The sequence below is a fragment of the Papaver somniferum genome, chromosome 2 (assembly GCF_003573695.1).
Source record: "Papaver somniferum cultivar HN1 chromosome 2, ASM357369v1, whole genome shotgun sequence".
NCBI lineage: Eukaryota > Viridiplantae > Streptophyta > Magnoliopsida > Ranunculales > Papaveraceae > Papaver > Papaver somniferum.
Window position 1 is genome coordinate 42,033,482 of NC_039359.1, and position 72,089 is coordinate 42,105,570.

General features: G+C 36.8%; 2 protein-coding genes across 3 annotated transcripts; both read left to right on the plus strand.

The window, feature by feature from the left end:
* The first annotated feature begins 4,861 nt into the window (after positions 1-4,861).
* LOC113347470 (nuclear pore complex protein NUP96-like) lies at positions 4,862-11,677 on the plus strand. 2 transcript variants are annotated; one of them, XM_026591133.1, is made up of 6 exons: positions 4,862-5,044; positions 5,550-8,089; positions 8,308-8,431; positions 9,608-9,750; positions 10,157-10,254; positions 10,897-11,178. In XM_026591133.1, the coding sequence occupies exons 1-6, from the start codon at positions 5,014-5,016 to the stop codon at positions 11,087-11,089; spliced, it is 3,129 nt and encodes a 1,042-aa protein (XP_026446918.1). In that variant the 5' UTR covers positions 4,862-5,013; the 3' UTR covers positions 11,090-11,178. The 2 variants fall into 2 exon arrangements, with proteins under 2 accessions (XP_026446918.1, XP_026446917.1); XM_026591132.1 differs by lacking the exon at positions 4,862-5,044 and having other exon boundaries at positions 5,055-8,089; positions 10,897-11,677.
* A 50,982-nt stretch (positions 11,678-62,659) lies between these two features.
* LOC113350884 (protein FD-like) lies at positions 62,660-63,696 on the plus strand. The gene is made up of 3 exons (XM_026594987.1): positions 62,660-63,421; positions 63,519-63,590; positions 63,634-63,696. The coding sequence occupies exons 1-3, from the start codon at positions 62,660-62,662 to the stop codon at positions 63,694-63,696; spliced, it is 897 nt and encodes a 298-aa protein (XP_026450772.1).
* Positions 63,697-72,089: the final 8,393 nt, after the last annotated feature.

A 72,089-nucleotide genomic window follows, 5' to 3' on the forward strand; every position in this document is an offset into this window, starting at 1 on the left:
AATATTCGTCCCCATACAAATGGACAATCGTCTTGCAAAACCTACCAGTAACTTCCAAAACAGTGGTTTCTCCAATGCGTAAGTACTCATCTATTGCACATGCAACTCATCCATAAGCTAACATTCAGACTGCTGCTGTAACATTCTGATGAGGGTTTAATCGAAGAACCCCACAATCATTGGGATCTTGCACAAAATAAGGATTTATAGACCAAACACCTTCCACTATTCAGTTAAACAATGTCGCCGCATTCTGAATCTTCTATAGAATACATTAGGTGGAAAGTGTGGGTTTGGAGCAAAGTAATATCTTCAAAGAAATTCATCTCCCACGTCACGATGTCATGGTATTTTAATAGGAGTTTGAGGCCAGTACATATTTTTAACTACGACTTCCAAACTTACGACTAGGTTATTTTGGCTAATTGCTACTGAATCTTCATTTGATGAGTAAAACCTGTTATTAGAAAAAGAAGAAGAAACAGAAAAAGAATGGTGAGCGATATTCTCATAGTATGCCATAATTAGCGGGAAAAAAACTATTATTATCAGAAGAAGAAGAACTGTGTTGGTTTGTATAAATTGAGGGATCGAGTCTTCTATTTATAACGAAATTCCAAAACTAATATTAAATATGAAAATTACAATTATTTGTAAGTAGATTTGACTACACACCGTTATAATTTTAAAATTATCAAGAATAACAGAGGAAGAAAAGAACAGACACATCAAAGATAAAAAAAAAATGTCAGTTTGAATGACAATACACATGCTATTAAAAAGTCGACATTTGAAATGATTATTCCATAAATTACTTAACAAGCTATTAGTAGTTAGCAGGGCTGGAATGACTACTCCCTAAAGATAAGACAAGCTATTAACTATCGGGTTGGAATTACTATACACAACAAAGATAAGACATAACACGAAAGACTAAGAATCTAAATAGTCTTAACAAATTAGTCATTCATATTATCTTTATCCGGATAGGAAGGCGCCGATCGCGGTGGGATAGAAGGCATATGCATTCTCGAAGGGGGATTAACTGACGACATTGTTGATGATCATGCTTGACTCAAACTATTCCACATTTTTTGTGGCATAGTTTGAAAAAAAGGACCGAATCCAAGGGGAGGTTGGGGTGGTTGTTGCGTATTGAAATGAGACGGTTGTACCTCGAATATGTGGTTCCGATTTTTTAATCCCTGTATTTTTTCATCTTTCGCTATAAGAACGTTTATTCGATGTTCCTTTTTATTTAATGTAAATCATTGAAATTCTTGACTAAAATCGACATGTTCTTGTAAACATGTGTAAGCTTCGTCCTGTCATGCAAAATATATATTATTTCTGCATATATTATGGTAAACTTTATAAAATATATTTGAACGTAAACTTACGTAAAATAATTGTCGTTGAGGCGGAATAGGTAAATGTTCAACAGATTCTTCAATCAAGTGTTTATGAAGGTCATCGATATACCCATATGCTTCGACCTCCTAATCAGGATGGGTCACATATTTCTTGAAGTTAGTTACCTGTCGCCAATATTGTATATATAAATCATAAGGCACAACTTGTACTATCTTTGCTGCATCGACCAAACCTGCTTGTTGATGCATTTTTGCTTGTTTATTAGTGAGCTTCCTAGTACTTGAAGGTTGCTTTGTGGGAACATCAAATGTGCGATGATTTTTTCCTCCAACACCTTTTTCCCAGGTACATGTTATGTTGTACAATTAGACAAAGAATATACATGTAGTAAGTATGTTATCATTTAAATAAGTATCAGAAAATAACAAACAATGTTATTGGCATTGAATAAAAAGTCAGTATGTTATCATTTAAATAAGTATCAGAAAATAAAGAACGATGTTATTGGCATTTAATAAAAATGGCCACATAAAAAGTAATTATTAACTCACAATGCCGTACTAAGAAAATATGGCCCTTGAGTCTAAGATCTTTGTAATCGTGCATCCAATATCAGATCTAACTACATCTATGTAAGATTCCCACGGTTTCCATGTCACTTGATCTGCAGTTATCTGATTAAGTAAAGTCATACAATGAACAATATATCACCGGTATTCTTCTTTACATTCCACACAGAACTTCTAGGAAATCTTTGTGCATTATCACTCGTTGTGACATCTGGTCGACATATGCCCAAATATTCATACCCCAAAACTACTCTGTAATAACGACCAACCAAATTAATAAGGAATATGAAAAATATTTACCTCTAATATTTGGAAGGGCCCGCATAGTGCCTTTTGTCACCTACCGAATAAGCCGAGTGTCGAATACAATTTCGAAAAAACGGAACTATCCCAGTCATACTTGTCAACTGCGTCAAGATCGTCAAAAATAGCTAACCATTCAACATCAATACATCTTTTTGCATTCGAAAAGAAAAAATGCCCCAAAACATACGTAAAAAAGGCTTTTGCAACTCTTTTGGCAAGTGTATTATCATCTTCAGTCGCAACCAACTTATCTTTATCGAAATATAAGCTTAAAAATGTAACTGTAATTGCATTTGAAACCTGCGACGCGCCTTTTAGACAAAGCGAGGCATCTTGTATATCCAGAAAAATATGCTCACGAACATATTCAAATTGGTTCTTGTCTGCATCATACGAAATCTCATCCCAACACCAATTGCAACTCCTGTCAACATGACCCAGTCAAGGAGTGTGAACCCCATCTCACCAAAAGGGAAATGAAAAGTGTTCGTTGTGTCTCAAAACCGCTCAACAATATAATCGACCAAGGGATGTGAGGTTTCTCATACATTCATGGTCAATAAACTTTCCCATCTTTCCCTTTCAATTATGTATTCAACCCTAGGACTGTATGTTGTAATAACCTTATAGTATTTAATGACTGAGACCAGGGAACCACGATGTTGATACCTAAATGTTGGATCGCTTGCAAAGGTAATGTCCGTAGAAGCGTGTTTCTTATCATCTTCCACTACTCGGTAGCTCGCTAATCCGGGAATAAAGACCTCCTTAATTTCAACAATTGGTATTATTCCCGGATTCTCATCATCTATAGATTTTTGTTTTTTGTTGGTCTTTAGGCGACCAACGAATATCGACATTGGTGTTTTAGACATTTTTGGATACGATAAAAATAATATTCTAATTAAAAGTGTAACCCTCAAACCACAATACAAATATATTGAACTCAACAAACATTCATAATAGTTTCATATTTCTACAGTTCCATAAACGTCTATAAATTCCAAATTTATAAGTCCGGTAAACACAAATTAGGTTTTCTACATGTACAACAAACATATCCATCTATAAACACATAAAATTAACCAAAACCCATCTAAAATTAATTAATCAATTCCAAATTCAAAAAAATCACATCATAATCAATTGTATTAACCCAATTTACATACACACAAATTAGGTCTTCTACATGTACAACAAACATATCCATCTCTATTGTTTTAACCCAATTTACATACATAAAATTAATTCTTCTACATGGTCGTACATTCACATACAATTCTTTGAAACCTAATTTACAACTTTAAAGGTTGGTCGTACAAACATATACACCTCTATACCCATAAAATTCACCAAAACCCAATTCAAATTAATGAATACCAATTCAAAACAATTCTTTGAAACCTAATTTACAACTTTAAAGGTTGGTCGTACAATCCCTGATAAATTTACCACAATTCGTAAAATTGGTCGTACATTCACATACAATCTTGGATAAATTTTCTATAATTCATAAATTTAACCATCACATATAATCTCAATTGGAGAAAAAAAAACCCAAACCAATATCACAGGCGGAAACCTAAAATCAAAATAAAAAAATAAATTATAGTACATGTTAATTTCTTTTTCTAAAACCAAAGAGATAAAAGAAAAGAACATACATGTGCGAATGGCGAACCGAAAAGAGAGAGAAAAACTCATACCTACTATCGCTTTTGCTATGGAAAGTTTAGTAAAGAGGAGAAGAAACAAGAAGAATTATGGTTATGTCCACCGGATATAGATATTCACGATGCACATGTTGTTGGTACGTGTCTTACACCAGGCGTTAATATAATCTTCCTTGAATCAAACGGACGTATAACATGCGCCCCATCAGGCGTTGCTATAATCTGCGCCCATCACTTGTGCGTACTTTTATACCTCCCCCTGATAACAAACGCACATTACATCTCCATCCCATATCAGGCGTTAATAACATGTATGCCCCACTTAAACGTAGATTGTATGTCCACTCGGATATGAGACGTACAATATAATGCGCTCGGTTTCGGGCGTTGATTAAACGTATGCTTGATCAGATTTTGCTCCTCCACCGTAGCTGTCATCACAGAGCAAACCAATTCTTTTTTAATTTTTGATTTGGTTTTAGTCTTTAGTTTACTCCTATGATTGCGAACACTCTAAAAAATTATAGTGCTTGATCTATTTAACTGGCAACCGAGCAAATCTTAACATTTTTTTCGAAGTAAAATCATCTTAATATATGATTGCCTATTTGCTCAAGCTTTCCAAGTCATAACACTAGCTCTCAAACTGGGGAACCAAGACCGATGGGAACGAGCATGGCCTGGATTGGGTTTTGGTTTTTCATAAGAAATATTGGTTTGGTTCTTGGTTTGGCACAAAAAACCGAGCCACGGGAAGGCCTATCGGCAACACAGTTTCTCGGTAAAAGGTGTACCGTACTTCGTTACCGTTGATCATTCGTGGAAGTGGAACCGCTATTAGATTACTCCCGAAGGAATAATGTATGTACAGACATCAATACAACACAGAAATACAGAATAATTACTCACACTCCAGTACTTCTTCATATCAGTGCCCGCCTTTGGGCCTCCTATTCGAAGCTTTCTCCCACCTCCATTACTCCCCTCCCGAAGAAAGACAGTGGGAGTTCTTATTCTCAAGTCTCATCAAAGAAATTAAAATACAAACCCTAATTATACTATTTTGAGGTTTTTTTTTGTCAAGCTGGATTATGGCTTCTGGTTCTACGATTTCTCATACTGGTAAGCCTGTATTCCGAGGTTTTTAGGGTTTTGTTTTTGTTTTGATTGGTTTTTGTAATTTTGCATTTGCTGTAGTTTTTAAGAAATGTTTCTTCTTATCAATGTTCGACTCAGTCAGTTGTCTATTTTGACTAGGGTTTAGTGATTCCAAGGTCAGTATGAATATTAGCTACCTATTGTGATTTACGTGATTCAGATTTGGGTTTCATTGAGGTTTCTAGGGGTTAGTTAGTATTGTTATGTCGTGTTGTTGAATACAATGTTCACTAGAATGGTAAACTAAGTTATGTTTAAGTACTCTCATTTGCCACACTTGTTGTATGCTATGGAAAGATGTATCCAATTCGATTCGAACAGTTTTCTGATGTTATGGGTATGATATGTGCTTTAATTTGATGTTTAAATCTGTTTGTGATGTTGAAACATTATGTAAGTCTGCTTTTGATATGGATTTCGTATGAGCTTCATAAAATGAAAAGCAAAGTTTCCCGTGCTTCCTGTGAAGGTGGATTTGAAGTGGGGAGTGGTTTAAACATTTCATCTCAGTTCAAGAAAAGGAAGGTTTCTGCAAAAATGGACTCTCGTTCGAGTGACATGGAAGAGTTTTTACCTGTTTTGCGTTTGTCTGATTATTTTATGGAACCTTCAGTAGAAGTTTTAGCTGAGAAGGAGGGTGCTGATCCTGGGTATTGTAGCCGAGTTCAAAATTTCACGGTTGGAAGGTTTGGTTATGGATTTGTTAAGTTTCTTGGGGAAACTGATGTTAGATGGTTGAATCTGGATCAGATTGTCAAGTTTGATAGGCACAATATTGTGGTATATGAAGATGAAATGGATAAGCCTGAAGTTGGAGAGGCTCTTAATAAGCCTGCTGAAGTGGTTTTGTTTCTTCAGTTAAGATCACACGCTTTAGAAGCGGATAATCTAGACAATATTGTCAAGAAATTGAAGAGCAGTACTGAAAGGCAGGGAGCATGTTTCGTTTCATTTGACTCGACTAAGGTTGAATGGAAATTTATTGTTCCTCACTTCAGCAGATTTGGATTATCTGATGACGATAAAGAGGATATTATCATGGATGATACTAATGCAGTTCAACATGCTGGCCAAATGGATGATGATGATGAGTTAACAGAAGACGATGAGGATCTGCCGATTGGTCCCACTGGAAGTGTTTTGTCACATTCTCTTCCTGCGCACCTAGGGCTTGATCCAATCAAAATGCAAGAAATGAAGATGGTGATGTTTCCTATGGAGGAAGAGGATGTGGAAGATTTTGATGAGCCATTTTCGCACGAGAAGCAGTCTTTTGTTAAAGAGCATGTACAACCCACAGTACAGTATTCTATGAGAAAGATGAGTCAGAGGATTAGTCCTCTCACTGTCCGGAGAACCCCACAGGCTTTGCTTGAGTACCGTAAAAATGGTACTGAGTCAGTCCCTCCTGGAACCATTCTCATGACCTCCCAAAACAAAGGCATGCCACTTAGGACAGCAAAAGTGGATGGCTTCAAACTTGATCTAAAATATGAAACTCCTATAACAAAAAGCCAGTCCAGCAACGTTGTTGATGCTGCATTGTTTATGGGAAGATCATTCAGGGTCGGATGGGGTCCAAATGGTGTCCTTCTTCACACAGGTAATCCTGTAGGTAAAGCTGATGCAGGTAAGGGATTATCTTCTGTAATTCATGTAGAAGAGGTTGCTGTTGACAAAGTGGTCAGGGATGAAAGTAATAAAGTGAAAAAGGAGCTTATTGATTTCTGTTTCACTTCTCCTTTGAATCTTCACAAGTCGATTGATCATGAAACAACCGAAGTTGAAGTGGGTTCTTCTAAAATTAAGCTTCGGAAAATTGTGTCGAATAGAGTAGTGCTTCAAGAGATTTGTCGGGGTCATATTGGTATTGTCGAGAAGCAGCTTGATGTTCCTGGATTATCTTCTTCTGCCCGTACTGTTCTAATGCACCAAGTTACAATCTGGGAATTGATAAAGGTTCTCTTTTCAGCCAGGGAAACAAGTGGATGTTTGAAGCCCATAGATGTGGATGATGAAGAAGACATGATGCATGACAAGGATGGTTCTCTAGATATCGATCTAGAAGCGCTCCCTTATGTGCGGAGGGCAGAGTTCAGTTACTGGTTGCAAGAGAGTGTTTCTCACCGCGTGCAAGATGAAATTAGTTACTTGAATGACTCAAATTATCTACAGCAAATATTGTTACACCTGACTGGCAAACAGCTGGGTGAAGCAATGGAGTTGGCTGCTTCTAGAGGTGATGTCAGACTGAGTTGCTTATTGAGTCAGGCTGGTGGATCAATGGTGAATCGGGGTGATGTTGCTCAACAGCTTGACCACTGGAGAATCAATGGGCTGGACTTCAGTTTCATTGAGAAGAATAGGTTGCAATTATATGAGTTACTTGCTGGTAATATTCAAGGTGCTTTGGATATTTCGAAACTTGACTGGAAAAGATTTCTAGGGTCATTGATGTGGTATCAACTACCACCAGATACTTCACTGCCTAACATTGTGGATACATATGAACAACTTTTGTATGAAGATAGGGCACCATATCCAGTTCCTATATACATTGATGAGGGGACACTTGAAGACGCTGCAAGATGGAATGTGGGAGATCGTTATGACCTAGCTTATTATCTTATGCTCCTGCATGCTAATAAAAAAAAGGATTTTGGGCTTCTGAAGACTATGTTCAGTGCTTTCTCTTCAACCTATGATGCTCTTGACTACCATATGATCTGGCATCAACGTGCCATTTTGGAGGCTGTAGGAGCTTTCAGCTCAAATGACCTCCATGTTCTTGATATGAGTCTTGTCTCTCAGCTGCTCTGTCTAGGGCAGTATCACTGGGCTATCTATGTTGTTCTTCACATGCCTTACCATGAAGATTACCCATATCTTCAGGCTAATGTTATTAGCGAAATCTTGTTCCGTTATTGTGAATTCTGGAGTGCGCAAGAAACGCAGAAAAAATTCATTGAAGAGTTGGGCATTCCGAAAGCATGGTGTCACGAGGCTTTGGTATGTATCAGCTTTTAGATGCCTCTGTCATGTGGTTCCTACTATTGATATCGTGTTAGAAGTCTCTATGTAGCACTATAGATGTTAAGTTTGATCTGGTGATCGCCATATTTTGCTGCGAGTCATAGATGTTGAAGCTTACTTAGATAAAAAAAAACTTGAGAGCGTATTCTTCTTATCTTAAAAATAGTTCTTACTTACTTTTCTTGTCCATGCAGGCTGTATATTTCCACTATCATGGAGATCTTTCAGAAGCACTTGAAAATTATCTAGAGTGTTCTAATTGGCCAAAAGCTCACTCGATTTTCATGACTTCAGTTGCACATTCACTTTTCTTGTCAGGTATGGAAAAGCTATTCATGCAAAAGGGTTCTTTCCACTTTCTTAATTGCTGATGCTGTCCTGTTGTTATCGATGTATGATAAATAATATTATGATACCCAGTTGCTTTTGGATCATTGTGCGGTAGAGATACAGTTTGGGGTTATAAGTGGCGGTCTTGATTCAGCCACGCATTTGGGTTTTAACCCTACTCTCAACTTCAACCCGCACAATTGTAAATAATAGGAACGTTAGGTACCTTCAATGTGGACACATGCATACACACACACACACACACACATATATATACATATATATACCATTATACCTTATCACACGTGTACAAGGTTTGAGGGGTGTGAAATGCAGTCGTAACAAATAAATGTTCTTTCACTCACTCTTCCTGTAACAACCTTGACAAACGCTGTGTCTAAAACCCTTACATTTTTGTAGATTTTAGAGTATGTAGCTCCAGGTGAGTCTAAAATATTAGTAGCTCTTCTAATTTCTAAGCCTTTGGACTAGGTTAGTTTGAAAAAGACCGATGTACATCTCTAATAGAAGATAGAAGATATTATATGCTATATCTACTATATGAAACAAAATAAGAGAGAGAGAGAGAGAGAGAGAGAGAGAGAGAGAGAGAGAGAGAGAGAGAGAGAGAGAGAGAGAAGAATAGACTTTCATGATATCTGCAAACTTCGAGTCTTATTTTAAGGTTGCTATCATGCAAGTCTGAGCACCTTCTACCTCATATTTGTCTTCGTTCTTGGATTCCGTTGTGATGTTTTATTTTTGTTTTTTAAGGCTACATGTTGACTACTTTCATATATGACAATTACACAGCACAAATTCCGTGCTGTGTCTACAAAATGACTGACCGCTATACTGCATGTCGGACACTGTTTGAGAACAAAATAGGTGGACGATGGAGTAGGAATTCAACCATGGCAACAAATTTAGTGGAACTGTGACTTTTCGATGTTTGCAGTAAATTAGTCCCTTTCATTATCTTCAAATTTCATTCGGTTTTGTGTAACCCTAGAGCATAAGGAGACTGCAGTGTCCATTTCCATCTTAAGCAATGTCAAAGACGAGTGCCATTGCTGATACATATCGACGCTGCGAAGTTTATAAAGCAGTACTCTTGTTATGGTTACTGAATATTATTTTTCTATATCTTATAATTTGATGTAGCGAAACACGATGAGGTTTGGAGGCTTGCGATATCCATGGAAGGTCACAAGTCAGAAATTGCAGATTGGGATTTGGGTGCTGGAATCTATATTTCGTTTTACTCACTTAAAAGTTCTCTACAAGAGGATGCCATGGGTGAAGTGGTAAGATCCTTTTCTCCTTTAGTGATTAGAGGTCGCTCAATGTGAATGCTGCATAGCAGATTAGTGTTTCATTGAACTGTTAGACTCTCTGGAGAATCAGTTTTACCGTGTACATGAATGGGATTTCATTATGTACTGTGAATCTTTTGTCTCAAGTAAAGTTCTGACTAGTGTTACTTAGATGGCAACACAAACAATGTTCATGCTTATACTGTTAGACTGAACTGTAATTTCGGTCAACAGCAGCATTCACCCATCTGTCACATGATAGATTAACTAACTGAGTAGTAGCTTATCATTTTCGTAATCCTAATTTGAAATCAAATGGGTTTTTTTTTTGAAGCTCCTATAGTCATTCTTAGTTTGCTTCAAGATTTTTGATAAAACTCGCATCGATGTCTTGCAGGATTCCATGGAAACAAAAAATAGAGACTGCAGAGACTTTTTTGGACGATTAAAAGAGTCGATGGCTATTTGGGGAAACAAATTAGCAGTTGATGCCAGGTGTGTAATCCTTCAATTCTACATGCGCGCTGTAGGACCCTTTCTCATAACTCCCCTTTGGATCTTCTGTGACGGAAAATCTTAGTTTCATAATTATCAGCGAAAAATCCCAAGATTCCAAATTATATTTGGATTGGGATTGCTGCTGGAACCCTGTTCTGGCAACCTGATCTTGGTACAGTTATAACCCCCTGGATACCATCTTATGCATATAACAGCTGAGTGAGTTATAAGTTACAAACATTGAGCTATCAGCTATATGATGCTTTGCTGAAGATTGTGTACATTATGGTCACAAAATAAGCCTCGGGGCCATAAATCACAAGGTCTAATATGGGGTTCCTAAGATGGTTGCTGCATTTTTCTCCATTAGGCCCCCTATCCGTGATTGAAGGATGCTTCTGGTATATCCATTTGTAGTGTTTCTGGGAATCACGAGTTTTGACTGTTTTAGGGATGTCGGGTTCGCTTGGTTGTTTTACCTCCATTAGAATCTCAGTAGGCAATAACTATGCATCCTAACCTTTTTTCATACATCTTAAAGTATTCCTACATATGTAACAGGTTTTCTATCTAGCTAAAGCTTTGTTTAGTTTTGCATTTCTAGTTTTAAGTATTGCCTTCTTTTTAATCTGTTTTCAGAGCAACATATTCAAAGATGGCAGAAAAAATCTGCAATTTACTTCTATCGAGCGGAGAAGAATGCCCCATACGTGAAGTTCAGTTGAATTCCTTCGATACCATTGTTAAAGCTCCGCTTCCCGAAGATCTTCGATCGTGGCATTTACAGGAGGCAGTTGCGCTTTTCACGGATTATCTTTCAGAGGCATCATAGGTCTCTGTTGCCGTTAGATATGTGAGTTATAAAAGAACTGTGTATTACATTTAGTATGTATCAAGCTGGGATGGAATCCGCCAAAAAAAGAAGAAAAGAAAAGTTCCTCTGAAATGCTCATCCAGAATTATCACTAAGGGGCTTCTCTACTCTGCTCCGCCCCTCTCTGGTCCATAACATGTATTTACTCTGAGCTGCGTCATCAGCAAAATATGGGCACCAAGGAGCAAGTGGAGGTTTTGAGTGTTGTTTTAAACTAGAGTTTATGATGAACACTGTGGAAGGTAAACTGTTCCAACAATTGAAGTTGAGGTGCATTAGTGAGCTAGGTAAATTTTATGATTAGCATTCATATATGCATAAACTTTGTAATATTGGTTTGTAGCAATTTTGTGAAAAGTCACCCGAGAAATACAAAAGAAATCCCTGGTGCAGAAGGGAAATTTGGTGTTTATATTGTGACAGAACCTTCAAATTTTGTCACCAGTAGGAAGACAACCTTGTGTACATTTCCGTAGGAAGTGCATGCATAGTGAAGGAGTTTTGTATTCCAGGAAAGCTTTATGAAAAATGGGATTTTGATTACCATTACTGCCAGAAAGATCAAGTATTCTATAGGCAGATTTCACAGTGGAAAAGCCATTGGGACTAGGTTTCCATCTCAGCTAGTCAGTACAATGAAAAGGTCGATAAAATTCTAGAGATTCCAGTTCTTGGTGTCAGGATCAATAAGTTGAGATGAAATTGAGAATCTAGATTGTTGGAAGTTTGCAACCCATTTATCTTTTTCAAATACCAACCTTCGTCCCATCACCAACAGTAATGTTGTTTAACAGTATCTAGACCTTGGCAATGCTCTCGGAATCCAAGAGCCACTAGTTTTAACTGTATCTAAATGATTAACATGATAAAACTTGAAAGTAATTGCATCTCGGAATTGAGGAGGATCCATGCACACTCTGATTAACATGGTGAAACTTGAAAGTAATTGATCTCGGAATCGAGGGGATCCTTGAACACTCTTATACGTACATTCTCACATGATTTGAGCCATTTTTCTCCAAAAACTCAAACGACAGTGAATTTAAAGCTAATATTTTGATTATATGTTTTTCTTATAAGATTCTATGTATATTCCTATAAAAAATGAGCATGATCCTAGATACCAAACCCCACCATCTACTGATCTTAATCTCAACTGTTAACGACTGATTTTCAAAGCGCTAGACGACAATATTATACGTCTCGTATTGTGCTTTTTTTTTTTTTTTTTTGAAAAACTTAAAATTTATTAATCATCAATGGAAAGGAGTTTACAAGAATTGGAAGGGAGTCTCGCAACAAGCTGAGCTCCAATCCCTTTTTGAATGACAACACTTAACATATGGAAAAGAAAATCTCATACCTTGAAATTCGCATCATGACTGGCCATGTAATTACGTAATCTCTTCAAAAAAATCTACCGTGTCACTACCCAACTCCCTCAATGTGGTGAAAGCAAGGACACCAAAGCCAAATCCTTGAGCTGAACACTTTTCGAGATATTTAGCATTCTTCTTGGCCACAACGTTAGCAATTGCTTGTTCTGGAGATAAGGCATGTACACCTTTACCTGTGAGAGGAGAAATACCCGTGACATATAAACACATATTATGCCCGTTAAACCAATTATAAACCATAATGTCAGCGGGTCTCAGGATCCTTTCTCTTCGAAATTTTACCAAGTAGCAATAAATGATTGGAGAATGCATCAAGCAAGCTTGGTCAACAAAACTATATTTAAGATTGCAGTTTGCTTAATATTCATACCAACCAACATTTTTGGTCGAGTTATTTGTTTCTCGGCAAAGAACTAGATTACTGGATAAATCAAGAAAGAGAGCCGAGAAATCAACACCTAACCTTACTCCAATGTCATGCAACATACTGGTAATAAAGTTCCAGAATCCAATGGATCCAATCAGGGGGCAATAATACGACTTTCTTTCCATACCAAAGCAACCATCCACCGAAGCCTTAAACAACATAAATCAGTTACAAGATCAGCAAGGAAATTGGGTCAGTGATAAAGATCAGGTTATCCAGATCATTCTGGACCATTTCACTTCCCAATACACGGCCCTAAATACAATAAGAAATAAAGATCTCTTTGAGGAAATCACTCCAAGATTGACATCTGCTCAATGTGACATGCTCTTGGCGGAAGTAACAGTGAAATAAATCAAGCAAGCTCTGTTCTCCATTAATTCCGAAAGTGCTCCTGGACCGGACGGCTACACCAGCAAGTTTTTTAAAGTTTTCTGGGATACTACTCACTTGCAACTCATAGCTATGGTACGGAGTTTTTTCAATTCCTTAAACATTCACCCTCTCATGAATTACACAAACATAACCCTAATTTCAAAAGTTGACAATCCAACTTACCCGTCCCACTTCAGACCTATCAGCCTTTGCAATGTCAGCGACAAAGTGATATCCAAAATCCTAGTCAACCAAGCCCCCCCCAGAAATATAGCTATCCCTATCCCCTCACGTCAATCCCACGGATCAATACATGATACATAGCAATAGCCCGAGAGCTTTTCCACCACATCAAAACATCATCAATCACGAAAGACCCCAAAATAACACTACAGCTGGATATTCAGAAAGCTTATGACAACCTTGATTGGGGCTTCGTCAAAAAAGCTTTTACAAAATTGGACTTTCCATCAATATTTGTGGAATATATCATGCTATGTATCAAGCCAGTCACTTACTCAGTCAACATCAACGGTACATCACATGGATTCATCACACCTACCAGGGGCATCAGACAGGGTGATCCCATATCTTCTTACATTTTCATTATATGTACGGAAATTCTATCAACAAATATTGGCAATCTCGAAGCTAAAAATATGGTTCATGGTCTCTGAATATCAAAAAAGGCACCTCCCATTCTACACCTAATATATGCGGACGATCTCCTCATCACGTATAGAGCTACCCAGGAAGGTAACAATCACCGAAACAATATACTTCAATCATACAACTCTTCAGCAGGACAACTAATCAACAAAACGAAATCAATAATCATTCACCATTCGGGGATGCAACAGCATAACATAGACTCTCTACACCAATTTTTCGACATGCCAACACATCAATCCCACCTATATATTTAGGAGTTCAATTCAAGCACGGGACAAAATCACGACACATCTTTGAACCGCTACTGCAACGACTAGATCGTAAAGCTCAATGGTGGATGACAAAATGCCTTAATTTAACAGGGAGGCTAGTTCTCATACAAACATCTTTAACGGCGACCTCCAACCACCTTATGCAAACACAACTTTTCCCCACCCATGTACACAAACAAATTGATAAGATTGCTCAGAACTTTTTCTGGGGACGTGATTCTTCTGTTAAAAAGCTTCACCCAATAGGATGGAACAAGCTAAACAAGAAGATAGCGGAAGGGGGACTTGGAATCATAAAGAGTGACGAACACAATAAAGCTTTATTTATGAAAAGGATATGAAACATACACGATCAGCCGCATTCCATCTGCTCCGCCCTTTTCAACGAGATATACCTCAAACGTCAACCAATATTCCAAGGTGAGATCACAAATCATTATACAACCAGCCCGCAATGGAAACAAATGGCTTCTCTTATACCTTCGGTAAAACAACAGTTATTTCACCGAATATGAAATGGTTTAAATACACCTATCCAAACTAATTGGACACCACACTTTCAAAAACTTCATCCTATCCAGTGTTACCTTATACAATCTGTAGATGATTTAATTGACCATTTTTCTCACAATTGGAGACATGATCAGCTAAACAACATCCCACCTAATGCCATCCAACACATCCTAAATATCCACATTCCTCTTGACAACACCCCAGATAAAATAATATGGTCCCATTTTAAATCAGGAAAATACACCACTGCATCGGGGTATAGTTGTCTAATCCAACAAGATAGCCCCTCTCACACCCAACCCCCTACCAATAACCAAATTTTTATGGACCTTACCATGCCCTCCCAAAATTCAGCTTTTCTTGTGGAAAGCTATCAATGAAGGTTTATCAACCTTATCCAATCTACATCACATTAACCTCTCAACTTCCAACCTCTTCCCTCGATGCAACTCCGAACCAGAAACAGTTGAACATATGCTTACTCATTTCCCAGTGACAATGTCTACCTGGACCAACCTTTTTAACCGCATATCAACAATCCAACCCCAAGGCAACAACCATCAAATTATGTAAGACCCCTTATTGGTAGGCTTTGAAAGGGGACAGAAAATAAGAGCAAGAGGAAGCCTACTTGTTAACCGCAAGTGCACGGTGTCGATTGTAGCTTGTGCAAGAACGGGTCATTTCCACAGGGACTAGGGTGTATAGTTGAAGTTTTTAAGCTAGTTATCTAAATTAACAAGGAAGTAAGTAAAGCAATGAGGTAACAGTGACAGAGAACAAAGAAACAGTGAAACAAAGACAAACAAACCAAGGCTGTGAGCCAATGGCAGTGATGGAAGCTAAGGGATAAGGTGAGAACTAAGGCTTCAATTCCACCCCTAGCTGCATATAATTCTCTAAGATGATATACTAGTCTTCTCCTATCACAGCGATGCCTTAATCTCAGCTATCATATGTCAATCCCCTAGCATTACTTGTCTTTCTAAGGTACAAGCAATCTAAGATTATACTACATTCAGTTCATATAGCCTTTTCGGAAATTAAAACATGCTTGTCATCAAACTGTCATGGAGAAGAAGTGCTCATACAATAGGGTTATATTTATCTAGAGTTTCATCTCTGCCTTAGTAGTAGAATTAAAACATGATGAAGTTCTTAAACATGTTGTTTGTCAGACAACAATGTATAAAACTATCCTACTGATGCTAACATAAGAACATAACATGAACATGAGCTTAATGAAAATTGTAACAATCACACAATCACATTCAAAACATGTTGGAGTTCTGAACAACAAATATTTAACAGTGCATTTGAATTGAAAATTGTGGAACTGAAAGATTGACAAACCCTAAAACTAACAGTTCATGGAAATGTAAATTACAAAATAAAACCTAAACTATTCCTATTGATGCTCTGGCTAATCCAGGCATGAGTTCTAATCCTCCCACACATCCCCTATTTATAATTTACATGAGTTTCCCCCAAATACCTAATTTCACAGAATTTCAAAAAAGTTGAAATTAAACTTTACCTAAACACTGATAGCAATCAAATTCGTCGACCCATGCTTCTTATTCGTCTTCTCCTGCTCTTCCCATGCCCTAATTGCAACTATATTCCGACCTAATTTATCAATTTCACCTCTAGGGTTCCTGACATGGGTGAGGCGTGAAATTGAGAAATTAGAAGGACATAGAGTTGGTGAAAGTGGTAATAATGATGGGGGTAGTGATGGGTTAGTGATTTGAGAGATCGTGAAGGGTTGGTGGTGGTGGCAGCGACGGGGCAGTGGAGTTGGTGGCGCTAGACATGGAGTTGCAAAAGAGAAGAAGGGGGAAGAAGAAAGAAAAGGTCGATGGGATTAGGGGTTAGGGTAGTGTTTGGTTGATGGGTATAGGTATTAGGTGTTTGGGTGTTGAGCGGATGCATCAAGTCTCGAAGATTCACAAAGCTGAGCCGTGGGATGCGGAAATGATAGATCGATCTAACGGCTACAAGTGAAGAGGCTGGTATCGACCGTCGGATGCTTGATACAACGAAACTGACGGCTCAAGATGGAGTTAGGTGCTGTAGTGTTAGACAGGATCTTCAAACTTTGATGTACTGTCGATGCTGCGACCATAGGATGCTGAGATGATCTAATCTGACGGCTATAAAGGGAAACGGGTATGGATATAGGAAATGGATTTGGGTGAGGGTTTTGGGCCTTGGGTATGCCAAGCCCATATATTCTTTAAGAACAATTCTTCCTCTTCAAGCAGTTCTAGCCTTCTGGTCTTGCGCACAACATTCTTCGCGGCTTCCTTGTGTGATTCCTCTTGGCTTCCACCACTTTTCTGCTCTTTTCCGCTCCGCAATTCATCCTAACTTTATTTGGTACCTAAAAATGCAAAATTAATTAATAAAAATATTTATTCTTGAAAACAATGAAAATACAGAATATGGGTTAAAATGGAGAATTAGAGCACAAAAGATGAGTTAATTGCCAAGAAAAATATATATAAATATGCACTTTTTAGCACTCATCAAATACCCCCAAACCTGAATTACAAAATTAAGGAAATCCTACCTATACCACTGTCGCTGGTCTCTCAAATGCATTTAGCGTATGCACTAAGCCTTTTAAACCACTAAGTGTCCCTAGTGGACGAGTTGAAGTCTCGTGAAGGTTTGCTTAGAACGTACCTACAAAGTTTTAGGACAAAATATAAGCTCAGATTCCATGAAATGTGACATGTGCAAGACAGTAGAAGCTCACAAAAAAATGGAGATGTCAATCTAGCTATCAAAGGCACAATCCTAGCACTGATAACAACTAAAGACACGTGATAAGAGTGTAAAGTGTATCTACACATGTTTCTAGAATGACCTGAAGTTATGACTACTAATCACCAAGAGATAGTTTTTAGGCTAAGAACCGAATTCTAAGCCAAGCTAGCTGTCCGGCTTTACGAGAATTGTGAATGTTCACCCAATGAGTTGGTGATATTTCAGTTTACCCGCGTTATACATCGTTGGCTGCACCCTCCTTGCTTATTACAAGACTATTTACAACAAAAAGATGACTCTTTACATGACTCTTATTTACATTGATTACTCTCTTTTATTTTTGGAACAAGAGAGAACTATTGTCTTTAACATGACAAAACATGGAATAAATAAATACTTGATATTTTTTTTTTTATTTATTATTTTTTCTAATATTTTTTTTTTTGATTTTTCTGAATTTTTCTGATTTTTTTTTTTGTAAGAAATAACTTTGATCTTTACAACATAGTGACACTTTTGATACATGAACAAAAAGAAAAACATAATTACATGACCCTTAGCAAGAGGTGGCCCTTATCGAATGCATCCGGTCAAATTCTATGGTTGCTTTTCTTAACGTATCCTCCAACTTCTATCCCAGCCAACCAAAGAACAAGCTAGTCAAGTCTCATTCAGTATTCTAAAGTGATTGGCAATCTAACTTCCTATCAAACACCTTGAAGATCGAGGCTATACATGTATTGGTAGATCGTGCGTGTGCAAGTTTCTTATCACTATGTGAATTGTGCTAGAATCAGGGTGCCTAAATATCTAGACTAAGAATCCTTATGTTTACATACATGCACAAGAGTCAACATTTCAAGGTAAATGAGCTCCATTTTTATGATTTTTTTATTTTTCAATTTGTTTTTTTTTTTTTTTCAAAAAGGAAGGAGTTCTATTTTTCGATTATAGCATGTTATCAAAGTATCTACTTTTCACCCCCAAACCTAAACTAAACATTGTCCTCAATGTTTCAAAACATGAAAAGAATTATAACATACGAAGAGGATTATGCTGAGTAGAGAAAAAGGAAAGAGAATACCCGATTTCGGCGAAAGCAATATTAGAACTCCGTTATTCAAGGCAAGAATCCAACATATGTCAGCCGAGATCATATTGGATTAGTAAAATATGTACAAAAGAAACATAAGATTTTAAGAAATTTTATCTACTGGATTCTATACAAGAAAATTTGGTTTTTAATGGGATTGGACTTTTAGGGAAAAGTTCGGTTTTATCGGGAGACATTTGGTTTTGTTGGGAATGAAAAACATTTGGTTTTTGATGGGAAAGAGAAAATTTTGGTTTTTAGGGAAAAAGAAAATTTTGGTTTTTAGGGAAAAAGGCCCAGCTGACAACTTATAGTTTGAGTACGAGGCCCAACTGTTCAGTAAACCAAGCCCAGAAGTTAAGTTTCAGTTGGGTTTTGGGCTAGCTGTTTAGCCAAAAGACTAAGCCCAACTGGGCTTTGAAAACTTTTTACAAATTTTTGTTTTGGGTTAAGCCCACAGTGTAGGGGTTTAAAGTTCAGTTGGGTCTAAGCCCACAATTCAGAAACAAAATTTAAACTTGGGCTTAAATCCATAGTTCCATTGACAGGCCCACAATTTCAAAACTTTTTACAAGGCTCAGAAATTTAGTGTGAGATAACAATACCCCAAACCCAGTAAACTGGGTTAGCTTTGGCTGGGCAAGTTTTAGCTGGTTCCTGCCTCATCCCACAGTTTGCTTTGCCTTGCTCTTCTCCCTTTCAGCAGCACAGCAGTAGGTGCAGAAGGCAGTAGCAGCAGCAACACAGGAGGTACCTGGACTCAGAAGAGGAGTGTTCAGTTCACATAATTGGAGGAGTGAAAGAACACAACAAGTGAAGGATAAAATATGCAGCTAAGATGCACAGCAAGATGAATAGCAACAAATCTCAGACATTCACATCAATAAATTTCAGGCATTCAAATTTCAGTTGACAGTGACCCAATGGCCAATATGCAGTAGCAGCTGACTTAATGCTCAAGTACTCCAAGCAAATGCAATAACAGATGCGATTGGCAAGGCCAAGACAGGGGAGCAGCCAGTTACAGGCAGGGCCAAGCTACAGATTATTACAAAATAAGCAACTATGCAGACAATGAGCAAAGCCACAGAGCAAAGCTACAGATGCAGTGATGCTTTGCAGGTATTCAGAGCAGAAACAAAGATGCAATATGCAAGATGCAAATGCAGAGATGCAGATGAAGATAATGATGCAGAAGATGATGCAAACTAAAGATGCAATATGCTAATGATGCAATGCTAATGATGCAGATGCAGATGCTTATCAGAACTACACAGCAGGTTATGCAAGAAAAGATGATGCAAGTGACAGCAAACTAAGCTACATTAAGTTACACTAAGTTACAGCTAATCTACACTAAGTTACACTAAAACAGCAAAACAGCACAGTCAAAGGAACAACTTCACTACACAGCAGCCAAGTCCCCGGCAGCGGCGCCAAAAACTTGGTAGGCTTTGAAAGGGGACAGAAAATAAGAGCAATAGGAAGCCTACTTGTTAACGCAAGTGCACGGTGTCGATTGTAGCTTGTGCAAGAACGGGTCATTTCCACAGGGACTAGGGTGTATAGTTGAAGTTTTTAAGCTAGTTATCTAAATTAACAAGGCAGTAAGTAAAGCAATGAGGTAACAGTGACAGAGAACAAAGAAACAGTGAAACAAAGACAAACAAACCAAGGCTGTGAGCCAAGGGCAGTGATGGAAGCTAAGGGATAAGGTGAGAACTAAGGCTTCAATTCCACCCCTAGCTGCATATAATTCTCTAAGATGATATACTAGTCTTCTCCTATCACACCGATGCCTTAATCTCAGCTATCATATGTCAATCCCCTAGCATTACTTGTCTTTCTAAGGTACAAGCAATCTAAGATTATACTACATTCAGTTCGTATAGCCTTTTCGGAAATTAAAACATGCTTGTCATCAAACTGTCATGGAGAAGAAGTGCTCATACAATAGGGTTATATTTATCTAGAGTTTCATCTCTGCCTTAGTAGTAGAATTAAAACATGATGAAGTTCTTAAACATGTTGTTTGTCAGACAACAATGTATAAAACTATCCTACTGATGCTAACATAAGAACATAACATGAACATGAGCTTAATGAAAATTGTAACAATCACACAATCACATTCAAAACATGTTGGAGTTCTGAACAACAAATATTTAACAGTGCATTTGAATTGAAAATTGTGGAACTGAAAGATTGACAAACCCTAAAACTAACTGTTCATGGAAATGTAAATTACAAAATAAAACCTAAACTATTCCTATTGATGCTCTGGCTAATCCAGGCATGAGTTCTAATCCTCCCACACATCCCCTATTTATAGTTTACATGAGTTTCCCCCAAATACCTAATTTCACAGAATTTCAAAAAAGTTGAAATTAAACTTTACCTAAACACTGATAGCAATCAAATTCGTCGACCCATGCTTCTTATTCGTCTTCTCCTGCTCTTCTCATGCCCTAATTGCAACTCTATTCCGACCTAATTTATCAATTTCACCTCTAGGGTTCCTGACATGGGTGAGGCGTGAAATTGAGAAATTAGAAGGACACAGAGTTGGTGAAAGTGGTAATAATGATGGGCGTAGTGATGGGTTAGTGATTTGAGAGATCGTGAAGGGTTGGTGGTGGTGGCAGCGACGGGGCAGTGGAGTTGGTGGCGCTAGACATGGAGTTGCAGAAGAGAAGAAGGGGGAAGAAGAAAGAGAAGGTCGATGGGATTAGGGGTTAGGGTAGTGTTTGGTTGATGGGTATAGGTATTAGGTGTTTGGGTGTTGAGCGGATGCATCAAGTCTCGAAGATTCACAAAGCTGAGTCGTGGGATGCGGAAATGATAGATCGATCTAACGGCTACAAGTGAAGAGGCTGGTATCGACCGTCAGATGCTTGATACAACGAAACTGACGGCTCAAGATGGAGTTAGGTACTGTAATGTTAGACAGGATCTTCAAACTTTGATGTACTGGCGATGCTGCGACCATAGGATGCTGAGATGATCCAATCTGACGGCTAGAAAGGGAAACGGGTATGGATATAGGAAATGGATTTGGGTGAGGGTTTTGGGCCTTGGGTATGCCAAGCCCATATCTTCTTTAAGAACAATTCTTCTTCTTCAAGCCCAGTTCTAGCCTTCTGGTCTTGCGCACAACATTCTTCGCGGCTTCCTTGTGTGATTCCTCTTGGCTTCCACCACTTTTCTGCTATTTTCCGCTCCGCAATTCATCCAAACTTTATTTGGTACCTAAAAATGCAAAATTAATTAATAAAAATATTTATTCTTGAAAACAATGAAAATACAGAATATGGGTTAAAATGGAGAATTAGAATACAAAAGATGAGTTAATTACCAAGAAAAATATATATAAATATGCACTTTTTAGCACTCATCACTTATCCCTAATTCATATTGATTAGTAGCTAGCCTCCTATTGGGTCCCTAACAGCTGGATTAGCCTTATAACAATACATATTAGATACGATCACGAATATATTTATGGGTCTGAAAGAGAAACTAGGTTTTTTCATTTTTGCTGTTTTAAACTTAAAAAAAGGAAACGTCTGTATTAGACTTTCGAAACCCTAGTTGCGAGAGAGAGAGAGTGTTTGGAAGAGGAAGCGACTTGCGAGATTGATTAAAATCTGAAATTTGATATTGGAAGGAGGACGATCGCTATTGCGAATCAGGTAGGTTTTCTATCTCTTGTAATGTTTATAAATCAAGCTAATGAAGTTAACGAATTTTGTTCATGTAGTTTAACTTTTGCTTTAACAAATCAGGTGATGCAGGTAATCCTTGGGTTTACATTACTTTACTTTAAGTGTTAAGGAATTTCCTCCCATCGATTGAGATTTACATCTTGCTTACTGCTACTCTTTTTATTTTTTCCTACCCATTATAGATTTATTTATTATCTTATTTTTGAATGGTTGATATCATATGGGTTAAGTCCAGTTGGGCCTGGATAGGGATCCGTCGTTATGTGTAGTTATAGGTCTAATGAGTATCACCTTGGTCTAAGGAAAGAAACGTCAATAATCATAGTTCTTTTGTAGAATATCATCTAATCTAGTAATCTGTTAATGGGAGTCGGCTAAACTCAAAGCTAAATCTATGAGATTAAGTTTTGTGTAGGGTACATGGTATGTTATTTGTGGGGTCAATCGACTCCTGTAGATTAGGAATTTGACTCACTATTTAATTCATGTATCTTAATAGGTGAGTACGTGATCAGTTTGATGTAATATGGGTTAGGAGTCTTATGGTCCTGATTGTGATTGTTACTATGGAAATGTTACAGCCAACCTTGGTTCTAGTGTTAAAGGAGACATGGATGTGTTTGTCGACAAAGTTGGGATTATTTTTTTGGTTGTTGTTCTTATCATTGAACGGTTGTTGTGGTAATGTTGTGTGAAGTTATGTAGCGATTAGTAGTTGACCTGCAGCTCGACGCCGTGGTTGGCTCGTACCCCATGACTTAATTTGCGATGACCGAAGGATCGCATAATATTTCATGGATTTATTGGAATGGGGGACTTACTTATCTAATGCACCGTTAGCTAATTAAGTGGACCAAAATGGCAGATGAGACTATTGAAATGGTATAGGGTATTTAACTGGTATATGTTGTCCGCCGAGCTAAGAGGTGAGTGGGAACGTTTTAGTTAGTCTAGTTCATATGGGTAGATTTGTCGCTTTAATGTTTTCCATTTTAGAGCAACTTGTTTCACAACTACCGAATTATTGTTCTCCCTAAACCACTGTTTCTACAGGTTATTTCATTAAACTGTTCATCTTCCATTTTGCATCGTATTTCTTTCATCAATTATGTTTTTATCCTATTAGACAAATTTATCGAGGTTATAAGCGTGCGAAAGCCTACTTTTAGTTGGGGTCTGACCCAACTTACTATTTTTCCAGGAAACCGTGACCGTGGAACAACCTAACTTGTAGATTCCAATTTTATTTACGAAAAGCTACTTCGTCATTAGTTTAAGGTGCTTAGCTAAATGATTTATTTCGTTAAAGATAAAACTTCGATTCCTTTCTATTAAATTCTTAACATTACTTTTTGGGACCGACCTGCACGTCGAAGTTATCTTTTATTTTAAAGATTTTTATTTTACTACTTTTTGTCATTTCACTAAATAAAGTTTATATATTTATGGATTGTTGTGAAGGTGCTCCATATGATATCCCGATCTTCATCTGTTGGCTTGACGGTTTGAGTGTGTAAAATGGTCTATGAGTATACCATACTTGGGGTTTTAGGGCGGCCGATCTAAAATTCGAAGTGGGGCGTGAAAAAGTGGTATCATAGACCTGACAAGATAAATCCTTGGGAGCGGGTGTAGGGTCTTGTTGTGATCACGTAGGCACAATTTTAGAAGCACGTTGAATTTTTTGCTTTGTTTGGAACTGTGTGCTAATTGGTTATTCTTATTCATTTTTCTTAATCTTTAATATTGGTAGGAGAATTATATTAATTGTAAATGATATAGATTTCTAACTCTTATACTCCTTATAGTTGGTTTGATAAATCTAAACAGTTCTAACAGTGGAGTATTTAAGTACGCTATTTATGATTTTAGTTTCATATTGATGTCAATTGGTGTCTGTATAAACTCGTGGACGATAGGGGTTGATATGACTTGATTAGATATTTATAGTTGAATATTTTTATCCTAAGGCTAATTACTCCATGAAGTAGATGAGTAGCTAATTGAAAAAAAAATGGTTGTTCTCGTATTTATATACTTTCTACGTAGGCACAAGGGCATGCATACCATCCCTCAGGATAGGTGCTGTGTTGAGTGAGATTTGGCTTCTTTTGAACGTCTAGGGTAGAAGAGGTTAATCCATTTAAATGTCCAGTGAGATTTGACCCACCAAATCATCCGTGAAAGGTTAATCCTTGACTGAATTAAATATTTGATACCTTTAGTCTCATAATCTTTTGTTGTGTCTGTCATGTATGCTGAGTTGTTAATACATGACATATCAAGTAGCTTAGTCATACCGGTGACATGCATCCCTTTTAACGCCAATCCAAGTGCTAATTCAGTCTTTTATACTACATGTTATTTATGACCATCATTTCCGTCAGGACAAGTTGGGACGATCTAATTTAACACCACTATTGTGGTTAACATTAATTAAACTATTATTATGTACTAGTTAATTAATATTGATAATTAGTAGATGAAGTTAGTGGATGGAAATGCAGAGTCTTTTGAAGGACAAGATTTGTGCAGTGGTTTAAGAATTCATTTACAACGATTGTTTTATCTGTTTTGCGTGATTATTTCTTTGACTTCCGGTAATGGGGTGATAACATGAGTGGTTATATGGTGTAGTTGATGTTTAATTGTATGCTAAGAGTTGCTTATTCTCTATGTCGCCCGTAGTTGGCTCGATTTCCATAAATTATCATGGCGATGACCGAGGAGTCGCCTAAAAGATATGGCTCTATTATCTTAGAATGGGATCGACAATACATAGTTCTCCGGGGCACAGTAGGATAATTATGTGCACTATACAAGGGCTGATACGCTGATGTTATATGAAAGTGAGTGGTATCATTCGAGTGTTCGATTGTTTTGTGCTTGCCTGTAGTTGGCCCGATTCCCATAAGTTTGGCGGTGACAGGGGTCGCCTACAAGATATGGCTTTATTATCTTATAATGGGATCGACAACATCTAGTTCTCCGATGCGCGGTAGGAGGATTAAGTGGACTACTTAAAGGATGTTACGGTAATAGTATGCGAAAATAATAAATAGTGTTATTTGTTTCTTGCGTCTGTATGTGGTTGGCTCGAATTCCATAAGTTTTAGTATGATGACCAACAGGTCGCATATATATTGTTAAACATGGAGACTTGCGATGACCAATGGGTCACATTTGTATTGCTTAGCTGATTAAAAACACTGGAAGTGTCGATGCAAACATTTGGTAGGCTAACACACAACTAGCTAACCACTTGGACCACAATAAGACATTTTGTAATTTTTAAATTCATAGACGCAAGACGTTTCCGAGGACGTAATCCTTTTTATTAGGGGGGGAGATTGTGAGACCCCTTATCCCCTAATTCATGTTGATTAGTAGCTAACCTCATGTTGGGACCCTAATAGCTAGATTGACCTTATAACAATACATATTAGATACAATCACGAATATATTTATGGGCCTGAAAGAGAAACTAGGTTTTTCATTTTTGCCGTTTTAAACTTAAAGAAAGGAAACGTCTGTATTAGACTTTCAAAACCCTAGTTGTGACAGAGAGAGAGAGAGAGTTTGGAAGAGGAAGCGACTTGTGAGATTGATTAAAATCTGAAATTCGATATTGGAAGGAGGACGATCGCTATTGCGAATCAGGTAGGTTTTCTATCTCTTGTAATGTTTATAAATTAAGCTAATGAAGTTAACGAATTTTATTCATGTAGTTTAAATTTTTTTTAACAAATCAGGCGATGCAAGTAAGCCTTGGGTTTACATCACTTTCTTTTAAGTGTCAAGGAATTTCCTCCCATCGATTGAGATTTACATCTTGTTTACTGCTACTCTTTTTATTCTTTCCTACCTATTACGGATTTATTTATTATCCTAGTTTCGAATGGTTGATAGCATATAGGTTAAGTCCAGTTGACCTGGATATGGATTCGTCGTTATGTGTAGTTATAGATCTAATGAGTATCATCTTGGTCCAAGGAAAGAAACGTCAATAATCATATTTCCTTTTATAGAATATCATCTAATCTAGTAATCTGTTAATGGGAGTTGGCTAAACTCAAAGCTAAATCTATGAGATTAAATTTTGTGTAGGGTACGTGGTATGTTATTTGTGGGGTCAATCGACTCCTGTAGATTAGGAATTTGACTCACTATTTAATTCATGTATCTTAATAGGTGAGTACGTGGATCAGTTTGGTGTAATATGGGTTAGGAGTCTTATGGTTCTGATTGTGATTGTTACTATGGAAATGTTACTGCCAACCTTGGTTCTAGTGTTAAAGGAGACATGGAAATTAATTGTGTGTTTATCGACAAAGTTGGGATTTTTTTTTGGTTGTTGTTCTTATCATTGAACGGTTGCTGTGTTAATGCTGTGTGAAGTTATGTAGCGATTATTAGTTGACCTGCAGCTCGATGTCGTGGTTGGCTCGACCCCCATGAGTTAATTTGCGATGACCGAAGGATCGCATAATATTTCATGGATTTATTGGAATGGGGGACTTACTTATCTAACGTGCTGTTAATAATTAAGTGGACCAGAATGGCAGATGAGACTATTAAAATGGTATAGGGTATTTAAATGGTATATGTTGTCCGCCGAGCTAAGAGGCGAGTGGGAACGTTTTAGTCAGTCTAGTTCATATGGGTAGATTTTCCTCTTTAATGTTTTCCATTTTAGAGCAACTTGTTTCACAACTACCGAATTACTGTTCTCCTTAAACCACTGTTTCTACAGGTTCTTTTTGTTAAACTGCTCATCTTCCATTTTTGCATCTGTCTTTCATTCAATTATGTTTTTATCCTATTAGACTAATTTATCAAGGTTATAAGCGTGCGAAAGCCTACTTTTAGTTGGGGTCTGACCCAACTTACTATTTTTCCAGGAAACCGTAACCGTGGAACAACCTAGCTTGTAGATTCTAATTTTGTTTACGAAAAGCTACTTCGTCATTAGTTTAAGGTGCCTAACTAAATGATTTATTTCGTTAAAGATCAAACTTCGATTCCTTTCTATTAAATTCTTAACATTAATTTTTGGGGCCGACCTGCACGTCGAAATTATCTTTTATTTTACTACTTTTTGTCATTTCATTAAATAAAGTTTATATATTTATGGATTGTTGTGAAGGTGCTCCGTACAATATCCCGATCTCCATCTGTTGGCTTGATGGTTTGAGTGTGTAAAATAGTCCATGAGTATACCGTACTTGGGATTTTAGGGCCGACCGACCTAAAATTCGAAGTGGGGCGTGAAAAATTACCTTAAACCCGCAAACAAAAATTTCACAAATATTGCAAACACCAGGCAATTCCTCTTATATCACATCTTGTTGTTTTCTACTATGGACGGCCAGAAATGAACTCCGTATTCAATCAAATACAATCCACTCAGGAAAACATACTAGCAAGATATCTCACACAACAACAAGAATTTGATTGGGCAAAACAGATTTCTCCACCAGTTTTTCAGGGGGAACTGCCTCCTAGAATTGCAACGAACATAACCAGGACAACTTCAACCATTCAAGTGGGTAGGTGTAATCCGACACCAGATTGGATTAAGATAAACACTGATGGAGCTTCTAGAGGCCACCCGGGTATGGTGGGAGTAGGATTTATTTGCAGGGATGAGAACGTGCAAACGGTAATGGCTCTTGCACAACCTCTAGGACTAACCACGACGATCACAACTGGGCAAAAATATTGGCAACCAGAACTGTAACTGAAAGAAGATGGACTAAAGTGTTATTTGAGTCGGATTCTGAAAATCTCATACACTTGATTAAATCTCCAAAGGAATCCCCTTGGTATATCTTAGAAATGATCGCAGAACTTAAACACAGAATGCGTCAAATTCCATATTGTGTTATTCAACACAATTATAAAGAAGGAAACAAAGAAGCACACGGTCTAGCAAACTACCCGACAGACGGTAGCCAAGCGGGGAACTACTCCACCTCAACATGGGATCGGGCAAACCCAATTTTTCTTAACCAAATTCTGTTAAACGACTCTACGAGAGTTACTTTCCCACGTGTAATAACAATTTAGTCGTTTTTATATTATATGCATGCTTCAAAAAAAAACATATTTGTCACTCAAATCAAGTTTCTTAATAGTCAAAATATTAGAGACATCATTCATTACTAATATTAGGACTACAAGCCATACTAAATTTGTAAAAATTGACAGTTGCTACAGAGTATAAGTTGAATTCTTCAGTAATCCAGGATAAGTTCTTATCCTGTCCAATAGCTTTAAAAAATATTAAGGAGTCATCCACAAAGAAAAACAAACAAATGAAAGACAAATGGACTCCTATAAGAAAATAAAATGCCACAAGTTTGATTATTATGTCATACTTTTAATTAAGAGTGCTCCAGAAAAGAATCCATGCACAAGATAAAATGATAAGCGGATAAGATACCCTTATCGGACAAAAGACATATGCCTAGAGAGTCATTTAGCAAATGGAAATGGAGATAGTTGCAAGACATTGTTTGATCACCCAACACCAATCTTCACATAACCCAAACCTATTAAGAGTTTTAAGCATATATTTAGTCTATCAAAATCCTTTGACGTATCTAGTTTTATGGCCATCCGACCTTGCATAGCCATATTTTCCCCCATTAAGTCAATTAGCTCATAAACTACAATAACATCGTCGGTTATTAACCTTCCAGGAAGAAAAACTATCTGATAATGATCTTTTCTTGGAGCGTGACTTATACACGGTAGCTAACAATATATATACTATTTTATATAGAACATTACATAAGATTGGTTTGAATGCAACATAATGTTGAGTTCAACGATCTTTGAAATTTCTGTGTTGCTTTTGAATTGCATGATCCTGTTTTTCTGGTCCTAGATTCACATGGTCCAATATGCAAACCGGCTATGGGTTAATTTTAGAAAAACTTGAAAGATGGTTGATCCACTAAAATGCTGAAATGTTGTTTCCCAAACTTTGTCTCAACAATCCATCCAAAGACTCCTCAGATCACTACCTATTACACTTTGATGATATTTGTGTGCCTAAACCTTTTCACATTAAGGCAATGTAATTTGGAAATCCTAATTGTAGAGATACTATAGTAAATTTTTGGTCTGCAAATGTTATGGGTTCTCTTACTTATAAGTTAAAGGCTAAGTTGCATAGTACTAAGAAAGGTCTCAAGAATTGGAACAAATCATATTTTGGTACTACACAAACCAATTATCTACCATTAGAACTGATCACTCTGATGTCCAAATATTTGACCTAATCAATTTCTTATTAATCTTTAGACTAAAAAGCTAGGTTAGCCTTCTTATATTCTCTGGAGGAACTATATTGGATAGATGAATCTAGAGAAGTCTGGCTCATTGTAGGAGATGGAAATACTCTATATTTCCATCGAAGTACTCTTTCTCTAAGAAAAATAAATGATATGAGTTGGATCAAGGAAAAAACTGGAACATAGATTGTTCTTTTCAAAAACTTGTATTCTTCTAGTCCTCAATCTTTTCAAGAGGAGATTATTCAAGATCTTCCCTCTAAATTCTCCCAAGCTCATGTAATAATATTATTAACATTTCTCTCACACAGAAATTAAGAATGTTGTTTTTCAAATCGGAGGGAAAATATCTCTTAGGCCTGATGATTTCACTAATATCTTATATCAAAAATACTATGATATTATAGGAGACGTTGTTATTGAGATGACCCGAACTTGTTTTATAACTAGTCATGTATTTAAGTTTCCAAATCATGTTAATACTGCCTTCATTTCAAAGGTGCATTTGGATGAGTTAGTTTCCCAATACAGACCTATTGGTCTCTGCAGTTTTATTTACCAAATTCTTTCAAGAACTATAGCCAATAGACCAAAATCCTTAATAGAAAACTTGATCTCCCAAAACCAAAGTGCTTTCGTTCCCAAGAGAAGTACCCCTGAAAATACTCTTCTATCCAATGTGGTACTGTTTACTCGAGAAGTTGTTAATAATCTTGTTATGTCTAAAGCTTATAACAAACTTGAATGGAGTTTTTCGGACTTTTTTTCTTCCAAAAACTTGGCATGTGCGAACATTGGATTAATCTGATAATAGAATGTCTTGCCACAGTGTTTCACTCTGTTTTTACTATTAGTTTTCGTACTAGCTTAATAAAATCTGAGAGATGACTTAGATAGGGATACCCTTTGTCTCCTTACCTTTAAATCCTTTGATCTGAGGTCTTGTCTGCTTACATTGATAAGTTGACTAGGATAGTGTGACACCCCAAATACTAAACATGCTTAGCTAATAGGATTACAACCTACTAATTGAAGCATCAAACCTAGATTACCGATTTTAAGAATCATAATTACCTAAATGCTAATTAAAAAATTTCAAACTCTTTGATATTATATAAATGAAAGTCTCTCGAGTAATAAGAATATTTTAATGTGTTACTTTTACAGAGTAAAGAAAGAATACATATAATAAAAGATACACAACATCTCTAAATTCGATAAAGGTTTAAGTTGCGAAAACAAATATCTTCGCCCGCATCATTTCTTATGATTACTGAAACTGAAGTGCGAACGAGTGAGCACATGATCCCAAAGAGGCTCCCAACAATAAACATATAACTCTCGAGTAACCACTAACATGCTCCACAGTTCTAAAATAATAGTAACTGAAAGAAAACAATTAAGAAAGAAAACAATAATCGATTTATGCATATGAAACAAGTGTTACCCCAACCTCTCCAAACTCATTGGAGAAGACGACGTTAGAACAATTCCAATCAGTAATAATAACATTGTCCACATGAAGTGCTGAACTAAATCATGATTCAGAATATTACCATCAAGACCAGAAAGTTAGTCAAACAAGCATAATATGCACACGGGTGATTTCCCTCAAATAAAATAGTATATATAATATCAAAACCGATGAATTACCGCCCTATTAAAATAATATTGCTTACAAATGAGTTACCGCCCTACTATATTAGTAAACAAGAAAATAAATAAATATCGAAATGGACAAGTTACCGCCTACTAAGATAATATTCAAACGGATGAGTTACTGCCCTACTCAACTTAGCAAGGAGCTGTGGGGAATCAAAGCCACTCATTGCAGGGAAATCTCACAATGCATATCACACGCAAACACATCGTAGCAAACATCACATCACATACATATACATCATACTCAAAGATACATGAATAGTACATCAAAGTACACGCAATCATGCACACAGAAAGTAAAGTCTCATCATGCTCGCAGATAAAAAAAGCTTAATGATTACAAGAAGGTTACAGAGTTCTCACATGTTTTGATGACATGCCACGCCTACCTTGAAATATAGAATCCACTGGTTCATCATTTGAATCGATCATTGTTAATATAAACTAACAACTTGTTTTTCTGCATCTGACTCGGCGTCTGGGTCTGAGTCAACCCCTGACTCGCGTCGAGTCAGCAGTCAGACAGTGTGATTTATAAATTTGACAACCTCTGACTCGGCGTCTGAGTCGGGCCTAACCCCTGACTCGGATCCTATAGAGTCAGGCGTAATACTGACCCTGAGTCGCTGGCTATCACCTCTGAGTCGCTGAAATTGACAAAAATGTCCTCAAAAAATCGCATTTCCTTTCTCATTTCTATGTTTGTTCCGTCGAGAGCAGAGATGGGAGATAAGGATCCAAACCCTAGATCTATTCTCAACTGATATCTCCATCATCTTTCTCAACAAATCCACGAATTTCCACCTCCATCATCACTCTCATCTCTTTCAAATCAACTAAAAGCTTCTTTTAGAATCATCATCATCTTCAGGTATATTTCTTCATCCATATCTTTCTTTCATTTTCATTTGGGTTTTATGTGTTTTGGAACATGGGTTTTTATTCATATTTTCTGGTTTAACATGGGTTCCTTCATTTTCATATTGGTTTTATGTAATTTGGAACATGGGTTTTTATTTATATTTTCTGGTTGAATATTTGATGGCGTTTGTGAAAATGCCAAGGAGAGAATTATCACTATACTTTGTAATTATGATAGAACATGGGTTTTTAGAAATAGTTAATCTTGAGGAGTACTAAGAGCTAGAACCAGGATTTAAAATAATTATTCTGTTGGCAATGGGAATTATGACATCTTAAATTTGCACTTATTATGGTTTCACACACTGTATGCCTACTTCCATAACTGTATCAATTTTCCATTTGCTTAACTTTGATTTGGTTAGATCTCAAAACATGTCCCATGTGTCGTGGATGTGGGTGGTCTTTAGTTATACAGAGATAAGACGTAGGCTATTGTGTTGTTTAGTTTATTCGCACTTTTAGTTGATTTTCCGTTCCTTGTATTCTTTCCATTGTACTGCAATGTACTTGCATCTTTTTGGTTTCTACTTGGTATGTTGGAGAAGTAATAACCCCCCTGACTCCAGTCCCGTTTGTCTTATTAGGCAGTTGCATGGTATGCTTTTTCCCAATATTAGTTACATTATTAGACCCAAGAATTACTTATCCTTGTGCAACATGTTATTCTTTGTGAAAAAAATAATACCGCAAAGCCTCAGTACATAGGCTATTGTGTTGTTTAGTTTCCTTGGTTTTAGTTGATTTTATATCCCTGTCTTCTCTTCGTTCTACTTCGATCTACTTGCATCCTTTTGGTTTCTAGAAAAATGTCCCCCTGACTCCGTTGGCCTTTATAGGCAGTTACATGGTGTGCTTTTTTCCTGTATTAGTTACATTATTAGATCCATGAATTACTTGTCCTTGTGCAAATTCAATAACTTATATTTTTGGTTTTTCGTTCTGTTGCAGGTGTGCTGGAGGGAGAAATATTTATTCAGAACTTACCTAGCATTGTCACTTCACATGTCCTAGGTATTACCTGCAGCATCTTATTTGCTACTTTTCCTTCTCATACTCATCTATTGTTTCCTGCGTATTTCCACTCACTTACATACGTTGTCTTTACTTTAAGGAAAGAGTAGTGTCTCTGGTAAGAACTAGAGAACTAGAGATCTTCTGATGTTGTGATGCATTATGGCTAGTGGACATGGATTTAAACAAGGAAAATCTTTTAGCCACCAAAAATGGCTAGTGGACATGGATTTCTCATAGTGTATATACAAGGTTAATCAAATTAGAAGACCGTTTTTTTTTAAATTGGTCTAACATGATTATAATGTTGTAATGCCTTTGTCAAGGTTAATTAACTTATCTCCTATTTTTCCTAGTATATTTGCATCCTTCTAATAGGATGTCCAGTTTTTTGTTTTCTAGTAGTTTGCTTGGATACCCACCGGTATGAACATAGATTACCTAGAAAGTTGGTTGTTGGATTTCTTTCTAGTTCTAGCAGTGTGAAACATTGTCATTGTTATTGATTTGTTTGAACGTCCAACTATAAGCTTCTTGTATTACTCTATTGATTTTTGAATTCACACACGAATAAGGTTTGAGTAGTTTAATTTAGTATTTTTTTAGATTCCCAACCAGGTGATCGTGTAATGGATATGTGTGCTGCTCCAGGAGGGAAATCAACTGCACTAACCATTCTTATGAGGGATGAAGGAGAAATTGTTGCTGCTGATATACATACGCCTACTAAAAGAATATGAGAATGAGATATTTGATATGAATGAGACACGGGTGGAAGTGGAAGCGGAAGAAAATGCAACTCGTCTGTTTGGACTACAAGAGAAGATATATATGAACAACTTACGTGATGAGATAGCTAGTCTCCTTTAGATTTTGTTGCTTCTTTTATGTTTATAGGAATGAAATCTTTAGATTTTATTGTTTTGTAATGTTTAACTCCATCAAAAAGAGGAGTTTTTTAGACTACAATGGAACAATCTGTGATGTTTCAGCAGTGATAAATGTTATGGTTTGAAATGTGCACAAGGGCCTTTTCTGTCCAAAAAAATCCACTCAGCTGAGTCAAGTCTGACTCACAAAACAAACATATTTTCCGACTCAGACCTTAGTAAGTCATATCCAGATGAGTCGGGTGATTTCACTCAGATCCAGACGACTCAGATGAGTCAGCTGCAAACAAACAAGGTGTAACTTGATCAAAGCAAGACAAATCATGCCTCATATCTACATCATCACCATGAAGCTATAATCATTATATTCTCCAAAACAAGAGCATAGTTTTTAATTCACCATCATCTATCTATACTATCTTATTTCTACTCCTTGTTTGATTCAGGAACTAAAACTCTCAACTCTAGATAATCATATACTCTCTCACTCTCCTAAACTTTATCTTATTCATATTCTTCATTCCATCACCATCAAATTCTTATTATCCTCATAAACTCATAACTAATCATTAAAACTCACCCATGCCTTTCTACCTCTACTAATACCCATCACTGCCAAGCTCTCTCTCTAACTAGCTCTCTATCCTAACATCTTTTCCTTCCTATCTTTATAACTAGATGAAACATGAGAACCAACATATAAAAAGATAATCTTCGATTAAAATTCGTTTTTAAAACTATATATTCAAATTCTAATTAAGGTATTACTATTCATCTAAAATACAACTAAGGGACCAGTCAAAATCAAAGGATCGGTCAACGATCTTGGTCAAGTTAAGTCAACCAATTCAATGGTCAAACCGAGTTGGCTTTAGTCAAATCGATTGTGACAAATTCTGAGTGTTGTATCTTCTTCATGCGGTGTCGGATTTGTGAGTTCAAGTAGTCCATTTCGCATGCCTTTCGGAGATCTATCTAATGGTGTTATTCTGTTATCCAAACTATAGATTATGCATTTAATAGATTATGACATTATGCGACGTAATTGTCATTTGACAAGTCAAATTGAATTGACCTGGTTGCGGATCCTTACAGATAGGTCGTTTCAAGGTATTAATATTTGTAAAAAAGCTCAAACCATCACTTATTTACTTTTCACAAATGATTGTTTTTTTTACTAAAGCCATCATCCATGATTTCCAAAATATAAGGATTATCTTCATTAATAATGTCTAGCTTCTTGTTAGGAAATGAATTTTGATAAATATGGCATCCTCTTTAGTAAGAAATTCCTAATCATGTGATGAACAAATTATCCTCTATTCAGAATATTCATATTCATGATTTAAGAGAAAAGTACCTAGGTACTACCATTAGTTTTCAGAAGTCCAAAATTCAAACTCATATGAGTATTTTACAATTTGTTGATGCTAGGATTACTTCATCCTTAGCACGCCTATTTGATGTTATAACTTCTATTGTTAAACATGTTTTCCAGTCTATTCCTATTCCTATTTATCATCTATCAACTTTCCTTATACCTAAATCTCTCTACACAAAATGGATTCACATCTCTATAAATTATGGTGGGGAAAATTTTGGATCCTAAAAGTAGAAACTCTATCTTTTAGGTTGGAACACTCTATGTTCCCGAAAGTGTGAAGGAGGTTTAGGTTTCACGAAAGTTGAAACAATCTTGCATTACTTGCTAGAAATGCTTGAAAGCTTGTTGAGAGTCCTGATTCTCTTTTTAGATATTGTTTTAAAGTATATATAGTTCCCTAATTATGAATTATTGAATACTAAGTGCCCTTCTATTTGGTCTTGGACCTGGAGAGATGTCTTTATATCATCAAGGAGATCATAAAACCTTTATCTCCTGGATTATTACGGATGGCCAATTTATTGACCCATGATGTGATAATTGGATTCCCAACATGGGGTTTGCTAAACTGAATCCTATGGTTCCCCAAAATCCTAACCTGAAAGTTTCTTGATGTATCAACCAAGCTACTAGATCTTGGATTATTATTAGATTAAATACTCATTTTGGCAATGTTCATGTTGGGAAGATTGTCCCTGTTCCCTTAGGCCAGCTTTTCACTCTTGATAGGAGAGATTGAGAGCTTTCGAAGAATGGAAAATTTAGTTCTAAGTCTGCATAGTTACTCATATCCCCCGACCTTCCCCAAGTAAAAACCTTTGGAAGAAAAAATTAAAGTGCCTCACCGTATACAAATGTTTCTCTTGAAAAAGCTTATAGGAACATTGATCCTGCTAGGATTATCCATCAACCCAGAATGCCCATTGATTATGTGATTTTTTTCTAGATGTTCCCTGCTAAATAAATACGTTATGCATGCTTTAGTTTTTTTTCCCTTTTGCTAGCACCATTTGGCAGAACTCTAAAATAAAAAGTTTATTGCCTCAAAAAATAAAAAGTTTTAACCAATAAATTTTCTTTACAAAATAATATACAAAATCACTACGAAAGCATAAGGACATGCAAATAAATACTCCCTCCGTCCCACTATTAGATGACCTAGTTCAATTTTGCACAATTCTTAAGGCAAAGAAGGAAAAAAGTATTTTTTTACAATAATACCCTTATGGATAATAACTAGTGAAATTTTGAAATGGTTTATTTCTCAAACTACACGACGGATGTTCGCAAACTTTATCCTATTGAAAAACATTTTAAAGCACTTACATAACGAATATAAACATGCCTATTAAATTATGCATATTTATTATACTAACAATACTCAATTAAAAGGATAATTCTAGAAATATCTCATTGTTTAGTGATATAGGGGTCATCTATTATGAGACAAAATCTAAAAGTAAATAGGTCAACTAATAGTGGGACGGAGGGAGTATTGATATCACTAATATTAATTCAAATTACATCGTAGGAATTCTTCTCTAGCCTTACTACAAAGATTTTTTCCATTACAAAACAAAAGAAAAAGAAAAAAATAAATAAAAATTTAAAACTAAACTACTGCGCTTGTGAATTAGAAAATGAACTTCCCATTTTCTATCTGCTTCCACCACAATTTATATGCATCATTCTATTTCAATATCTTCATATCATTTATAAAAAAATATTCCTCATATGCAAGTATGTTGATTTCTTAACTAACATTCTTATTTCTTCTTTCTTTTGTTTATTTTCTTCACTGAACAAAATATTTTCAGATATCCTTTTGTCATAATTAATATCTTGCACATGATATTATGAATAAATGGTCTCCACACTTTTACACACGCTATGACATGTTTACCACACTCCCATATCCAAATAATTCTTCCAATAAAATATTCTTCATATTTTACCTTTATTCCACTGTACGACCAAAATTCTGCATTTTAGTCCACCGAACTTTATTTCCTAAAAGCTGCAAAAACAAACAAAAACCATCAAACATGTACGACATATAGAACTAAATAAATATAAATTAAGATGTAAAAATGAGGTGTTTACACACTCATCAAAAGTCTCTTATTTTATCAACCATGATATTAGATCATGGAATATTGTTATATTAAATACTCATTTTGCCAATGCTTCTATAGAGAATATTGTCCCTATTCCCGTAAGCCAGCTTTGTACCCGTGATAAGAGGGTTCAAGAGATTTCAAAGAATGACAAATTTAGTTCTAGGTCTGCTTATTTGGATCTCAGAGGTCCTCGACCTTCCCCAAGTAAAAACCTTTGGAAATGCATTTAGAAAATTAGAGTGCCTCAATGTATACAACTGTTTCTCTTGAAAGCTACAAGAAACGTTGTTCCTGCGAGGATTGTCCTTCAAACCAGAATGCTCATTGACTATGCTACTTGTCCTAGATGTTCTCTACTAAATGAATCTGTTATGTATGCTCTAGTTTTTTTCCCTTTTGCTAGTTGATAGGTGTCTAAAACACCTAATTTTATATCTAGTATTTATACTTTCTTTGTTATTTTTCTTGTGAATTATGTATCTTATGTTTGCTTTTGAGTTATTAGGTACTCTGGAGTCATACGGAGAAAAAGAAGAAGAAATCACCCAATTGGAGTAAAAGGGAAAAAGCGTCAGCTCATATGCAATTACTAGGTGAGTTGTACTTGGAGCAGGCTGAGGTTGCGCAGCAATGGAGCGTAGAAGGCAGAAATGTCATTTCAGGGCGAACACTATCTGAATCCCAGTCAAGGTTAAGGGGCAACTCTATTTGGAGGAGTTCTAAATACAGTCAAGCTAAGGTTAAGGGGTTTCCAGATAGGGTGACCCTTATCTGAAGTGTTGGGGTGGCTATATCCATCCCCATTCCTACACCCTAAATCAGAAGATATATTCTCATTCATTTTCAGCACTCTTAAACTGAAAGAAAGAGGAAGAACAACAACCATGAATTCAGGGGCTGAGAACAGATCGAGAAGATTGAGATGGTGAATTGTTGGTGATGAAACGGAAATGGAAGGAATGATTATGCTGTAGAGATTCAGAGTGATGCTGTTGAATTTGGTTCGAAGTTATGGCAAAGAAAGGTTCGTTATGGATCTGAGATGGAGAGGATGGTATGGGTAGCAGGAGAGATGAAATTGATGAAGCTTAGAAGGAAGAATTAGTGTTGGGTTCGTCTTTGTCGTCGGTAATGAAGAAGAAGGTTGTTGTTCGATTCTGTTGATTGAGAAGATATAGAAACTAGGGTTTCTGGTTTGTTTGAAATAGAAGATGGGGTTTCTGAAATGAGGGTTTGCTGTTGAGTCAGAGAAGAACAAAGAAGAAAAAAGTTTGGTTCATGGTTGATATTGTTTTATGATTTGAATGCTAGTTTGGTTGAGTCCGGAATCAATTAGACTAGTCTTCATCTCTATTGCTAGATTAGGGTTTTCAATACGAAATAGTTGTTTATCCCTGATTCTAAGTAGCATAGTGCCATTATTACTTGTAGTGATACATCTTTTTAATTGCATATGAATCATAACCTTTGTTAAAACGAATTAGTGCTTTTAAACGTTTGTTTGCATTGATTGGTCTTATTTCATATAACTTATTGCTCTTAGGGAGTTAAACTTAATTGTGCTTTTACACTTTAGGTTGCTTTCTAGGTAGATTTCACAATAGCATCTTTTAATGTTGTTTGTGATAAAATAGAGAAATAAACGGGATACTCTTGCGATCAAGATATCCTAGGACTTTTAGTAAATGAGAGATTAAGATTCCAATTCTAGTCATTGATGAAAATACATGTTTGTGAATGATACTATCCCATGACCAATATCTTCTCCTTATTGATTATTCAATTATTTTATTGCTTTTAATTTACTTTCATTGCTTTGTTTATTTAGATAAAACAAACCCCCCCTTGGTTACTAAGAAACTGAAAATTGATAAAAACAAAAGCCTATCTGTGGGAACGAACTCTTTCTTATCACATACTATATTTATATCTAGTTGAGTGAGAAAGTGAATTATTTTTGACGCATACAACTGCAACCAAATTTTGGCGCCGCTGCCGGGGAGGCATACGACTTGTTATTAAGTTTTTAGTTTCTTATCATCATTTCTGCTTTCATATTTTCTTTTTGTTTTCTTGTCTTGTTTCTCACTTGTTTGCGAGAATTGTTTTCAGGTACCTAATCTCTGGCTTCTAAAGATTGGAACTATCCAAGGTGCGGGATAGCTACTCGAAGAGGCACAATACTCCAACCAAGTCAAGACACGACGGAAGAACAAGAGTTAGAAGTGGAAGAAGAATTACAACTAGAAGAAGAACAAGAGGTTCCATTTGTAGAAGAACCACTAGTTGAAGAAGAAGAATAAGAAGCAATGGGTGATGCAAATCGTACACTCAAGGACTTGGCTTCTCATAGGCTTGATGCACAACGGTGGTGTATTGAGACAAACTCAACCTTCGAGATCAAGCCGGGGTTGATTAGAGAGTTACCGAAGTTTCATGGCATGGCGAATGAAGATCCAAACAAGCATCTCATGGATTTCCACAACGTTATCATGGCTATGCTTCCACCGGAGACTAATGCGGATGGAGCAATGTTGAAAGCTTTTCCATTCTCTTTGGCGGACAATGCTAAGGAATGGTTGTATTATTTACCATCCGGAAGTGTCACATAACTGAACGGGTTGAAGAAACTCTTTCTAGAGAGGTATTTTCCTGCGTCAAAGGCTACTCAAATTCGCAAAGACATTTGTGGGATAAAGCAACACGTAGGAGAATTTGTATGAATGTTGGGAGCGATACAAGAGATTGGTGGCAAGCTGTCCACACCACCAATTTAGTGACGTGATGATACAATACTTCTACGAAGGTCTCCAACAAGTGATAGATATCTTCTTGATGCAGCGGGTGGTGGTGCACTAGTGAACAAGACGGTGGCCCAAGCTACCGAGTTGATTGAAAGCATGGCTGCAAACTCGCAACAATTCTACACAAGAGGTGAACCAATGGTTAGGCGAGTGCATGAAGTTACGGAGTCATCATCACACCGTGATCAAAGGATGGATAACATGGAGCAAATGATGCAAAAGATGGCTGCGGTTATTTTACCTTCATATGGTGAAGAGTTGGAGCAAGCTAGTGCGGTCTTTCCAAATCAACAAAGACGGTATGATCCCTACTCCAACACTTACAATCCGGGATGGAGAGATCACCCCAACTTTAGCTATGCAAACAAGCAAGGCGCGGTTCAACAACCTACATTCAACCGTTCGGGTGGATTTCAACCACAACAACAACAATTCCAGCCCAACAACAACAATTTCAGCAACCACAACAATCGATGCAAAATCAAGGTTCCGATATCGATGCAAAGCTTCAAACTTTTATGCAAGGCATTTCTACCATGTTTAAGGAAAGTCAACAAGAAACTAAGAGTGCTATCAAGGAGTTGCAGACCAAATGGGCTCCATGGCGGTTGATATAACACAATTGAAGGCACAAAATAGTGGGAAACTCCCTTCTCAACCTATTAACCCAAAAGAGGGTGTCAATGCTATTACGTTGAGAAGTGGTACACAACTTGTGCAACCCGAAGTTACTGATTCGGGCAAGGTGGAAACACCAAAGGACCTGTTTTGGAGGAGAGAGTGATGATTCTCCCCAAACCGAGGTACCTATTCCTAACTCTAAAACTCCGGTTTCTACTTATGTTCCTCCTTTACCTTTCCTCGCAGATTTGCAAGTTCCAAGAAGGCGGAACTAGAAAAGGAGATTTTAGACGTTTTAAAGAAGATTCATGTGAACATACCACTCATTGATGCGATCAAGCAAGTTCCCAAGTATGCAAAGTGTTGAAGGACTTGTGTACCAATAAGCGAAGGCTCAAAGATAATGAAGTGCTAAGTGTGGGGGAGAATGCTTCGGCAATCTTACAACACAAACTCCCACTGAAATGTAAGGATCCCGGTAGCTTTGACATTCCAGTCACAATTGGTAACACCACATTTAACAAAGCTATGTTGGATTTAGGTGCATCCGTTAATGTTATGCCTGCATCTATGTACAATTCACTTGAGTTAGGTCCTCTTAAAAAGGCTGGAATTGTATTGCAATTAGCCGATCGCTCTAATGTTTACCCAATGGGTATTGTTGAGGATGTTCTTGTGCAGGTTAATCAACTTGTATTTCCAGCTGACTTTTGCGTGTTAGAGATGAATGAAGGGTCACCGGACTCGTCTCTTCCATTGCTACTTGGGCGTCCCTTCATGAAAACGGCGAAAACCATTATTGATGTGGACAAGGGAACGCTAACTATGGAGTTTGATGGAGAAACAATACGTTTCAACATTTTCGAGACGATGAGATATCCTAGTGATGTCCACTCTTGTTTCTCCATTGATGTTATGGATACATTGGCACAACAAGTGTTTGAATTGAATGGTGATGATGCTTTGGAAACCGTTTTGACTACATCCATGGATAATGTGTAGAGTGTGGTAATGAAGTCAAGGAAGCCCTTGGTGATCTTAATTCACTACAAGGATGCCCGGAAACTCATAATATCTCTTTTATTTCTTTACCATGCAGTGATGAAAAGCTTGTACCCATTGTTAAATCTCCAAAGTTAGAATTGAAACCTCTTCCCGATCACCTAAAGTACTTGTACTTGGGTGACAAGGAAGATTTACCTGTGATTGTTTCTAACAAGCTTAGTGAATTACAGGAGCAAAAACTTCTAAGGGTGCTAAGGAAGTACAAGACGGCCATAGGATGGACAATTGATATCAAGGGTATAAGCCCTGCCGTGTATGCACAAAATCGTTTGGAGGACGATGCAAAGCCTACAAGGGATGCGCAACGTCGTTTGAACCCTCCCATGATGGAAGTTGTGAAAAAGGAGATACTAAAGCTTTTGGACGTGGGTGTTATCTACCCCATATCCGATAGCAAGTGGGTGAGCCCGGTACAAGTAGTACCAAAGAAATCAGGTGTGACGGTGGTGGAGAATGATAAGAACGAACTTGTCCCAACTCGTGTGCAAACCGGTTGGAGGGTTTGTATTGATTACAGAAATTGAATGCCAACTAAAGGATCTTTCCACCTTTTATTGATCAAATGCTTGAACGTTTAGCTGGACACTCTTATTATTGCTTCCTTGATGGCTATTCAGGTTACAATCAGATTATGATGCCGGAGGATCAAGAGAAAACCACTTTCACTTGTCCTTTCGGTACTTTTGCTTATAGAAGGATGCCTTTTGGCTTGTGCAATGCTCCAGCTACCTTTCAAAGGTGTATGGTAAGTATCTTCTCAGAATATGTTGAAAACATAATCGAAGTGTTTATGGGACTTTAGTGTCTTTGGTGATTCATTTGACCTTTGCTTGCACAACTTGTCATTAATCCTTGAACGATGTGTTGAAACAAATCTTGTGCTAAATTGGGAGAAGTGCCATTTCATGGTAACTCATGGCATAGTTTTAGGCCATATAATATCTTCTAAAGGCTTGGAAGTCGATAAATCTAAAATAGACCTTATTCGTGCTTTAACCCCTCCCACTACGGTGAGGGAGATACGCTCTTTTCTTGGTCATGCAGGTTTTTATCGTAGATTTATCAAGGATTTTTCCAAGATAGCATCACCACTTTGCAACTTATTGCAAAAAGATGTGGTTTTTAACTTTGATGAAAAGTGTATGGCGGCATTCAATCGTTTGAAAGAACTTTTGATTTCAGCCCCTATCATTAAACCACCGGATTGGAGCAAGCCTTTTGAGCTCATGTGTGATGCAAGTGACTATGCGGTTGGTGCGGTGCTTGGGCAACGTGTGGGGAAGATACCTCATGCTATTTATTATGCTTCTAGAACGTTAAATGAGGCCCAACAAAACTACACAACCACTGAAAAAGAGTTATTAGCTATTTTTTTGCTTTGGAAAAGTTTCGCTCTTATCTAATTGGTACAAAAGTTGTTGTCTTTTCTGATCATGCAGCACTTAGGTACTTGCTAATGAAGAAAGAAGCGAAACCGAGGCTCATACGATGGATTTGCTCTTGCAAGAGTTTGATTGAAATCAAAGACAAGAAAGGAATTGAGAACACCGTTGCGGATCATTTGAGCCGTCTTGTTGTGGACAAGGAAGCTATCCCATTGCGTGAAAGTTTCCCGGATGAGCAACTATTCTCAATTGCCTTTGGAGAACCATGGTATGCGATTGTGAATTACTTGGTGTCTAAACAAATCCCAAAGAACTTGTCTCGTGCTGAGAGGGACAAACTTAAGAGGTTAGGAACCAATACATATGGGATGATCCATACTTATGGAAACAAGGTAGTGACCAAGTATTACGAAGGTGCGTTCCCGAATCGAATTTAATTCTATCTTGTCTTTTTGTCACTCTATGCTTGCGGAGGACATTTGGGAGTAAGAGAACCGCTCACAAGGTACTTGAAAGCGGTTTCTATTGGCCAACCTTGTTTAAAGATGCATAAATTTTGTAACTTGTGATAGGTGCCAAAGAACAGGCAATCTAGGTGCCCGAAATCAAATGCCACAAACTTTTATTCAATTTATTGAAGTTTTTGATGCATGGGGTATTGATTTTATGGGTCCTTTTGTCAACTCTCATGGAAATTTTTACATCTTACTTGATGTTGATTATGTGTCGAAATGGGTGCAAGCTAAGGCCACCCCAACTAATGATTCTAAAGTGGTTTCAGATTTTGTGCAAGCAAATATTTTTGCAAGGTTTGGAATTCCAAGGGCCATAATTAGCGATGGAGGTTCACACTTCAAAAACAGGTTCTTGTAAGGCTTATTAAGGAAGTAAAATGTGTCGCATAAGATTGCAACACCTTATCATCCACAAACGAATGGACAAGCCGAGGTTTCCAACCGAGAGGTGAAGTCCATACTTGAAAAGACGGTGAATCCAACCAGGAAGGATTGGAGCATGCGACTTAATGATACTTTGTGGGCTTATAGAACCACATACAAGACACCTATTGGGATGTCTCCTTTTAGGCTTGTGTATGGTAAACCTTGTCACTTACCCGTGGAGATTGAGCATAAGGCGTTTTGGGCTATCAAGCAATGCAATATGGAGATGGATGGGGCTGGAAAGCAAAGGAAGTTACAACTCCAAGAGCTAGAGGAGCTTCGCAATGATGCATTTGAAAGTTCACGCATTTACAAGGAGAAAACTAAGGCATTTCATGATACTATGATTTCTAGAAAACATATTTGTGTTGGACAGAAAGTACTTTTGTTTAATTCTCGCTTGCAATTATTTCCGAGTAAATTAAGGTCACGTTGGATTGGACCTTTTATTGTTACTAATGTGTTTTCTCATGGTGCAGTCGAAATCTGTAGTATTGCTACAGGCAAGGAGTTTAAAGTTAATGGGAACTGGTTGAAACCATACTATGAGAACTTCTCTTCTGAAGTGGTGGAAGGAGTTAATTTTGTGGATGCACTCCCTCTGGAGGAGTCATAGAAAGCAAGGAGATAGTCGGGCTGACGACTTTAAACCAAGCGCTAAGTGGGAGGCAACCCACCGGTTTTGTATCTTTACCTTTATATTTTTATTCTTAAGTATTTTTGTCTTGTTTTTAGCTTTTTATTGTCGTGTATTTCCCACCTTAACTTACTTTGGATGATTCAATTTACATTGAGGACAATGTAAAGTTTAAGTGTGGGGGAGTGGTTAAGCTTTTGCTTTGTACCTTTTTCATGCAATTTTTTCAACTTTTTTGTAAATTAGTGAATAAGAAACTCCAACTTGTAGTTAGTTTAGAGTCACATAGTATACATGTCGCTAAGATTACATCGAGAATCTCATAATAGTGACTGAACTTAGAGATGACAGAGAACATGATCGGGTTTCTTACTTGTATAAGAGTTAAAGTTGGATTTAACCATCCCAGTGGCAAATGAGGTGCAGATTGAATTCGGTATTAGATTTGTGATCCCCTATAGTGGAGACTACCTATTGTTACATCATGTGAGGCACCGACCTTCAATTTTTGTACCTGTCTAAATATGGGCTTTTAGAGTTGTGTCACCGTACGTAAATTCCGGGTAGAATGGTGAGCTACCCAACTTCACACCAATTTTTAGCACTATTTTGATTTCTTGAGTGATACTTTTATCAATCATGAATGGTGACATCGAATTGCTAACTTACATACCACTTGTATTCTTGTTCGCAGTTAGCACCATCCACTTTATCTCTCTCTACACCAACGGGTCCATAGAAACACCATCATCATCAACAAGAGGAGCATCACAAATTCGAAGGAAAGTTGAAAACGTTCAAGGTTTGCAAGCAACTATGTACAAATGAGCAGATTTCAGATTTGAGTAAAGCAACAATACAAAGAGCATATTTCCGATTACAAGTTGAAGACTATTGTGCAAGAGTGAATATTATCAAGATGAGAATTCAAGAAGTTTATGATATCGAGGCATACAAGTTGTGAAAAATTGAGTGGTAAATTACTTACACCATGGCCTTTGTTTTGCAATTTTATTATTTTTATTTGTTAGTTTGTATTTTATTTTCTTTGTCTAAAAAAAAAGAAAAAAAAAGAAAAGACAAGAGAAAATTTATTAGGTTCAATTTGTTTTTGTTTTATGATTCAAAAAAAAAATAATATATATATATATATATATAAAACGAAAAAAAAAGAAAAAAAAAAGAAAAAAAAATCCATTTGTTTTATATTTTTGGTTTGTTTAGTTCATTTTTGGTTTTGTATTTATTCAATAAAGCCAATGGAAGAAGAAATATCCATAATGAAGTTTCAAGCGACAAGGAATTTGAGAAAAGAATCATATTGTCAAGATTCTACGAGGTTCAAGAATTAACATCAAGTATTGAAGACCGAAGACGAAAATGAAGACAATGATCGAAGACATTTCTATGGATGCTGTGAGAGTGGTGCTGACTGCACGCCGAACGGATAACGAGGTAAGTAAGCATCTTTCCACCTTCGTTAAGTGGTTGATTTCCTTTCTAAGAGATCGTCAGAAAAAAAATGGTTTTCAAAATGATAAAAGATGTGGGTTTTCAAAACATTTCGGAGGGTTTTGACCTTCCTACCATTCAAAGTATCGCAGGATTCTCTCTTCATTCCTACCTGGACACATGTGTGATCCATAAAGAGCTATTTATTGAGAGCAATATCATAAAACCCTTTCTTGTGAGGCAGAGTCGAGACTTTTGATCACTCCGAACCTGATTTTCTCTCGAGAAGGGATGGTTACTGCTCTCTCAACATTTAAGGATGAGATTGTGTTCATTTATGTGTTTAACTTCTTATTGCTAGTGTGCAGAGTTTCTATGTCTTCTTAGCGCGTTGGATGCTATTATTACGGAGAACTATTAAGTTGGAAAAGTAGGTTTTGTAGGCAAACCTCTTGTAAACCTTCACGAGACTATAACCCGTCCACTAGGGACACCTAGGGGTTCAAAGTCTTGTTATTTATGCTAAAAGTGACCGTAGGCTCGACGAGACGGAGTTGTATGTATTTTTGTTTTATAATTTTTTTGTTTGATTTGCTCGAGGACTAGCAAAGTCTAAGTGTGGGGGAATCTGATAGGTGTCTAAAACACCTAATTTTATATCTAGTATTTATACTTTCTTTGCTATTTTTCTTGTGAATTATGTATCTTATGTTTGCTTTTGAGTTATTAGGTACTCTGGAGTCATACGGAGAAAAAGAAGAAGAAATCACCCAATTGGAGTAAAAGGGAAAAAGCGTCAGTTCATATGCAATTACTAGGCGAGTTGTACTTGGAGCAGGCTAAGGTTGCGCAGCAATGGAGCGTAGAAGGGCAGAAATGTCATTTCAGGGCGAACACTATCTGAATCCCAGTCAAGGTTAAGGGGCAACTCTATTTGGAGGAGTTCTAAATACAGTCAAGCTAAGGTTAAGGGGTTTCCAGATAGGGTGACCCTTATCTCAAGTGTTGGGGTGGCTATATCCATCCCCATTCCTACACCCTAAATCAGAAGATATATTCTCATTCATTTTCAGCACTCTTAAACTGAAAGAAAGAGGAAGAACAACAACCATGAATTCAGGGGCTGAGAACAGATCGAGAAGATTGAGATGGTGAATTGTTGGTGATGAAACGGAAATGGAAGGAATGATTATGCTGTAGAGATTCAGAGTGATGCTGTTGAATTTGGTTCGAAGTTATGGCAAAGAAAGGTTCGTTATGGATCTGAGATGGAGAGGATGGTATGGGTAGCAGGAGAGATGAAATTGATGAAGCTTAGAAGGAAGAATTAGTGTTGGGTTCGTCTTTGTCGTCGGTAATGAAGAAGAAGGTTGTTGTTCGATTTTGTTGATTGAGAAGATATAGAAACTAGGGTTTCTGGTTTGTTTGAAATAGAAGATGGGGTTTCTGAAATGAGGGTTTGCTGTTGAGTCAGAGAAGAACAAAGAAAAACAGAGTTTGATGATGTTGTCTTAGGTCTGCTACAATTTGGGGTCGAGTTATTCAACTAAGAAAGAAGAATGGATCATATGACTGAATGTTGCCATGAACAAGGTGGTTATGAATCTGCAAATGCTTGAGATTAAATGGGATTCGTCTTGATTTGTGGGTGATTGATGAGGCTTGAAACCAACACACTGTTGCAATTGATTGATTGCCATAGATGTATGCTTAGGACTCTTAACAGGAGAAGACCACAAAGACATGTTGCAGCTACAAGGCACAATGAAATGGAACTGGTGCTTTGGTGTTTTCTAGGCAGTGCAGGTGCAGATATGAATTTGTGGCGTTGCTGTTGATTTGATATGAGATTCATGGGGTATGGATTGGATTCATTAATGCAAGAGATGATACAGTGGTGTTGTTGAGTTGGAACAGGTACTGGCAATCCAGTTGCTGATCTGCAATGAATTGTAATGAGATGCAGATGGATCTGAAGTAATGCTTGTGTGCATTGAAGTATGACCTGAGTATAAGAGGGTCTGGTGCTGTTGAGAAATGGGTTACAAGAAGTGTTGGCCTGACAGGGGACTGGTGCAGCTGAATTGGAATGAATTGAGGTAAGCATGGAAGCTGAGAAGGGATAGCAGTGATGGCTGTGTAGAATGAGCCTTGCAACTGAATTGCAAGTAAATGAGCAAGGCAGGATAGACTTAGAAGCTGATGGTGGTGCTGTGAAGAGATGAGAATTGAGTTAATGGGTTTGTGGAGGAGCTGTGTAGCAGATGGTTGAGTACAGTTTGATTGTGAAGTTGCAGTGGCAGTGGTGCAGGTGCAAGGTGCAGAGGTTGAAGTTGAGCTGTGTGTTGAAGTTATGATGCAGACATGATTTTGAGCTGCAGAGTAATAGGCTGAGCTGTAATGGAAGATAGAGCATAGGTGGAGTTTGGCAGTTCTACGAGTTGTTGAAGAAGATGCAAAGAAATAGAGTTGGAGCTGATGGAAGAATTTGCAACAGAGTTGTGTTATATTGGAACAACCATCAGGGTTGAGTGAGACGCACCATGATGATGCAACAGTGGTTAGCCTGGCAAGATGGCCTGCAATGGCCTTGGACAAAACCTACTCAGCCCAGTTAGACCCTGACTCAGCTGACACATACATCTGACTCATATGACCTGGTTTGACCGAGTCGAATCATTGACCGGTGACCAGGCGGACTTTGCCGGTCACCTGAGCTGTTTTCCAGCGACTTTCCGGCGACCCTCCGGCCAACTTTTCAGCGACTTTTTGGCAGAGTTTATACACGGGTGTTTATGACTTTTGGGCCAAGCGGATTTTCATCTAATGGACTTTGGAGACTAGGCCTAATTTTGGAAAGCAAGGACTATAAAAGGAAGACTCCTACAACTTTTGGGATAACACGTATTATTCTTGGAGCTTTGGAGATAGCTACAACTAGGGTTTGCTTTCGTTTTATTTTTCATCTTCTTCAATTATTTTATGATTATGATTATGATGAACTCCATTATTATGAGTAACTAAACTCAATTATTGGTTATGGGATAAAAGTTGATTTCTCAAGCATGTTATTTAAATCAATGAATTAGTTTTTTCTCAAAACTTTATTGTTTATGATTCATGGTTGATATTGTTTTATGATTTGAATGCTAGTTTGGTTGAGTCCGGAATCAATTAGACTAGTCTTCATCTCTATTGCTAGATTAGGGTTTTCAATACGAATAGTTGTTTATCCCTGATTCTAAGTAGCATAGTGCCATTATTACTTGTAGTGATACATCTTTTTATTTGCATATGAATCATAACCTTTGTTAAAACGAATTAGTGCTTTTACACGTTTGTTTGCATTGATTGGTCTTATTTCATAGAACTTATTGCTCTTAGGGAGTTAAACTTAATTGTGCTTTTACACTTTAGGTTGCTTTCTAGGTAGATTTCACAATAGCATCTTTTAATGTTGTTTGTGATAAAATCGAGAAATAAACGGGATACTCTTGCGATCAAGATATCCTAGGACTTTTAGTAAATGAGAAATTAAAATTCCAATTCTAGTCATTGATGAAAATACATGTTTGTGAATGATACTATCCCATGACCAATATTTTCTCCTTATTGATTATTCAATTATTTTATTGCTTTTAATTTACTTTCATTGCTTTGTTTATTTAGATAAAACAAACCCCCCCTTTGGTTACTAAGAAACTGAAAATTGATAACAACAAAAGCCTCTCTGTGGGAACGAACTCTTTCTTATCACGTACTATATTTATATCTAGTTGAGTGAGAAAGTGAATTATTTTTGACGCATACGACTGCGACCACTAGTACCATTTGGTATAACTCTTCTTTTTGTATGCTTACTAGTCTGTTTACTAATTCCTCTTTGATTGGTTGTCTTCATCACTAGATTATTGATTTTGTATCTGCTTTACCTAAGGAGTCCAAATGCTTTTTTTCTTATAATCTATGGTCTATTTGGAGTAGCAGGATTAATCTGATTTTTAGTGCTAAAAAACCTCAGGTGTTTTTATAGATAAAGTTGGAGCTATCATAGTTATTAAAAGTTTCATCATCGACTTTCAAACTGTCAATAGTAATATAAGATGGATGCTACCTCCACTAGGATGGACTAAGTGTGATAGTAACGACGCTTTTAATGGTATCACTTTGTGTTAGAACACTGCTCGGTCGAACTCGCATGCGTTGCTATCTCAAGCATGTTTTTCAATGTTAGTGATCAAAACTATAATTCTTGATTTCTAGTCTACTATAGCTAAGTCTCGGACTAGGATAAAAAATGTAGTTGATCTCAAGAACTCCATGGAGATCATCATACAATACGAAGAACTATTTAAGGAACTGGTGGAACTTCATCGACTAAAAGGTGTGTGGAGACTTGAACTTATCTATCACTCAAAAGTCTATCTACTCTATCTCCTATCTTGAGACAAAAGTCGTTTTGTTATATAGACTTTGATTATACACATTTTCTATTTCGAGCCGAGTTTATCTCGCTTATCTATTTCTCGAAATATGTGTTGGTAAGCTTTCACTTTGGCCAAGTTCATCTTTACCTAGTGACGAAAGTCATGTTATGTTTCAATCACTTTGAAAATGTTGTGAATAACAACTATATAACGTCCTCTAAGAATGTTTCAAAGATTGAATGAGAGTTTAGATTATATAAACATTGTTGGATATAAGCATTGTGTGGAAACACACACACACACACACACACACACACACACACACACACATATATATATATATATATATATATATATATATAAGTCATTATTCATTGAACCAAAGTAGGCGTACTTTGTTGATCAGGAAAACCGGAACAAGAGCTGTGAACTTAGTCCTCGAACTCATTCCGCAAACCCAGTCCGCGAACTGGCGGAGGTTCTCATCACGAGAATATCTGCTGGAGTATGTGAACTCCTTCTAGGAACTTAAGTCCGCGAACTAAGTCCGCGTACTTGAATTGGTTATATCTAAAGACGATTATTTGTGAACTTATATTTTTATTAACTAAGGTATGCAAATTGCAAGCCGTGGCTATAAAGTTCATGAATCGATTCGAGTGAATCAAATCGTTTTTGCTTCGATTGTGTCTTGTATAGTTATATAAGATTTATACAATTGAACAACTCTCTAACTAGTTCATTTGAGTCATTTGAAATGGTTATGGTGAAGAAGAATATGGTTGATATGAAAGTGCTCATATGGCTAACCATTTGGTTAACTACTGTTGAACAAACAAATGTACATGTTTGGGTACGGTTACACAAACCTAAAATCGTACATTTCATTTGTGTGTAACAAGATAATTTTTCGACCCAACGTTTGAAAGATATTAACTTGAATCTAATAAGGTTTTCATATAACGGAGAATATTGAATGCTTTGTTACTAAGCTAACATTGATTGCAAACCCTGATTTGAAAGGCTATATAAGGGAGAACTCTAGCAACTGGAAAACCTAATCCCCACACCTCCTGTGTGATACTAGTTGTATTAGCTAGAGTCGATTCTCCTTTAACCTTATGTTTCTACCAAAACCCTGTAGGTTAACGACTTGACGACTTCATTGGGATTGTGAAGCCAGACCGATACTATTTTCTTGTAGTTGTGTGATCTGATATTGCTGATTCTATCGTGTTGAGTATAATCGTAACGATTGGCTTGAGATTGTTATCTCCGATAGGCAAGATATAAAAGTAGTCACAAACATATTCGTCTCATCATTTGTGATTCCAAAATATCTTCTTTCGCCGCGTCGATTAAGATTATTATGAGGTGATTGATAATTCTAGGATGTTCTTCGGGAATATAAGTCCGGGTTATCAATTGGTTCCTGTTCACCTTGCTTTATCAAAAGACGGAACAAAAACTTTCAGGTATTTCTGTGGGAGACAGATTTATCTATTATCATAGACTTTTATCTGTGATACATATTTGTTTATTAAAGTCTTCGACTTTGTGTCGTAGCAACTCTTAGTTGTGGGTGAGATCAGCTAAGAGAATCAAGTACGTAGTATCCTGTTGGGATCAGAGACGTAAGGAGCGCAACTGTACCTTGGATCAATGTGAGATTGATTGAGGTTCAACTACAGTCCAGACCGAAGTTAGTTTGTAGTAGGCTGGTGTCTGTATCAGTTTAATACAGTGTGTGTTCAATATGGACTAGGTCCCGGGGTTTTTCTGCATTTGCGGTTTCCTCGTTAAAAAAATTCCGGTGTCCGCGTTATTTATTTTCCACATTATATTTTGTTATATAATTGAAATATCACAGGTTGTGCGTTAGTTCAATCAATTAGAATATCCAACCTTTGGTTGTTGATTTACATTGATTGATACTTGAACATTGGTCTTTGGTACCGTTCAAGTGATTTCTCTTGTATTCAATTAGACTCGCAGATTTCTATTTGCTTGAGTAAGAATTGAATCAAGAAAGAGAGATATAACTCTTTGATAAATACTTTATTAAGATTGAGTCTAGTTGATTATCTTGAAAGTATATTGGAGTTAGTCCATACAGATTTCTAATCGAAATATTGGGTGTGGTTGTTGTACCCCCGCTTTTTCATTTGGCATTAGATCAGGCAAACACGTTAAAGACCTTACAATTCTGTGTTTGTAGCGATCTGAATTTATGGATAGAGGTGCTATCTCTATTAACGTACCACCAGTCTTCGATGGCTCTAATTACTTATGGTGAAAAATTGCTATGCGAGGTTTTCTTCAAGCACGTGATTTTCAATCATGGGTATATGTATTTAATGGCTATGATGCTCCCGTTGTGGCAGTAGGAAATGAAAATGTTCCTAAGGATATTGCTGAATACAGCCCTGCCGAGATACTTGATGCAAAGCAAAACTCTGACGGTTGAATGCCATCATACATGCAATTACCCCAGATCTTCAGCACCATGTGACTACGTGCACTAGGTATAAAGATTCTTGGGATATCTTAGAAACCGTATTCGAAGGTAGTACCAGTGAAAAGAAAGCCAGACTTCAAAACCTTAATTCCGATTGGGAAAACCTTCGTATGGAAGATGAAGATTCATTTGATGAGTTTAATCACAAAGTGTCTGAAATTGTTAATGCATCTTTTGCATTGGGTAAGACTATTCCTGAAAAGGACATTGTGATGAAAATTCTCAGATCGCTGCCACCTAGATATGCCATCGTTGAGGGAAATAACCTTGATACACTTTCCAGAAACACTCTGATAGGAAGTTAAAAGTTCTTGATCTTGACACAAGCAGAACATTCGCGATCAATGTTGTGACCAATGCAAGTGTATCATCTCACTTGTCTTGGGATGATGAATGTTGCTCCAATCGTGTTGATTTTGATGAATCACTGATAATCAGAAAGGTCAAGAATTTAATAAAGAGGAAGTGTAGATGTGATGAATATCCGTCTTCAGTTAATGCTTCAGATGATTCGGTTACTTCAGATTCTCTCGCCTTTTCAACTTCTGATTCAGAACTTGAGAATGACACAGAGTTTCTTGGTCTCTTGAATAAAGAGATTCTTCAAGAGAACCTTCACCTAAAGACCTCGTTGAAGAAAGTTTAATCATCACTCCAGGAAAAAAATATTGAGATAAAGCGTCTTTATGATAATTTCGTCAGAACCATGTCTCTAAAGGAGGAAGAGATTAACATTCTCAAGTATGACCTGCAAAGGTTATCTAGAAGCTCTGACAAAATTGCAGCAATGTTATTTGGTCAGAGATCCTTTGGAAACATTAATGGGTTAGGGTTCAAAAGAAAAACTCAAAGCTCAAATTTGTCCGTTTCAAATAATCAGGGAACAACAATTGTTGATTGTTCTGTTAAACAGGAAGAGTCACATAAAGACGAAAAATCCTCTTTGATTTTTTCTTTTTGTGGACATTCGAAGCATGTTCAGGACACTTGTTGGAGATTCAGAAGGAGCAATAAGAGAATCACCAAACTTCAAGAGAACATGCAAAAAATGAATCTGGGATCGGATAACCAAGCTCTAAAAAATTCCAGATCTAGACGAGTAAGAAATCTATTTACACAACAAACAGTGATAATCCAAGAAAAAATAATAAGTGTGAGCATATGGCTCACTTGGTCACCAACTAATGATGGTGACGTTCGCATCCTCATTTTTTGGCTTAGAGGTTTGCACTAAAAATGTCTCAAGTCTGTGTATTTGTAAATCTTTTTATTATATTTGTTAAGAAAATATTCTCCTAAGAAAATGAATGGTGAATAATAAATATTGAAAGACTCTTTCAAAGTCTTTCTAGGGTTTGGTATTCATAAATCCTTTTATTCTTTTCTCTTCTTTTTTATCCAAAAAGATACTATCTCATGGATCCTGTGACTAGAGGAACTACAAAAAAAGATACAGTTGAAGCAGTTAATGTGTATCTTTGCAAAGGAATCACTTCCTCAAGGGTGATGAAAGAGAAGTCGACAAAGAATGGAGAAGGTTCTTCCTCTAACTGTCTCTTATTTGTCTGTCATTTTGATAATAATTTGTAGAGGCATGGTGAAAGATTTCATCAATAAGAGAAATGATTCAAAATCTCAAATTGTTTCCTCTTTGGAAAAGATAACTCACTATGAACAAATATTGTCTCTAACCAAGAACACCATACATGATCTAAAATGAAAACTCAGCGAGTTACCTGATATTTTCGAAGATTTAAAGGAATTTAATGATCCCATAATAAATGGGTTCTTTAATAATAAGAAGGAATTCTCAGTAGAGGCCTTGACAAAGCTCTATGATGCCTAGTAAATCTTCTATTTTCTTGTTTTGTTTAGAAGAATAACTAGAGTTTGGAATAGCCATTATTGTGATTACAAGTAGCTATGTCCAACGTTTCCATCTTCATATTTTTAGGTTTATTTGTTTAAATTCTAAAATTGTTTGGAAGATGATTTTTGCAGTATTAATCTTTATGGTTTCATATATTGCAATTTATTATGGGATATGTGTGCTTGCGTCTGTGAACTGTGATTATCCCATACCTTGTCAAAAGTTAAGTCTTTCATATGCCGATATGCATATATTGATAAAAGAATGAATGAACTTTTGAAAAATACAAAAGTTAAGCCTATTATGTCATTTATTGATGGAAGATAGGTTAAAATCTTTTGTTGACAAGGATTATGTCTATTGTATGTCATTGTGCGAATAGTGATGGAAAATAGAATGAATCCTTGTATATTCCGCAGTATTGATCTTCCCTGATCCATAATTTATGTATATACTGTGAGGCTCCGTAAGTTCTCTTATGTCGAGCATGATCAATTAAATTCATCACTCTTTGTGGTTAATTTAGTTGTATATTTCCGATTAGATTAATTATTGGTTCTCTTGTGATTAATCTAATTGAGTACTTTTGGATTCAAATTCATATTCATATGTGATTTGTTATGTCCAAAGAAATCCTTCTTTTCTTTTGAAATTAAGGTCACTCTTGTTGTTCTTTCGGGAATGACATATTATGGGGAGAGTTCTTAATTGAACTTGTGCTTAATTGCCAAATCTTTGTGGGAAGTGCGGCTGTAGAATATTATAGGGGTTATCTTGTATCTTTATAAACTCCTTGATGAAAGCATTTAGCTTCGGCGTTATGATTACATATAAACAAGTTGATATGTGCTTTATTTTTCTCATGAAATGTCTCTTTTGGAAATTTCGTTAGGATCCCGTTTTCGTACCTTTGCCTATTTTATTGACAAAAGGGGGAGAATTAATATGTAGTTCACACTACAAATACATATGGTTTTAGGATCATTATGTAAGGGGGAGTGGTTTCCATGTGAGATGGAGTATTGACTAAGGGGGAGTGATACATATCACCATAGTATTGTTGTCGAAGTTATGATACAATTGAAGTGTAATGCTGCATAATGATACTATGACACTGTATAACAATGATTGAGAATACTTGTTTTCTCATTGTTATAGCTACAGATTTTCAACAACGATGATGCTGAACTTACAACCTTTGGGATCATTGGAGTACTTGGAAGTGACGAAGATTTCGAGTAATGTTGAAGATTAGGCATGTGGAATAGGAGATACAAAAGTTTATTTATTTATTTATTTTTGTATTCCATATGTATTGATAGTATTGTCACTAAAATTGACAAAGAGAGAGATTGTTAGAGCACTGCTCGGTCGAACTCGCATGCGTTTCTATCTAAAGCATGTTTGTCAATGTTAGTGATCAAAACTATAAGTCTTGATTTCTAGTCTACTATAGCTAAGTCTCGGACTATGATAAAAAGTGTAGTTGAGCTCAAGAACTCCATGGCGATCATCATACAAGATGAAGAACTATTCAATGAACTGGTGGAACTTCATCGACTAAAAGGTATGTGAATACTTGAACTTATCTATCACTCAAAAGTCTATTTACTTTATCTCATATCTTGAGACAAAAGTTGTTTTGCTATGTAGACTTTGATTATACACATTGCTATTTGGAGCCGAGTTTATCTCGCATATCTATTTCTCGAAATATGTGTTGTTAAGCTTTCGCTTTGGCCAAGTTCATCTTTACCCAGTGACGAAAGTCATGTTATGTTTCAATCACTTTGAAAATGGTTTTGACGAAAAATGGTTTGTGAAGAACAACTATATAACGTCCTCTAATGTTTCAATAATTGAAATAAGAGTTTAGATTATATAACCATTGTTGGATATAAGCATTGTGTGGCAACACATATATGTATAAGTCCTTATTCCTTGAACCAAAGTATGCGTAATTTGTTGATCAGGAAAACCGGAACAAGAGCTGTGAACTCAATCCGCGAACCCAGTCGGCGAACTGGCGGAGGTTCTCATCCCCAGAATATCTGCTGGAGTTTGTGAACTCCTTCCGGGAACTTAAGTATGCGAACTAAGTCCGCGTACTTGAGTTGGTTATATCTAAAGACGATTATTTGTGAACTTATATTTTTATTAACTAAGGAGTGCAAATTGCAAACCGTGGCTATAAAGTTCATGAATCGATTCGAGTGAATCAAATTGTTTTTGCTTCGATTGTGTCTTGTATAGTTATATAAGATTTATACAATTGAACAACTCTCTAACTAGTTCATTTGAGTCATTTGAACTGGTTATGGTGAATACGAATATGGTTGTTATGAAAGTGCTCATATGGCTAACCATTTGGTTAACTACCGTTGAACCAACAAATATACATGTTTGGGTACGGTTACACAAACCTAAAATCATGCATTTCATTTGTGTGTAACAAGCTAAGTTTTCGATCCAACGGTTGAAAGATATTAGCTTGAATCTAATCAGGTTTTCATCTAACAGTGAATATTGAATGCTTTGTTACTAAGCTAACATTGATTGCAAACCTTGATTTTAAAGACTATATAAGGGAGAACTCTGGCAACTGAGAAACCTAATCTCCACACCTCCTGTGTGATACTAGTTGTATTATCTAGAGTTGATTCTCCTTTAACCTTAGGTTTCTACCAAGACCCTGTAGATTAACGACTTGAAGACTTCATTGGGATTGTGAAGCCAGACCGATACTACTTTCTTGTAGTTGTGTGATCTGATCTTGCCGATTTTATCGTGTTGAGTACAATCATAACGATTGGCTTTAGATTGTTATCCCCTATAGGCAAGATATAAAAGTAGTCACAAACATCTTCGTCTCATCGTTTGTGATTCCACAATATCTTCTTTCGCCGCATCGATTAAGATTATTGTGAGGTGATTGATAATTCTAGGTTGTTCTTCGGGAATATAAGTCCGGGTTATCAATTGGTTCCTGTTCACCTTGATTTATCAAAAGACGGAACAAAAACTTGTAGGTATTTCTGTGGGAGACAGATTTATCTAAAATCATAGAATTTTTTGTGTGATACAGATTTTTTTATTCAAGTCTTCGAATTTCGGTCGTAGCAACTCTTAGTTGTGGGTGAGATCAGCTAAGGGAATCAAGTGCGTAACATCCTGCTGGGATCAGAGACGTAAGGATCGCAACTGTACCTTAGATCAGTATGAGATTGATTTGGATTCAACTACAGTCCAAACCGAAGTTTGTTTGTAGTAGGCTAGTGTCTGTAGCGGCTTAATACAATGTGTGCTCAATCTGGACTAGGTCCCGGGGTTTTTCTGCATTTGCGGTTTCTTCGTTAACAAAATTCTGGTGTCTGTGTTATATCTTTTCCGCATTATATTTCGTTATATAATTGAAATATCACAGGTTGTGCGTTAGTTAAATCAATTAGAATATCCAACCTTTGGTTGTTGATTTACATTGATTGACACTTGAACATTGGTCTTTGGTACCGTTCAAGTGATTTCTCTTGTATTCAATTAGACTTGCAGATTTCTATTTGCTTGAGTAAGAATTGAATCGAGAAAGAGAGATATAACGCTTTGATATAATTTATTAAGATTGAGTGCAGTTGATTCTCTTGAAAGTATATTGGAGTTAGTCCATACAGATTGCTAATCGAAATATTGGGTGTGGTTGTTGTACCCCGCTTTTTCATTTTGGCAAACGATGCAGGATACGTGATGAAAGGCTCTCACATTAAAATTTCTTTTTATCTTGCTAAAATGTTTGAGGTGTATTCTCAAGAAGAGGTCGATACTCATGTAGTTTGAAAGTTTCGAAGAAAGCAGTGTAAAGCGACGCCAAAGATTTGGTTGACCAATTTTCGATAAGAAATTTTGAAGGCAACCAACCAACGAATGTTTTTTTAAATATATTTCTTTATTTACTTCTAGTCTTGTGGCATGTAAATATTCTTTTCAACCTAGAATCTGTAATGATGTTGCTCATATTTTGGCCCGCTGGACTAAGGTGAATTCTTCTTTCATGTTTTAGTCTAGACTAGGGGTGAATAACGGGTGGAACCCATGAATTTGGGACCATCCATGTCCAACCCATACAATTGGCATGTGTTAGATTTAAATTCATGTCTAGTCCGTCACCAGCGGATTCAACACCGTGGTGGGCGGGTTGGATGTGGGTACCCATGGATCTCATATTTTTATCGAAAAATAGGTAACATCGTAGCAAAAATTTAATTCACATATTAAACTACTCAATTGAAAGAGTGTCAAATTATCGTAACATAGCAATGCTAAAATGATACTACTTCCGTTTCAAAAACATAGGATGTTTTCATATACAATTTACACATGAAACCTGTCTATTATTTTGAAACGGAACGAGTAATAAAATGTCTTCGAATATCCGTTGTTTGTATAGTAAATCCCCAAATGGCCTTCAAAATACAAAATATCCTTATATATTTGTTAAATTTTGCCATTTACTCTGTACCCTAGCGTGTGCGGGTGTCCAATGAATTTTCGGACTTGCAGGGGCTCCCAACCCGATATATATTGGGTTCTCAGAAATGCATTGTTAGGGTACCAACCCTAACTCGTCATAAGCCCATAGGTAGAACTCAACTCGAAAACTGGTTGACTAGATGAGGGATCGCATTGACTTATAAACTACCCAATTAAGCCCCATCTACCAATGTGGGACTAAGTTCCCAACATCCCACCACGCTTCCAGACCCAACGTCCTCGTTGGCAACTACGCCCATACATAAGTGCCCCTACACCTTAATCCAGTCTATAGGTCACCCCTTCCGTGGAGCGGGCATGAGTCATGGTGGTTGGCTCTGATACCAAATGTTAGGGTACCAACCCTAACTCGTCATAAGCCCATGGATAGAACTCAACTCGAAAATCGGTTGACTAGATGAGGGAACCCATTGACTTATAAACCCTCTAGTGGTAATTGAACTATTGTCATTGCTTTTGATGTGCCTTCACAAATATCCCTAACAGACTTTATAAATATCCCTGATGGCATAATTGAAATTTTATATGAAAACATAATCTTAATAATTCCTTATTTATCCTTTTAGTTCTTCTTCTTCGCTTCCGAAAAAATCAATCGAACCTAGCTAACTCCATCGCTTCTACCAGTACCAACATCGTCTCTTACGCCACCACCGTAACCAACACCATCGTCACAACCACGATTGTCTCCATCGTCACAACCACAACCATCACTACTGTTTCTCCAATTAATTTAGATCTAATCAATCAATTTTAAATCGATTTTCATGTTTAAATCATAGATCTGATAGTTTTAGGGTTCTTCTTCTAACGATGATTTCTTCACCATCACCAGTTTTGCAACTATCACCATTTTCATCGCTGCCAACTGGTTCGTGATTTCGAAGATTAATTTTCAAAATCAGATTTGACGAGATGGAAATTCGATTTAAGATTTTGTATCTGCTCAATTGGTTCAGATGGTTCGAATTGGTGTTGAAGCTTCAGAGCATACAGTGGCGGTTGCTCCTATGGATTATAAATTGTGGTTGATGTTTTTGTTGGTGGATCTGAAACTGCAGCTGGTGGAAGAATGGGTCTATTGCGGAAAGATTCACAATTAGATGATTTTTAGGGTAGTGACAAATTTTAGGGTAGTGACAAATGTGTAGGAATTACAGGGAATATAAAATTATGAAGAGAGAAGTAAGGATGATAATAGTAACGGCGGTGGTGGTTCTGGTGGCGACAGTGGTAGTGGTTCGAATTGGTGTTGAAGCTTCATAGAAAACAGTGACGGTTGCTGCTATGGATTATAAATGGTGGTTGATGGTTTTGTTGGTGGATCTGAAACTGCAGCTGGTGAAATGGTAGCATTTTTCTAAAAACATCCATTGTTGATCCAACTGAAATGGATAAACTACTGTTGTTGATACAAAATTATCTGAACCGATGGTGGCGGCGGTGACGGTGGCGGTGGTTGCTGCTATGGATTATTAATGGTGGTTGATGGTTTTGATGGTGGATCTGAAACTGCAGCTGGTGAAATGGTAGCATTTTTCCATCAACATGGATAAACATCCATTGTTGATCCAACTAAAATGGATAAACTTCTACTGTTGATCCAACTGCAATGGATAAATTTCTACTGTGAAATGGATAAACTTCTACTGTTTATCAAGGATATATCAATTTCAGTTTAATGCCACTTACTGTTGATCCATCATCATGGATAAACATCCACTGTTGATCGAACTGAAATGGATAAACATCCATTGTTGATCCAACTGAAATGGATCAACTACTGTTGTTGATACAAAAATATCTGAACCAGTGGTGGAGGCGGCGGCGACGGTGACGGACTAGTGGTGGTGGCGGCGACGGACTAGTGGTGGTGGAGGACTGTTGGTGGTGGTGAAGGAGTGGTGGTGGAATACTTATTGGTGGTGGCGGTTGGTAGGTGGTGGTTGTTGAACGGTGGTGGTGGAATGGTAGTTGAATGTTGGTGGTGGTGGTGCTAGTGGTGGTGGTGAAATGGTAGAGGAAGAAATTTGTTCCATTTTGAAATAAAGAAAAATATTACATGGGTGAGGGTATTAAGGTAATGTAATATTAAATGGATAAGATTATAAAAAAGTAGGGACATATTTATTGTTGAATAAGGGTATATTTGTTGGGTTTGAAAATGAAGGACATATAATTAATATACCCTATAAACTACCCAATTAAGCCCCATCTACTAATGTGGGACTAGGATCCCAACATGCATCCATGTCCAACCCACACATGGGCGGGTTGGATATCCAAATTGGGTTGGTTTGGCGGGTTGGCGATCCATGCTCACCCCCTCTAGACCTCGTTTATGAATGATCTTGTTAACATCGTCAATTTTAAGACGGTTCCTAGGTTCTTTCCTGGAATTTTACACTTCTTAATCCGGTATTCTGCGTGAAATTCCAACCGTCTGAAAATAAAATCCCCTACTCTGAAGAAGATAACTAACAACCAAATCTGATACCATGAGATACGGACTTTTTCTAACTTGTTTACTTCGAATCCAAGTTTTATATAAAGGCTTGTTTCGCCTCCTTATTCACTTATGTAGATTGCTAGGGTTTTCGTTAAATCCCTTGCACTACATTACTCCATTCTAAACCCCATTTGTATTTAATTTTCTTATCATTTTAAACGATCGAAATTTTGTTGATTTGATAATTAGGGTTTAAGGGGGGTTTTCATCCTAATGGACTACCCTTCTTCTTATTATCATCCTTCAAAGGGAGTCGTCTGCCAAGAATTTAACCCATATAACTCTCAATTTTGTCTAGCTAAGCAGACTCTAGAAGAGCTGGAAGAGGATTACTTGATGAAAACTGATGTTAGAGCAGCTACTGCCAATGAAAACAACCCTACATTCATGTCTAACATTAATAGTGGATCGTCTTCTTCTTCTTCGCTCTCACCTCCCACTGCTTCTGATTCGGTTAATATCAATCAAAATGGTGAAGTATTAGCCTGGGACAATTATAAGGTGAAAACAAATGATTTAATTAGAGGAGTCGAGGGATGTGCTATTAAGAGTGAAGTTTTCAGTAACGAATATAATAATAACATCTATAATCCTCAACCATTGATGATGAATGGTGGAATTATGCCGCAGCCAATACCAGAATTGTTGTCATTTCAGATGGTGGAGTCTACTGCTGCTATTCCCGTGGTGGAGCAAAAATGGGGAGGATTTATGGAATGTCTGTCTGGAGTCTCTGGACCAACATTTGTGAATCAGCCTCCTCCTGATGCTAATGGGTATATGGATAACAGGGGATATGTGGATAATAGGTTGTCTCATACACTGCCTATGCCAATGAATGGCACGAATGCAAAAGCTATGGTTGTAGCGGCAGATAAGGTAGATAAGAAATCGATGGAAAAGACTATGGAGCGGAGGCAGAAAAGAATGATCAAGAACCGGGAATCTGCAGCGAGGTCCAGGGCAAGAAAACAGGTATATTGGTGTCAGGAAATTTTGTGACTATGTATCTGTTTGCTTAGTTTTATTTTTCTAAAGATACTTAATTTATTCCTGGTTATTTTAATTTTAGGCACATACCAACCAGTTGGAACATAGAGTGGCAGAATTGACGAAAATGAATGAGAGGCTCCACAAAGAAAATGTAAGTATTTGTATTCTAGACATTTTGCCACTCCTCTTTGTAGGGTAAGGTGTTAGTGTTAACGTCTGTGTACATGAAAAAATATCTGCATAATGTGATCTTGTGAAATAGTTGAAAAGCCTAAATGGAGAACCAAACTAGTCTAAATATACCAAATATTCCAATTCTTAAACTAATGTAATTAGTTTATATGCTGTGTATTTGTTATGTAACATGTATCCTGCTTCTTCTTTTTTGTTGTTCGGGCGATAACTTGGAGGTGTGAGCTACGGGGGGACGGACATTGCACAAACAATGTCAGAGCGGGTAAGTCTCTCTATTTCACTCTCACACCGAAACTCCAAGGATATCTGAGATGCTTTAAAATCATTCAGGGATCCCGTATAACATTTTTGGAAATTCGATTCTTCAAAATCTCTCTAACTCCACACTCTTGAAAATTCTGATTTCAACCAACTTTTTCATTTGGAAATTCTTATTTATTTCCAGAACCTCTCTCAAATTAAACCCGGTTTGTTTTCTTGGTATCTTCCTTTTTGTTTCTGTTCTGTAACAAAAAATAGTTTGGGAACACTTTTAAAATAGTTTGCTTGATTCCGAATCAGTTAAATGTATTTGGCAGTACTGGGTCAAACGTTTTCTCAAACCATAGTCGCATTCCATAGTTATCGTAGATAGATAATGTGAACATTAAAGTCGTAATTAGTAATTCCTGGAGCTTTCTAGAGAGCGAAGTAGTCAGCTCTTTGAAGTCTGTTAACATGCTTTGTGGTGTTTAGTGAAGAGCCGTCCTAAATTTTATGGTGCTATTTTTATTATACTCCACAAAGGAATTTTCTTGAACTTTTATCATCAAGTGTGGTAGTTGGTGTATCCGAGGATAGTTTGCAAAATGTTGTTGCCAGTGTTCTTCTTTTGCTCTTTGTGATCCAATTGATGGTGTTCATGTTGTTGAAAAACTTGCCCTTCTCCTATCTCTTATATTTTATCTTGAATTTCTGAGATGATTGTTTACCCAGTGATTTTTGTTAATAGCATCTGCAGACCAAAGAATGTATATTTTGTTGAGTATTTTTTCTACTATGATTTATATTTAACCACTTCTAGTTCATACTTCCTTCATCTCTTTGGCACTGGGTTCATTGTAGATTAAGCTGTTTTCAATTTTTTTTCTTTGTATAGATGGTTGATTAAATAGTGTTTGCTACTTCAAACAGGAAATAATGCAGATACAACCGAATCCAAGGCAATGTCCGAATTGCCAACAACATCGCCGCACTTCCTCGGCACAATTTTGATGAAGTTCCTTTATTTTCACGCATTAGTTTATTGCTTTAGGAGTAGGACAACTATAGCTTAAAATGTATTTTTTGAAACAAAATAGAGTTAGAAATTAGAGTCTACAATGAATAATATAGGACCAGTTCTCTTGACTTTCATTCTTCACACACAGCTTACATTTGTATTGATTTTTTGGAACTCATTCTTTATTTATTATTCCAAATCATTCTTTACGACCTGCGACAAAACCGGTTCCGACCCCATGAAAGGGATCTAGCCAAACCAGGGATGGATTTTTCTCTCGATCTGTAAATAATTAACTTTGTTATTATTTTGAAGTTTCTTTTGTCAGGGATTTGACTCGACCAAGTTATTAGGATTAGTGTCACATGAAATGAGAAGAGTTCTAGGTGGGAAACTATAAGTTGTGGAATGTCCTTACTCCATACATAGTACTAAGGGCAATTCCTATGGCAATGCTCAAATGAAAATGTTTGTTGAGCCACATGGATTTTACACTATGAAAAAAAAGAAGTGGGCGATTGATAGTTAAGCGCGAGGACGAATGGATGGCGCTAGCGATCGAACTACCAGTGCTGGCGATGTTGGAAAAAATGCGAGCGTTTGAATCAAGACCGCCAACGACAACTTTTTAACGGTCATCGGAACGGCTAGTTTCTGCCTCCATAAATACGGCTCGAGTTTGATCTCACAAATTCACAACAATCTTTCATCGTATCAATCTTTTCTTAATTTCAGTTGCTTTCAATTTTTAACCATGAATTCTGTTTTGATTCTTCTGAGGAAGATATGGAGATGAATGAAATATTGTATGAAGAAGATGAAGAAATGTGTATGGAGTTTTTGCGTCAAATGGATGAAGATGCAGATCAAGATAGAAGAAGGCGAAATTTTATGTTGCAACTACATACCGGGATCATACCAAATCCTTTAGAGCCATATGATGTTGCAACTAGAAGATGGACGTGGCGAGATCGACATTTTACCACGAAAAGATGATGCATGATTATTTTGATCATGACTGTGTCTATTCCGATGAGGATTTTCAGCGACGATTCCGCATGGGCCGCAACTTGACGCAAAGGATTATTGCGAGCTTTATCAGGTACAACCTTTATTTAATTATCATTATTATGCACGACATGTACGAGGCTTTAGTCCCGAACAAAAGGTCACTACGGCCCTCCGTATACTATGTTAGGGGTACCAGCGGATTCCACAGATGATTACATCCGTATTGGGAAAACAACCACATTTAGGTATATCAAATTGTTTTGCGAAACGATAGTCGAGAATTTTGGTCCAACCTTTTTAAGAAAGCCTACCCAGGAAGATGTTCAAAGAATAACTGCAGAAAACACCGAGATGTATTTTCCAGGAATGCTAGGTAGTCTTGACTGCATGCACTGGACGTGACATGCGTATCCGGTTGAATGGGAAGGCCAATATAAGGGTCATTATCCAAAACCAACTGTAATTTTGGAAGCTTCATCTACTTATGATTGTTGGTTTTGGCATGCCTTTTTTGGACTCCCGGGTTCAAATAACGATCTCAACGTTTTATATAAGTCACCATTACTTGAAGATCTTAAGAATGGGGTCGTGGCGCACTGTAATTTCACCATCAATGATCGTCACTACACTCAGAGTTATTATCTAGCAGACGGAATTTATCCAGAATGGTTAACTATGGTTCAAGCTTATAAACAGGTAGGCTGTGGTCCGACGTCTTCGAAGGATATGAAGTACTTTAACACCCAACAAATGAAATGCAGAAAGGACCTTGAACGCGCTTTTGGCATACTGAAAAGGAAGTTTGCCATCATAGCTGGGCCGACATGCTTTTTTGATATTCAAGAAATGAACAAAATTATGCTGAATTGTATCATTCTGCATAACATGGTCATTGAAGAAACCAGGCGTGACCCAACCTGGACTAGTTTTCCAGATGAAGATTTGAGGCCGAATCTTGTGGTAGAGCATGGACGTCCGGCAAGAGAATATAGACTTGCCACTGACAAACTCCACAATCGGGGAATCTATGCATAACTAAGACAAGATTTAACTAAGCACCTTTGGGCTTTAAAAGGAGCAAGAGACGATGCGCGGGGGCGAGGCAGAGGTAGAGTGAGAGGGAGAGACAGATAGATGTTATTTTTAATTTAGTGTTGTTGTTTATTTTAATTAATATGTTTTTTAATTTAAAGTTGTTTATTTTTTCAATTTAAAGTTATTTGTTTATTTTAAAATTGAGGCAATTGTATTAAAAGTAGTTTTAAATAAACGATATTACAATTAAATTAAACTAAACTGAATAAAATTAAACGACTACACTGAATTAAATTAAACTTAACTAAACAAGAATTAAAATCAGTTATCAAAACCGTATTCATCTTCATTTTCTTTCGAGGCATCATCTTCGTCTTCTTCCACACTCACATACCGGCCAGTTTGTTGAGGGGGGGCTTTTTCATTGACTTGTTGTTGTTCGGCCTTGGCTTGTTGTTGTTCGACCGCATCCATTTACTTAGTCGCAGCAGATTGTCGTTCATTCATTACTCCAGTGTTCAGGAGAGTAACTTGGAAAGCTTACTATCCCTTTAGTATTGTTCTCGCGAAAGACGACATTTTTGTTGATTATTTAAAGCAATGCCACGGTCTCTGACTCTATCTGCTTCTATCTGCATCTCGAATTTCTTGTGATTAGCATAGTTAAACTCGCTTGAACCTCATTCTAATGCTCGTTGGGCTGCGTCTCTCGCTGCTTTAGCAGTTTTCTGACCAGCTTATCTTCTTCTCTTGACGTTGGTGTTAACGTCTAGATTAGTGATATGTTGTTCCTGACTACTCGGAGTTCCATCAGGTGAGGAAGAAGGCCCTCCATTCTGAAAATCCTGCTTGATTGGACCACGTGGTGATCTTGCAGGCACTTGATGACCTTACAACAAGTATGGATTAAACTTGTTAAGCACCCTCAAAATGGTGAAACAAGTTTCATGTTGGAAGCCCAATTTTTGGGATCTTTGCCACTCTTCCCGACATCTTCGTTCCACATCCGGTTCGCCTTCACCACTTTTTCTGTTGTGCCACGTTTGAGTAACTAAAGCTACATATTCACTAAAGGATGCTGAAATTATGTGAAAACGATGAGACAACACATCGCCATCATGTCTATTGGGGTTACCTATTTCTTCACTAAATTTTTGTAAAGTCTTATCATAAAAAGTTTTTTTTTCTTGATAAATACCATTGATTTCATCCTGTGTATATAAAACATAACTTCTGCAAAGTGGCTCGTCTTCATCCATCGTATACTTGACACCATGAATTCTTGCGCTTCTTTGTTGTGATTGTTGTATATTTTTTTGTGTTTCTAAAAAGACGAGGGTACCAAAATATATCTTAATCTAAAACTTTTCCACCTATAAGTCCTTTTTCCGAAAGTGATTGTCTATATACCTAGTCGAGACAATACAACTAATCGGTTCACACTTCGTCTGATCGTCTATGAATACGAAATCGAGACAATACGACAACAAGATAACTTTTGTGATTGACTATGGATACAAGATCGAGATAATACAACAACGAAGTATGTTTACTTGATTATAGGTTCGGACTTAACCAAACACAATAGGATTTCTATCAAGTAAATAGGAATTAATGTTTGTGTGATTTACTTTAAATTATAGTAATAACAATTATAATTGCGGAAAATAAAAGTAAATGACACAGCAAGAGTTTGTTAACGAGGAAATCGCAAATGTAGAAAAACCCCGGGACCTTGTCCAAAATTGAATACTCTCAGGATTAAGACGCTATACAAAATCAAACCAACTTCGTATAGTTGAGACCAAGCAACTAAACCTATAGTTCACCTAGTTCAGTCTGTATTCCCACGCCTCCAACTTGTAATAAGTCACGTACTTGGAACAATTCCTTTGGTTCGAATTCCAAACAGTAAGAGAACAACAAATCTATTAGGCAAAAACTCTTTTCAACCAAGTGATATGAGTTCGAGAAAAGGCTCTTCCGTTCATCCCAATAAACTCCTTTGTCAGGTCCTTAGATCTATCCAATAACAACTACCAAAGTAATTGTCAAGATTTTCAATCAATACTTTTAATCACAAAAAATTGTATTGATGTTGATCTACTCAACTAATCAATCCAATCTATCACAAAGATAAACCAATTATAGTTAGATCCTCTTTACCCGAAACAAGTATTGTGCACACCAAAGATTATGAACCCAAATCAGAAATCTTTTTCGTCTTCAAATCTTCTTAGATCTTCAATAAACACCTGCACACAATCAAATTGAATCTTTTGTGATCAATCACACACAGAACCGAGTGTATTAACAATGGATTATCACAAGACGTCTTTAGATCTACAAACAGTCTAAAGATCCTCGTCGAAACTTCGATCTAGTTTGAGTAATCTTATACCAGAAGAGAAGATTCTCAAGCATAAACAAACTAGGTGCAATCAAATTTCAACAACCGTTAGTCAATCAAATCAATCGAAAACAAAAGATAAACCGCAATTATCTAGTTTCCCACGAACGGTGCTAATACAACTTCTCAATCCCAAAGAAGTCTTTAAACCGAGCGGCCGTAAGAGATTTCGTGTAATTAGTTTACTTTCCTCTCCGAATAGGCGGATCCACCAATAACAACACAACTAGGTAGTTTTGCTGACTCTGAGGATTAGTTTGCTCGAAATGAAAACTTTAATATTTATAGACCAAGGAAGTTTGGACACCAAGGAATTTCCAAAACCGAAAATATACTCAAGATATGTAATAAATTCCAAATTCGGTTTCCATAATTCCTGGAAATGCTTTGTCCAAATATTGATCGAAATCTCTAAGAAAATCTCCAATTAGTAAACGCACATTACTAATTTTTATTTTCCAAATATAAAATTAAAAACCTTAATTAAAAGATTCTCAATTTATTTTCGATCCGGGATTCTCCTTTAGCTATTAAGGAATATCTTTGAACAATAAAAGATAAGCGTTGCTGCACATGTTCAAAGTACGCCGACATCTTTACTTTGTAAGTCCTTTTTCATACTTACAATCTTGGAATCGATTTTCCACACTTCCAAACAAGTTTAGAATTGGTTTGTCTGACTTCCAAGAACTATGTGATTGATTATCCTATCAAATCACCAAACATGGGTTTCACGGTTCTACCAAAACAAGTTTCGGTTCTCCCTCCATGTGGGTACTAGAATTAGTCACGCTAGTTACCAAAACTTGGTTGACTAGGTACTAGGATCGGTTCCCACATATATATGGTATCTAACTTGTATTTGTTGCACATGTCCATAGGATCAGTTCCCAATATCTAAAAACGTGTTGTACATGTTCATATGATCGATTTCCAATATCTAGAAACTAGTTGAAACTCATACAAGGATCGATTCTCCTCTTTTGATCGGTTGTACCTCTTACTACGATCGGTTCCCATTTGCTTAGAGTTGGTCATACCAATAACACTGAATTGATCATACCATCTCAGGTGATTACTTAAGATTGGTTTCACTAATAAAAGTCATACCAATACAAAAGTCACGCCTTTTGAATAGTTTTACCAAGAACATAAGCAAGTCATGAGCGATTATACTAATCACACATATTGGTAGTTCAAAAGATATGCAATGAATAAAATACCAATAAGCCTAGTGATTTCCCTTTCGTTTCACAAAACAAGTTCATGAATTTACTTCCTTTAAACGAATGTAAAACATTGTTTTCTAGGATGAAATATTCACCTCATACCCATACATAATCACAATAACATTCAGACGATTATGTCGATGTCTTATATACGAAGTTCAAAAGATAAGCGTTATACTTCGTATTGTATTCCTTAATACTACGTCTTACTAGAGTATAATAATTCATAGCTTCGCAGTTATGTTTTCAATATGCACGACTTGAAAGATATGTTAGGGAATGAAACAGTTCAAGTCAAATATTAATAACCTCAAGTGGAAGGATGATGTCGTCGTTGTAGCTTCGTACTTCTTCACATTCTTCAAGTCTTCACATAATACTTGTAATGTCTCATATCCTAATACTTTCAAGCTAACCTACACGAAGTTGACTCTAGTACATAATCAAGCGACTCTCTAAATGAGTTTTGGTTCACTAAAATATGACAACCAAACTTGACATACCAACGCTTGGTGGGTTCAACCGATCTATGCTCTAATAATCTCCCCCTTTGTCAATTTTAGTGAAAAAACTCTTACATCATATGGATAAAAAAATTACAAGAATTCATTACACATATGCTTGATTCTCAAATTCAACAACACAATAACCTGTATACATTTAATCCATAAATGCCGTTGTTGACATTATAATAACAAAGCTAATACTCCCCATAAAGGTGAGATAGGTAGATTTTCAATCCGCACGTCTTTGTTATTTCATGATTATATGATATGATGGTACCCCCCCTTAGTCTATGGTTTACTCTTTCGTTACATATAAAGTTTAATCACCATTGTCCTTTCCCTTAGTGATATCAATCAACATAAATCAATACAATATCACTTGTTTACTCCATATATTTCTCCCCCTTTTTGTCACAAAATGACAAAGGTACGAGCAAATAAAAAAAGCAAACCGAAAGGATCTTACAAATCTTACAAGACTTGCAAAACCTATAAGAGTCAAGCACGAGGGTTCCACACACCATTTTTGATAATCAATATCAAAACCGAAACTACAAAGTAATTTTGTTTTGATATGTTACCAAGGAAACAATTTCCCAAAGCAATTTTCCCTAATAGTTTAGCAAACCAAAAATCGACTAAGCACCTTAGTTCTTTTGCTAAACCGATTGCACAAATACAATCGCTTGTTCGATAAGACCAAAATAAATATAACTCTATTTTTCTCATCAGGCTCTAATTATCCATATAACTTAGACCTTTCAATTGTAAACAAGACAAGTACTAGGTTAGTTAACTAGCATTTCTTGTTAAGGTATTCGATTAGACTTGAATAACCAAAACCTCCACTTTGATAAGTCTAACTAAGATCAAAATTAACTTAGTTTCTCTTATCCGGAATCGAATTGGACTAACCAACTCATCCCGAAAAACTCTTTTGTTAAGCCATAAATAATTCATACAAACCAAATAAATCAACTTGCATAATTATTTACCTCAACCG

What these genes read in the sequence shown, in the direction of transcription:
- LOC113347470 (XM_026591132.1), top strand. Translation starts at nt 5,459, where the DNA reads ATGTTGAAACATTATGTAAGTCTGCTTTTGATATGGATTTCGTATGAG. An exon ending in CATGGTGTCACGAGGCTTTG is followed by an intron (nt 8,090 to 8,307) that starts GTATGTATCAGC and finishes TTGTCCATGCAG; the next exon opens with GCTGTATATTTCCACTATCA. An exon ending in AAATTAGCAGTTGATGCCAG is followed by an intron (nt 10,255 to 10,896) that starts GTGTGTAATCCT and finishes ATCTGTTTTCAG; the next exon opens with AGCAACATATTCAAAGATGG.
- LOC113350884 (XM_026594987.1), top strand. Translation starts at nt 62,660, where the DNA reads ATGGACTACCCTTCTTCTTATTATCATCCTTCAAAGGGAGTCGTCTGC. An exon ending in GGTCCAGGGCAAGAAAACAG is followed by an intron (nt 63,422 to 63,518) that starts GTATATTGGTGT and finishes TTTTAATTTTAG; the next exon opens with GCACATACCAACCAGTTGGA. An exon ending in AGAGGCTCCACAAAGAAAAT is followed by an intron (nt 63,591 to 63,633) that starts GTAAGTATTTGT and finishes TCCTCTTTGTAG; the next exon opens with GGTAAGGTGTTAGTGTTAAC.